The 69,602-nt window shown below is 39.2% G+C and overlaps 2 protein-coding genes across 6 annotated transcripts; one reads left to right on the top strand and one right to left on the bottom strand.

The window, feature by feature from the left end:
* Positions 1-9,783: 9,783 nt before the first annotated feature.
* On the bottom strand, positions 9,784-61,737 carry AP3S1 (adaptor related protein complex 3 subunit sigma 1). Of its 5 annotated transcripts, XR_012670942.1 has the most exons (8): positions 61,456-61,727; positions 57,922-58,013; positions 55,370-55,481; positions 40,435-40,506; positions 30,624-30,731; positions 21,538-21,680; positions 18,913-19,192; positions 9,784-10,275 (listed from the first exon to the last, which is right to left on the bottom strand). XR_012670942.1 is itself a non-coding variant. In XM_075137133.1 (7 exons), exons 1-6 carry the CDS (start codon positions 61,522-61,524, stop codon positions 21,552-21,554), a joined length of 582 nt encoding a protein of 193 aa, XP_074993234.1. In that variant the 5' UTR covers positions 61,525-61,726; the 3' UTR covers positions 9,784-10,275; positions 21,538-21,551. The 5 variants fall into 5 exon arrangements, 4 of the variants coding, with proteins under 4 accessions (XP_074993234.1, XP_074993235.1, XP_074993236.1 ...); XM_075137133.1 differs by lacking the exon at positions 18,913-19,192 and having other exon boundaries at positions 61,456-61,726; XM_075137134.1 differs by lacking the exon at positions 9,784-10,275 and having other exon boundaries at positions 13,569-19,192.
* Positions 61,738-61,778: 41 nt separating this feature from the next.
* On the top strand, positions 61,779-64,780 carry ATG12 (autophagy related 12). Its single transcript, XM_075137138.1, has 4 exons — positions 61,779-61,992; positions 62,148-62,284; positions 63,900-63,962; positions 64,331-64,780. The coding sequence occupies exons 1-4, from the start codon at positions 61,824-61,826 to the stop codon at positions 64,388-64,390; spliced, it is 429 nt and encodes a 142-aa protein (XP_074993239.1). The 5' UTR covers positions 61,779-61,823; the 3' UTR covers positions 64,391-64,780.
* Positions 64,781-69,602: the final 4,822 nt, after the last annotated feature.

Genomic DNA, 69,602 nt, shown 5'->3' with positions numbered 1-69,602 from the left:
TAATTTTTCAAAATAATACTAGGGGAAATATACCAAACAAACTTGTTGGACCAAATACAGCTATACAGGACTCTATCTCTGAATAGAACAACTGCATATATTCACTTTGATGGTTTTTATTTCTCAAACTGGGAATATTTTCAAAGCTTAGTTAACACAATTGTTTTTTTAAAAAAGCAAGTGAACCAAATCCCTGCCAGTGTGCCACTTTTGTTATACTACTTAATCATTCTTCTCCTTCACTCACGAAGTAGATACTTCAGTTGCATAAACATATTTTATTGTATCATAAAATGACAATCTGGGATTGCTTCAAATATCTTAATAGTTCCTTGTTGTGGGTAATATGTAGCAGAAATAATGAAGCTTGGAGTGCATCCCAAGAATTATCTCAGTAGTCTCCCCAAATTCATTGTCTCATCCCTAAACAAAGTGGTGTGATCATAATAGGCAAGAACTGAAGACTTCACCATGGGGAATGGTGACTTCATTTTAACATTATGACTATCCTTCTGAAACTGCAACCAAGCTGCCTGTTGCCCAACAACTGTGTTTATTGTTATTGCCATCTCTGTTGCCATGCTGTATTGCTTACTACCATCAAAAAGGGTTGTATCAGATAGGTTCGCCACTATCCTAGCACCTCACAGCTCAATGGACCAGTCACTACCACAGCATAGAGAAGATAGGGCCAAACTAAAAGTTCATCTAGGAGACATCTTCCATTTGCACAGCCATCAGTTTTCCTTGCCTGAACTCTCATTAGAGTGTTGCTTATATATCCAGTACCAAAAAGCAACTCAAAATCTTTATCATTCAAGTATCTATCTAGCAGTTGTGAAATAATGATACTCACCAGCAGTCCGAAGCAACTGGCAGGACTCAGGAACCAAAACAAGCCTATTGCCTCATCTACCATCAAACCTGCCACAGAAATGGTATCTAATCACATGCAAATGCCTCACATGCAGAAATCTGAGGGTACCCTCAGTGGTTGGTATAGTGGTTTGCCACACCAACACTTGCCATTGCCATGACTGCTGTGCCAAACAAAGAGACTTTCCTAAAATTAGCAGAAGGGGAAATAGGTACTGTGGTGGGAACTGAGTGACAAATTTGGAATTGGAAAGAAGTATGGGATGAAGACACTGCAAAGTATGAATTTTATAGGTAAAAGGAAGGTGTCCGTGTATCTCTAACCGAGGAATATCATAAATATTGCCAATTGAGACAGAATAAATTTCTAAGAACCCCTTTTTAAAAGTTTAGCATCGCACTGCTGTAAGTATATTTCCATTATTACTCTTCTGTTGGCTCATCCTGAAACAGATCTCAGGATACCTTTACAAAATGCCACATCTTTTGCACATACTTGATTATTTAAAAGAAAAACATTGAATGTGAACATACACAACTGGTTACAGGCATTTAAAGATTCTTTTATTCTGTATTGTAAATACTGTCAGCAAAGTGCTTTTGTTTGCAATTGCAAAAGAAAGAGGCAGACAAGCAACAAAACAACATTTCTGGAATTTTTAAGTTAAAAACAAGAATTCCAGGAATGGTCCAAACAATCAGAGAACTGGAACAATAGATTTCCAACAGGAGAGTAAAAAAAAAAAGAGAGAGGAAATTCTGAACATCTGCTTACTTATTTACATTACATGTTTTAATATGTGTAGAAAGATTGTTGCCTCAAAACCAAAAGAGAAATTAGTAAAGGTCTAATGTTACATCTTTTATGCTAAGAACTTCATGCAAACACACTCCTTTCTAGATAACCTAGAAAGTCTTTGTGGTTGCTTCCAAAAGTATCTTATCTTTTCTCTTCTGTGTAAAATTGATTACCACAACAAAATGACTCCGTATCAGAAATTGCATGCATCGAGCTAACTAAGCATCCTGTCATACAGAAAGGACCACCCCCTCCAATAGTCTCAGAAGTCAGATCTTGACCATGCAATCCACTGGGACTACCTGGTGAAATGAAGAAAAGCTGTGCAAGTGGAGTGCTTGCTAGGGTCCAGCAAAATAGGTAGGTACAAAATAGCTCAGCGATGCAGGCTGTAAGGAGCAAAATAATATTGGGGACTTACATCTGGCATGCTACTATTGCAGCTTCTTCTTCTGTTTTTTATTTATTTATTTTTATTCTATTGTTTCTTTGCTTTCTCTTCAGGAACCTCTCAAAACTGAGATGGCATGCTCAAGGTTGAATCCTTAGCTTTACTCTTGCCAACTGTAGGCAGAAGTTCACAGGTACAGCTGTTTGTTAGCACACCTACCAAGGCAAATCTTGCTACATAGCAGTGGTAGAATATGTGTATATCTTCAGCAGCAAACAGGAAACATTAATTTGGGTGAAAAATATGAAAATGACACTTTGAGTTAATATGAAGTAAAACGTTTCAAAAGTATTGGACTGTATAATTTCAAAATTATTTTTATTTTGAAGTATGTTTTAAATTGTTTACATTTTAATTTTATACAGTCACTTTCTTTGTATTATCTTTTTTAATATCAGTTACAAAACAGTGAACAATGAAATACCTGAATATAATTTCCTAACCTCTGTAATTAATTTACTGAGTAAAATTTAATACACTTATTATCAAAATACCTACAATAATTCTAATAACAGAAGCAATTATGAACAAATATATAATAAAATGATAACTTAAAAATATATAATTTAAAAATAAGGAATAAAAACATATCTACAAATCTCTAAATTTGAAGTGAAGCATTTAAAGTTCAGCAAAAACACTTCAACTGAAGTGAAATGAAAAATATGTAGAAATGCTGGATTTTTTCACCAATTGGATTTATTGCTGCAGCCAGCTCTGTGCCTTCTGGGGATGTGATATATACAGGCAAGAATGTCAGCGCATGACTTTTGGTATGTTAGCAAATCTTCAGCTCTGTGGTCTCAAGGAGGGTGCAATTTCATCTTACAGGTCTCTAGTGGCAACACCGGTTTTAAAGTTTCCCGTGCTCCTTCAGTCTTGCCTATTTATTCCTGCCCCCATGCAGCTGTTCACCCCCTCCCATGCTGAGCCAATGTTATGGTCCGTGAGCGCAATGGGAAAGAATATGAACCGCCCCCCATCCCCTTAAAGAGGAAATACAGAAAGGAAGAAGGGAAACAATGATGAAGTGTTGAGTGTGCCCCTTCCACTCACATTTAATTAATTATTTGCTTCTCTAAAGTCCATGTAAGTATTGTCAATGCCTATAGAGTATCACTCTCTGAGTGACCATATGGCATGGTACTCTTCCCCCTTAAAATCTAGACATCCAAGGGCTGACAAGCCAGAGCAAACCCCGGGTTAGTGTAATAAAACTGGATTCTTATCAAGAATATTAGGATAGAGCCAAATTAGTGCAAGTGATATGACTTTGCCTCCTAAACTTTGTGTTTAGACTCTGTTGAATTAACAAATGAATTACTTGCATGGAAGTTACACCCACTTCTTCTACGGAGCAAGTTACACCCACTTCTTCTACGGAGGCTGAAGAAGACGCTTGTCAGTTATAATAACATTAAGACAAAGAAAGCATTCTCAGAGGAGCAGATGGGAAAGGAACCGAATCACATTTTTCTCAGCCATGTCAATATTGCTATTTCTCCTGAGCCCAGAAAAGTCAAGAAAAAATACTATCCTCCACCTTTGAGGTCTTTGGCTGGGAAGCACATAAATTATCATCAATTCTGAATTCATTGTATGCTGTTATAGAGCCTACAATGAATACTTCATGTCAAAGAGGTTTATATGGTCCTAAGATTTCTAAGGCAAAGGTAATAAGCTTAAAGAGCATTTTGCAGAATCTTTCTCAACTGAAGAAACATGGTGTAATGGATGGGTGTTTATTTTTCAATTGAAGTCACTGTAAGATAAAAGACTTTATCCCAATGCAGATATAACAGAGAATGGAAAATGTAAACCATCTGCCTGTGAAAAAATGTAAAGGATTTATGGAATGGTTGGGAGGACTTCTGCACAATGTATAGGCCATAGCAAGATTTTGCTTTTGATCAAGAGACAGGATGTGGTGAAACAGCCACAGACTCTTTGCCAGCACATGGTAAGAAAAACACAGCAGTCAGTGGTGACACAATTCTGACTTTACCATGTGTTTGGAGACACTTGGTCCCAGACCTATTCACTTTAGTGTTTTACCACTTTAGCATTTATCATCTGAGGCTGTTTAACAGATAGCGCTTTACCCTAGTCTTAGATATATTTAAATAAACCACCTGCATGCCCAAACTTCTCAGAAAGATTGTACAGCACACACTGCCATAGGAGCATCAGAAGAAGGCCCACCATTTGGCTCTCTACATATTAACTTGGTGTTGCTTAAAATGGACGTCACAGGACAGATGTGAAGATTCAGAAAAACACCGAAAAATTGCTCCATTAAAATGGCTGACGTAATGATCATATTCATTCGGTTGTAATACCAGGAAAGACAAGGGGTCTCTTTGGGTTAACTCTCTACAGTTAATTCATCTGGGTTTGACAGGTGAGAGTAAGACCGTGGTCGGAGGCAGCAGGAGGTTTTGGAGCCAGGAAATAATGGGAATATAGAATCTTGGGGAGAAAGCTTAATCCAAGATTTACGTACTGTTATTGTTATTCAGTAACCAATAAAGCCAAACCCCTCAAAACATAGCTTAGCTTAGTTACCGGGCACACTGTCTTTCACAGGCCAGCAATTCTTTTCTACGCTCTAAGGTCATGGAAAAGCAGAGATACTGTTTGAGGGCATATCAGCGTGCTCCAGGTCCTATAAAAAACTGAGGAGTAGCATAAGATTGTTGTTTTGAATTACCCTTTCACACTCTACACTGCACCTGTCTCTGCATCTCCTCTCAGGAGCCCCTTTCCATTTCCACTGTTTCTTGCAGCTTATCTGCCTTACCCTTGCACTTTTAAATGGATTGCTAAAGCTGAATCCTCCCAAGGCTGGAGAAGAGAGGCAGGACACACTTTGCCACAACCAGGCAGCACAGATCCTCAAACTGATGAGCAATCTGGCAATCTGTCATGCACAAATGACAAAACCTAGGAGGAGACCTTACAAAGGAATAAAGTCATGTGTTATGGTAAAATCAATCTGGTTCTGAAGAGCATCTTACGACGCAGACAGAGCAAGTGGCTGCCCCTCTCCAGGCAGGTAAGTCAACGTAATAATGAGTAGAGGCAACAACTACTAAAGGCTACTAAAATGGCACAATGGATGGTCCATCCATTTGCCGAACAGAAAATATTTGGTAAAAAAGGAAAGAGAAGGACAGAAAATAGAGGTTTTGAGCCTTAGAAAAAGCAATCAGAATTTTTCACCTACTACAGAGTAGTAGATTTTGCTGTAGTCTTATTCAGAGAATGAATTGAGTATCTTAATTGGAATAGATAGATACTTAATTCTCTCCACAATAAATAAATAGATTGGGGGGGGGGGGGAGAGAGAGAGAGAGAGATTTAATTCTGCATAATTTTTAACTCCTTTGATGGCAAAGGGCTGTCTATTAAGTAACTTTGTCATAAACAAGTGACTGAATCAGAAATACATTTTATTTGTAACTGCTGTAACAGCAATTATTAAAAGTTATTTTGTGAGCTGCAAGAAATGCATATATAATTTTTAATTTGTCAATTTAATTACTTTTATGTTTCTATTACATGGTATTTACTTGTACTGAATAGCTTATACTTTGGGATCCAGCTAAAATAGCCACTTTCTAAAGCATACAGTCTTGTTTCTTGAGACTTGAATATAATTGCCCTACCACAGGAGGAAAGCTGTCCCAATGTAATCAACAAGAAAAGACCTCTTGAGGGTAATTAAGTTACATCACTTACAGTGATGTGGCTTATATAAATCATAGGAGTCAAATTTTAAATCCTAGCAAGAAATAGTAGGAAGGACTTCAAATAAACTGTTTTTTTATATGAACATCAATAGTAACAGCAAAAATTACAGAGAATGGTAGGAAATAAATTCATACAAGAAGAATCAGGATTAGTATTCATGTAAGGGTTAAAGCACTCTTCTTTTTCCTCTGTAGATGAAGATCTCATGATAACATATGCAATGTGGTTATGACATCACAACTCCCATAAACACAATCGATTAGAATTTTTTTAAAATGACTGCATATACCAATATTTATTTCTTAGAATACAGTTGGCATGGCTGGATAATGGAAAACAAATAAAATTTTCCAAACCCTAAATACATTTATCCAATTCTAAATAATAATTTATCTGGGAAGTCAGAGATAGTTTTGGTTACTCTATTAAAGAGGGCAAAAACTTCAAGAAAAGGATTTGTAGAGCTTGAATTTTGTCCTTTATACATCATGCAGTTAAGACTAAGGAACTAAAAGCAGACACTGGGTCCATTTACTAATTTACAAATGAACCCTCGAGCTCAATGGCACAAGAGAGCAGCCTGTTGGCCTCTATGCTAAACTTCATACCCATTGAATTACCCAATCTAGTAGATTACTAGATTTTTATTTATCTGGGTTTCTATACTACAATCATTACATGCCATCCAAATGTCTCAAATAGCTTATGCTATGCCTATCAATACTAAATGGCAGATACTCTCACTAGTAGCATCAGCATACCTGTCCAAGGAAGAAAGCTTTTTCAGTCTCTCCTCCTTCTCACTTTTGAACCTGTTGATCCATTTCAGCCTGTGTGGCAAAACTAGACACCTCAAAGATATGTCATTACCCAGATGTTACCTAGCTACAGGGAGAAAAAATAAAATCTGGTATTCTTACTGAGGGCAAAGCTGGGGGAACAGCTATTCCCTGGTCCCTTTGGCATGGGGTGGCGGGCCATTCACCCCACGTGCATTGGCTGACCCCTCGGCACATGGCACTGCCTAGCCCATTAGCTCATGCCTAACTCTAGCTTGTGTTTCACCCCTCACCTCAGAAACACAGGCCAAAAAAAAAAAAAAGACAAGAACATAGAGGCAAGTGCTGAACTGGAAACACTGCCAGCACAGGAAGATCTCAAGTTACTGAGATGCACATCTCATGGGATACTGGAAGGGAAACTTGCTTATTGCAGGGGGAGGTGTTGCGTGATAGAGCATACAGATTTGGAGGAAATCAGGCTTCATTAGTTCTGCTGCTCATGGAATAACTTGTCCTCCCTTCTGGTTTACTTACTGTGTTTCAGCAAGCATATGGAACATAACTATTCTAATAGCATCTTCTGAACTGGACAAGTATTTAGGAATGCATTCTAATATAGGTTCTCTTTTTCTCGTTATGCATTAGATGAAGGTGTCAGGGATACTGCTGCTCAAAAGCAATGCTTGGCTAATGCTGTCCAGATAAGAATGGGTGATCACTCCAATTCCAGGAGACAACACACGTGTCCAGCTGTGTCGAAAGGAGGAGACAAATACATTTACAAATTCCAAATAAGGGAGGCTTCAACTGGAAAAATGTCCCTGTTGCAACATGTAACTGCCTCCCCACCCTTAAAAAACCCCAGACAGATAATTTCTCCCTTTTGCAGTCATTCGTTTACCTCTATTTAACAGGAAATCTGAGAATATCATGCAGCTGTCTGCATTCCCCTTGCAGCTGGAATAAATTGTTTTAGATTCATTCAGATTTAGGACTAGAAATATTAGTACACCTTTACCCTTCTCAAAATCAGATGTACTCATTTGACACTCCAACCAATCTATGTTTTGTTTGCCTTCACAACTGCCAATCAGCTTGGCAATGGACCAAGTCCCAAGTCAGGATGCTCCAGTGCTTAGTGAAGCCTGAAAAGCACCAGCTCAGTGGGAGTTTCAGGGTATGCAGCACCTTCCAGAATCACCTGTTTTGGTGTCATGGATGTTGGCATCTTGTGGTTAACAAGGGTATACTTGACCACATGATATGCTCAGGAAGACACATCCACCCAGACATTGGTTGTTGGGCTTTTTAACACTTAACCCTCGTTTCTTTCCTCAGCACCTCTAGTGATTATCTTCCCATGTATTACCCTGCTTAGGTGGATAGACTCTCAGAAGTCTAGCTCTCAAAATCCACTGGAGAAGAAGCTGAGCTGTGAAATCCAGGCAGAAGGAAGGCACTCCAATCCTTTTTTCTTGTTTTAAATCTTGTTCGACATTTTGGTTTTTCTGAACTCTGGAAGCCAATTCACATAAGTAGGCAGATGGAGACCTGCAATTCCTCGTATTAAGGCAGAGCCTCTTGTTAGTACATTCGTCTACAGCTGGGCAGATTATAGGCAGGGATTTTTTCTGTCTGAAGAGAGAACTTTAATTTAGACTGCTTCTCTGAGGACTTTACTGTTTGGAAACAGAAACTGCTACCTAGAAAAAAGAACACCAAAAGCTACTTTACGAACCTAGGCTTATGGCAATAGTAGTTAGGTGTTCAAATGCCTTTTAAACATGGCCTTATGAACCTTCCTGTCTTTGCACCACTTGGAATGTTATGATTTGTGGTTTGATATGGCCTGTGGTTTCAAAATGATGCTGAGCTTGTCGTTGAGGTTACCCTGAAGAGACAGAGAGATTTGTTTAGATCATTCTTCACCAGTCTTTGCTAATCTTTGCACTCTTTAGAGGAGTTTGTGCAAACTGTAACATCTAAGAGGCTTCCAGAATTACAGAGATCCCAAAAGAATGCAAAAGAGTACAAAAATGCATGGAGCAACGCTGGCACATTTGATCACGGGGTTCAGCCCCCCCCATCCTACTTTCAAGATCCTTTATGAAACTTGCATAACTCCTAGTTCAGTTAAATAAATAAATACTCAGTTAAATAAATCTACTCTAGCTTCACAGCAAGATCTAGCTTTCAGTTTCCATTGTTCCTGTCACAGTCCTATACACTGAGGTACAAGGATGTCAAGAAAGCTGGTTTTATGAGTACTGCTCAGTCTCAGAAACGTAAATTGCAGGTTTATTGGTTTTCTTCCCAATGTGCAGCTACACAGACTGATGGCTCCTGCTGATTCTGCGTGGAGTCCCGAACATCTGGCACTGCCAAAAAGTTCAACTTTGTATTTTGTTAAAACTAGCGTGATTTTTTTGAAACCCATATTCTCTATGGTCAATGCTCTGGATTTCCTGATCCCAGATTTCCTGGTACCAAAGACTAAGGAAGAAAAATCTGCAGATGGTATAAACCAGCAAAATCAATAAAGGGTCTGGCTTGTAACCTCTCCCTACAATCTTCATAACCTAAATTAAGTTGGGGGGATATGAAGAATGATATAAAGATATCATGTTTTGTATAAACAAATAATGGTAACCATAAACACAGGCATCTTTCTCCCTGTATAACATTAACTGCCATCTGAAATTAAGAATCTTCTCTATCTTTTGAAAATATTAGGTTTTTGCTGTTGTATTATGCAGAGAATAAAAATGCGCCACTTGTATTAGTTTGAGATGTTACATACAGAAACAATAATCTTTTATAGCGGTTTTAATACAAGATAGATGGATGTGTTGGATGTTGTATGTTTTCAAACAGAGGAAAAACATGCAAATTAAGTGAAGGTCAAATTTCTTGTGGTTGAACCCATGAAGTAAATACTGAACATATTTTGTTTATTTGGATCTTGGGGGAACAAACTGTTTTTATGGTGGAGTAGTCATATTACACTAAAGCAAGCACTGTGATGTATTGCATTTCAAAATCACATATTTATAAACTAGGGAATGTACTGACATCCAACATAATCAGTCTCAATCACAAAAACTGGAAACAATTCTGAAAAGTGAAAACTTGAAAAAACATACCTTTATTTTCTAAATGATAACACACAAAGGAGGAAAAAAACCTGCACTGAATGCTTATGTAAACCTTCATATCACTAGGATCTAATAGTGAAAATCTGTTTATCATACATGACTTTCTTACATGAGTCTAATTCAGACTGGTCATTCAAAATGGCTTCATTGGAAACATCCTGTCTTGCTAAACCCCGCTAACCTCCTCGTGATCCAGGTCTTCAGGACACAGTATTTTGCCTTCATTCCCATACTTGTATTTTAGTAGGAAGATGTATGATAAAAATAAACAATGTACATCATCTTTATTGAATATGACTTGGCAGGTATTTTGTAAGTTTTACTAGTAAAATTTTAAAAGATGGTATCTTAAGACAATTACAGTTCAGAAGTGATTAGCAGGAGCGTCTGTAAACTTTTCAAACTTTGAAAATTGTTCCTGTTCCATTCAGGGAGAAAACAAAGATCCTTCAAGATTTCCTGCAAAGAAACAGAGAATGAGAAGCTCAGAGTAGAGAATAACATTTTGTTATTGGAACTATTATTTGACTGCAGGGCATCAGCAGTCCATGCACAGGTGCTGCTTTGCTTTTACGCAAAAATTGCATGCAGTGAACACCATCAGCAAAAATTCCTATCAACTCTGATTCACTCATTAACAGCTGTGGTTGCAACTAATCACCACTTTCCAAAACCCTTATTTTGCAAAATTCCTAACCTGCTGAATTGATGCCTCTCTCCCAAGATAAACGAGCTGCTCTGTATTGATTTATGAGTGGTTGCATTTGAGAATTACTGTGTGGTAGGGAATTATGACATTTCTAAATAAACAATGATGTTGAGCATGAAAATGCTAGCCTCGGTTTGTGATCCACTGAAACACAAGATGGATCTCAATATTCCTAAAGGAGGAGTAAGTTAAGCTCATTAGTTTTAGGGATACAAATAAACACAATGTGTTTCTAATTATATCAGTGAGTCACAGTAGAGTGCGAATTAACAGGATACTTTTGTGTGCTTGAAGTCTGTCGACCTCTTCAAAAACCAGTGTGCTTGTCCCTCTTTCTTTCCCCAAGCACAGCCGATCACTAAACAGCCTTAGTCCATCATCACAGCCGGGACAGTTTAGGTCGCAATCCTTGATCTCCTTTATACGGGGACATTTATACTGTCACTACATAAGCCTACACCAGGAAGTAACACAGCCTCTTTGCTGGTTGTGCCAAGTGGTATGAGTGCTGTGTGTGGTGGATCCTAAGAAGTATACTACTACATAAGAAGATCTGAAAACATGCCAGTCACACCTACTCAGACCACCTCAAGCTCAAAAACATTTAAAAATCTACTTTTCAGGCTACCCTCATAATAAAAGGGACAGGAAAGAGAACATACTTAAACAAAACCCAAACTTCAAAACAGGGATTCAAGTATGATCCTCTTTACAACCTCTCATGGATGAGCATTTTGCAGGCTATTACTTCTTCATTAGGGTCATATGATTTTTCAGATTAGAAGTGCATTTTAGACAGCTACAATTCTAACTTCCTGGTTCCTTAACTTTTGTAAGATTCTGTTCATTAAGAAAACGCAGGAAAGAGAACAGAGGTTACCTAAATTCGAAATTTTGTATGGGTATCTGTTTGGGGGGCGGGGGGGCTGTGTGTTTTAAACTGCACAGACACCATGATAAATTAAGTTTAATTATGAAGTTGTGATTATTCCTCAATCGCCACGTAACAGTAGACTATGTGTACGCTGCACAGTCATCTTGGCAAAACTGCCATGTAAATAAGACTATGATTTATTCAGCTTGGACAAAGTACCTTTTCATGGTTAGAAAAAGAGTTTAGAGAAGTAGTAGGAAAAGATATTACTGTACTTTTATCTATCTGTCTGTCTGTCTATCTATCTATCTATCTATCTATCTAATCTCCCCCCTGAGCCCACTCTTGCACACTAGCTTCACAAGTTAGTGAATTTCCAGTAGATCTCTGATCCCATTTTCCTCCATAAGCATCAGCAATAATCCCTAGATCCCCTCCTTGATTCACATTCCTCTCTCTGGTAGTTCCTCGACCCAAACAATTCCATAACCAGAAAGGCACATGCAATACCATTTAACTGTAAGTTTATACTAAAACAATGCACTAATAAAAACAACACAAGTTTTGCGTATTCACTCCAAGACCAAGAAGTTTTATAGCTCACATTTGGACCTGTATACTTTGGCAAATACGCTAGCATACCTCATGCAAATTCTCTTGCATGAATAAAATTGATTTTATTCTGCACCAGTTACTATGTTCACAAAATAGAATAAATGTGTGTTTGGTATTAAGATTTCATTTATGGTGGAAACTTCTGTCCACTTGGAGAAGACATTTCAGATCAGTCTGAAGAGAAAATTTCCCCCATAGTTCTCCCCAGTGGCTTGATAGAATCCATATAGTTTGTCCAGTCAAATGGCTCCGCAGCAAAGTCACAGCCCTCCCTAATTTTCTCATCTGGCAGTCTTCCAGCAAACTTCGCCCTGTGCAGCAGAGTCTCCCAGTAGCATCTTGATTCTTACTCTTCTATCCTATATTCATGAGTCATCTTTCTGTTTTTTCTTCAGAAATTTCTTCATATGCCCTCCGTGTGCCTGTCCTCCTTCCCATGACTTTTTCCACCTTCTCCCAAATGTTTTTTCCCAAACTGTCCTCAACTCCCATTCTCTCCTTGCCAAGAAACTCCCTTTTTCAGTTTCTACTCCCATCCCAAAGTTTTCTATTTCTTTCCTTTGAATCCATTAAATTAATGGATTTTGCCAAAAACGGACTCTTGCCTGATTCCAAGCAAGGAAGCTAAATGGCCTCTCATGCAGAAAAACTGAAGTTACAGTTTTGGTCATTAGTCACTGAACCTCCCAAACCTTCGGCACAATGTTTAAATGTAATAAAAAGACTACATAATCAGAAAGCCACTGGCAGCATGTCTTCTGGCGATGGACTGTCTCTCTTTTCTTTACTGTTCTCCCTAACTTGAAACACCCCGCATTCAGCCTCCCCAGTGCTGTCCAGACACAGCTCTGCTTTTGCCATCCACCGAGGGGTGGCTCTGCAGCCTGAAGCCACAGTAGCACAGCCTCAGCCCTTGCAGGGCTCGCAGCGCCATGGGCTGCATGCAGTCCCCATCCCAACTGGAAAGAAAGGGGAAGGAAGGGCAATTGCATGGCTGAACCAGAAGAAGCAGACACACACACACATGCTGTGCATTGCAGGGCTTATCGGAGGCTGCAGTTTCCTTAGCTCTTCTAATGAATCCAGGCGTGGTGCTAACGGTGATACAATCCACAGGATCAGCCTGGGAGGAAGTGCGTGCCTTCGCTTTGAAAACTCACGTAACCCATCTCATCTCCATTAGCAATCCTAGCCTTTTCAAATGGTGCGATCTTCCCAACATATCTGAACGGCTGTCTGGAATTTCATTGCTAAAAAATTATGAGGAAGGCCAGTGGGAACGACAAGGAGAGGCATTTGAAATTCCACAAGGGTGTCCTCCTAAGAACAGGTATGACAGCCACAGCGCACATCAAACAGTGAGTGGACGTTATACGCCGTTACAGTCAGACTCAGAGAGGACACATAACAGCTGAATGGCTAAATACACCTCTAAAGTATGAAACAACTTGTTATTTTCACTCTGGTTTTCAATCAAGAGACTTTGCGTTGCTTATATGCTTTTATATTTCAGTTCTTAGAAATCTAAGTAATACCTGAAAACTTAAAAACTGGATACCAAGGGAAATTAGTGTCTTTGGAATATTGTTCATCCTTTTGGTGGACAGGAGAGAAATTTTCTTGAAAGGAAATATCACTTGGGAATCTCAGACTCTTGGCACTGAAATTAACATACACACTGAAGGAATCCAACCCTCCTCTCCTTTTAGCCTGTTATTACTTAATAGGTAGGACTGCTAGGAGGGGGCTAGGGGAAGCGGGAAGCTAGGGAACTCATCTGTTACCACTATGCACCTTGAATATTCACCCCACCAGCAGCTCTACTACCTGTTTTGGGTCAGAAAGTGCACAAACGTGGTTTAAGTAATTTCTTATGTTTGCAAACACTTTTAATATTACGTGGCACTTAACAAGAAACAGCAAGTTTTCTCTTTTCTCATTTTCAAATCCATTTGCTTCCTTCTTGTGTCTTTCTATCACTGCTTCCTCACCACTGACAGCTTTAGATAAATGTTTGTCACAAAAGTAAAATTAGACCAACCAGCAACTCTCAGAAAAAACAAACCTATTTTAGAAGCAGTTTAAAGCTTGCTGCCTTTGTGTTTACCTGAAAAAGATCTGGTTTTGTAAAGGCTTGTCCGTTTTTCCATACATATCAGTTAACCTAATAAATTATTTCACAACTGTCACACTTTTATCCCTAGATTATAAAATAACCTGTTCAGCTCCTTCTTCTTTTACAGCCCTCCTTATGCTTTGTTTTCCTTCTTTTGGGCAGCATTCTTTTTAAGCTGCTCTGCAAACTACCAATTTCTTTTCACCCAAGCCCTCTCCTGAATATTTCCCTCCTGGGAAACCTAAGTGAGATTTAGCAGGAAGCGCTTCATCATACTTACTTGTGAAAGAATGAATCTAAAGTAACAACATCATTCATGATGCAAAGCCCTATTGAGTTACTACCGTACCTTCTCTTTCCTCATTTTTCTTGGTTTTGGCAGGGATAGAGTTAATTTTCTTCACAGTAGCTCATATGGTCCTATGTTTCAGGTCTGTGACCAAAACAGCGTAGACAGCACACCCACGTTTCAGCTATTGCTCAGCAGTGCTTGCACACCATCAAGGCCTTTTCTCACTCTGCCCCGACAGTGAGTAGGCTGGGGGTGCTCAAGAAGCTGGGACAGCTGTAATTTGTGTTGTGCTAACCCATAATGCTTGGATATGAGTATTTTAGTAAACTGCAATCTAACTTAAACTAAAAAGATACTTAAACTACTTAAATGGGCCACAACAGATTCCTAAGAACTAAAATTTCCAGGGCCAAGGGGGCTCATTTAATGATACTTTTAAGGTTTTGGAATCTGTTGCACTGATGACAGGAGGAAAAGGATGAGCACTATTTCTTACCTCGCTACAGATTTCCTGGGTGACTCTAAATTGTAAAATGCTGTGGCTGTTCCTACCTGGTTTTTTCCTGAAGATCATCTCAGCGATAGCACCTCTTGCTGGAGAGCTGCAATTCAGGCCTTTTGTGTAGCCTCATACCACCTGGGAGCACTCCAACACTTTGTGAGGCTTCCTCAGACAACCAGTCCTACATTACAAACTCACATGACCCTCCTTTGCCTGCACCACGACCCCAGCATGCAGGTCTATATAAAGATTAGCTGTCCCTAACCAATGTTTATCTGTCCTTGTTTTTAAGCAAGCGGGGGAAACCTGAGCCACGATGCAGATGCCTGTATGAACATATTTCTATATAGCAACCTATCCTATATATTGCAAGGGCAATCACATCTTAAGTGAGTGCACACCACCTTGCAGAGGGACGGCAGCCAGGATGGGCCTGCTGCAATTTGCTGGAGGATCTGTGATGATACCTGTCCTGAAAAGACACAGAAGAATGACAGCCAGCGAGCCCTCCCTGGTGAAGCAGACTTTGTAGAGAGATGCAGGCAGGCCACACAAGACGCCAGGGTGTCTCAGGAACAGAACCACAAGTTCTGTCCTAGGGTGACCCAAGCAACTTCTGATGTCAAGTAAAACAGCACCTCACTTGGGAGCGGGATGGCTGTTTGAATCATGAAAGATCTTTGCTGTCCTGACACACATCAGCACAACAAATTATTGTGAAGATTATTTTGAACGCAGAGCCCAGTTTTGCTTCTCTATGCACTTTTGCAGACTGCTTGGTGAAATTTGTTGGGATGGGCCTTTGGTGGAGAAGATGTAGGTGCCACTTACTGTGACAACACCAAAGGCAAAAGTTTCTTAGATGCACACACAGACTAATGATCATGCAGGAATCCTGCCATGCACATGGGTCATGCAGGTACCCTGCAAACATCTGAAGCTGTGAAATTCAACTTGTGTCCCACAGCAACTCTGCTGGCTGAGTCCTGAAAATCATACCAGAAGAGGGTCTGTGGATTGGACTGTGAGAGCTGAAAGAAAACAGGGACACCATACACTCGTCCATCCAAGCAGCTCACAGTCATCATTACAGGCCTGCTTTTAGGTCCAGCTCTGGTGACATGTTTATAGTCCTGTTTAGAGAGAATCCAGGATGGGATTTGCTCCACTCCTGGTGTAGTCCTGTTGGCTGGCTGGACAGCAGAGCCAGCCCAGAAAGGGACACTTGGAGCCTGTGTGTGCTGCTGTTTCAGAAGAGCCAAACTGGGCAGGAAAGCAGTGGAATATGGCACAAGTGTGCCTGTCACTCTGCCTCATGGGATGGATGATGGATCAACTCAAATGCCTCTAGTGCCACAGGCACACTCAGTCTGCACGAAGAGGGGATATCTCGACCTTTGGTTCCTCCCCTGTCAGACCACACTGTCACAGCACTCCTAATGCACCACAAGGCCAAAACTTCTGCAGGCAAGAAATCTGGCTGCTAAGCTGACATAGTGTGTGACTACCTTTGTGTTTCACCCATGGAATGGAGGTTGTTACATTACCTGAGCTCACTGAGCATTTTGGGGAAAACATTGAACACCAAAAATTGTAAGGACAGATCATTTCCTTAAATGAAGAGAGGAAAAGAGATTTACAATTTGTTACAAAAATTATAAAAGTAAATAACAAAAGATTATTTTTTTGTGAAATTAACTGTTCACCTTTATTCAGTTTTGGCAGTATTTGGCTGCTTTCCTTGCTCCTAGTAAAACTATTAATGCTCTGTGCAGAAGTTAAGAAATATATTTTGTGCAAGATTTAGGCTCTGTTTTTCTTCAGCAGTTATAAACAGACTATGATTTGATTTGTGACATTTTAATTTCCAGTTCCTTCAGTATTTTATGCCCTCAAAATGCTGTAATTCAGTATCAGGGAGCTTTATGAGGTAACCCTTAGAACATTACGAAGTTCCCATTTGGCTGTCAGCATAAGCCTAAGTAAAATTCAGGACTAATTTTAGCATTTATAGGAATGTGCTACTAGAAAAAAAAAGGTCAAATGCGCTCACAGGAAGGCAGTACCAGTTTGTTTCTAACTTGAACCTGTTTCTCCCTTGCAACAAGTGACACTTTCCTCCACCCATTCCTGTCAAGCGGAATAAATCAGAGCAGCAACATCTGTTTAAGAGGAGGAATTTTGTATACACTTGTAATGTGGCAAAATATTCCCTCTTCTCAAAATATACTCAAAACAGGGTTTCGCTATTCAAAACAGGGAGGAGAAGGAAGTGCATTGATACAGTACCTGGACTGCCTGTGCTGTCAATACTGCAGGCAGCATTCTCAGCTGATTCTAAGATGAGATACTTCTCTTGTAGCAAAAAAGAGCTAAAATATTTTTTCAGCAGTATTTATTGCCCCTGCCCCAGTGGGAAAACTAGCTGCTCTGTTTCAAGTCTATGGAGGCAGCTGGGAATGCCCACTCACTCTGTGGAACTTTTATGCTTCCTGTCATCTCTCCATTTGTTTAGAAGAATCTATCTTGCAAGAAGGAAGAAAATAATCTGTCTGCTCCACATGGGCCTTCAGAGAAGCCTTCTTTGGCTTCTGAAAGGAAAATGCTTCCAACACCTTTCCTCTCAATACTTGAGAGGGAGTCTGTACCCCAGAAAAGAATTCTGCTTCTCAAAGACAAAAAAATTACTTGCCAGAGCTAGCAGTTGCTCTCACAGGTCAATCAGACTTAATCTTCTCCCCATTACTAAATTTCACAGTAAAAATCTCTGAATTTGAAAGGCATAATTCATAATGAGAGAGACAGTCACAGTTTGGAGACAAGCAATCTGAACAGCCAGTACACTCAAGTCTCACGCTTGCTTTCTGAAGGCACTTCACCCTCCACCCCCAGAATACAAACAAATGTGGAAAATACTCATCTTGTGCAATATTGTGACAAATAACCACCTGTGATACAGGGACTTTCCAACAATAGAAAAACTGGAGGTGTGGGGAAACGTAGGAAAAATAGATTAGTTAAGATATCCTGAAGGCTTAATTACTGATTTGTATTATTAATGTTACACAGTCTCCTTAAAATTATCTCTGTGCATGAATTATAAAGGATTATCAAAACATAGTACAGATAATACTTACTACAGTTAAATTGATATAATCACATTAAAAGGTTTATCCCCAGAGAATTTCATGAGCAGAGAAACTGAACTGAATAGGAAAGAAAATCTAATGTGAGAAACCAACACATAAGGTGGTGTCTCAGATACCGTAAGTACCAAATAGTCTCAGCTACTGTTTAATAATGTTTCACTTGCAGTTCTAAGAAATGCCCAGAGTTAAGAAAAATGGCTTTCAGTGATTTATTTACTATGCTGGCACCCTGATGAACATCACCTAAAAGGTAGGACCTATGGAGGTGGAGTGTTGCAGATTAGTTGCCTGGCTTCTGCAGCTGAAGAATGACTCAAGATGACCTCCTTCCCTTTTTAACAACAGCTAGTGCAAAAGACTGATGTTATATATACACACACACACACACTTACATATGTTAAGGGGATTTTTTTTTCAGTTACAAAAGCATTACAAACATTTAAATTTATGTTCAAGAGCTTAATCATTTACAGCCCACAGCTTATTTCCATTTTAAATCCTAAGCAGCAGTTAAGAGGACAGTGGTGAAGTAGGAGAAAGAATTCAAAAGAAAGAATTCAAAATTTCATGAAGGTGATGAACACAAGCAGATCAACTTCATGGAAAACATCCGAATATCTGCAACACAAGGCAAGCCCTAGAAGGTCAAGAGTAAGAATACCATTTCCATCATTTCTATCAATTAAGTATCCCATCTTCCTCTGACTGGTTTTAGTTTAAGGCCTGGCGGTGTCAAATGACATGGTAAAAGGATAATATCTCCCCTGGCAAACTAAAGACTCTGGCAAAGGAGTGGCAAATAGACAGGTTCAGCTACCCTGAGGCTTTCTGTAAGGTACCTCCTGTGTGCGACAGAGAATTTCTCTTTGAAAGGAGTGCAATTTTACTGTAAAATCTCATAAAGAATTTCTTCCCATCCAACAATTTTCTGAGTAAGGAAGCTCCAGTTGTTAGTCACAGCCTTGCATTAAATATTTGCTGGCCAGTCACAAACAGAGAAGCTTCTTGAAAAGTCTGGTGACTATGGAAGAGCTGTCCAGAGAAGAATCCTTTCTGGCAGAAGCCATGTTGTCAGGCAAGAGAAAGGTAGTATAAAGAACAGTAATGCAAAACACAAAGCTAAAAAAAAAAAAGCTTTAAAATAGTCATATAATTGTTAAGAGCTAAGATCTGGTTCACCAAAATGAATGAAAATCTGGCTATTTACAGATAAGAGGTGAGACATTAATCTGAAATATGCTTCAAGTCAAGATGCATCTCAGACATATTTTCTCTAAGGATTTGGAAAAACATTTGATTCAAATAAACCCAGAAAAGATTCCTCTGCGAGGAATGAAAAAAGTTTTAACTACATAAGCTTACAAATCTGAAAATGAGCCAGAGGCAAAAGAGTGAGACAAAAAACAGAGGACTTGGAAGAATTTCTGAAATTGTGAGCTCCTTTCACAAGTAGCCAGAAGAACTCTCTGTAGGTCAGAGTACCAAATGTTTCAAAATTTCCTATTTGTCCTTCGGCAGCAGCACTAACTAAATCCTCACAGGGGGAACAATGTGGAAAATTTTCAACATCTTTACTTTGAATGTCACATGGTCTATGCATTAAGCAGAAAAACAAAAGTTGGCAAAAGCAGGTGAAATTATAACAGTTCCAGATTTGTACTAGCTAAGCTGTCTAACTTGGGAATACTAAAGAATACTCTACTTCATAGGGAAAAAAAATGCTGCATGTTTCATGCTCTCAATTTCTTCAGTGGAAATGAGAAAGTGGCAGTTTTCTACTTAAACCCCAGCTGAAATTTCCTGAAGCCTCAAACTAAGTTAATTTGGAAGAATAAATATTCTTTTCAAGAGGTATGGAGAGGGCAATTCTGTTTTCAAAAGCATTTATAAAATAGTAAGTGTTACTTGATGCTTGTTAAATGTAATATAAACAATATACATGAAGTCTCTTTTCCCTCCCCTGAAGAAATACATTAAAATTCCTTGGATTGTGTCAGATTTTCTGCTTGAAAAGTAGTTTCTCTTTTTCTCTCTCAAATGCTCTCAAACAGCACCAATGATAGTTACTATGGATCAAACAGAGAATGTGACATGATTCCAAGTTTATCCTATGGGGTATGTTTTAACATTCAACTCAAAGGAAAAGAATGCTTGGTTTACATCAAATCCAAATTTCTGAAGTAACACAGGACCTCTCAGATTAGTCCTGAAATGTGTTGTCCTTGATACAATATTATTGTCTTTTCATATACAGTATTAACTGCATACTTTTTTGGAGAAGAAAACTTTACAGGAATTCTTAAATATCCCAATGGTATTTTTATTATTCATTTAAACAGACTTGTACATCACACAGAGCTTAAGAGCGTGATTATAAAATCCAGTCACTATCCCCCTTTATTTTTTTTACATCACAGAAGAGTTTAAGAGCTGAGCAACTTACACAGAGGTGATAGCACTTAGATTTTCTGAGGTCTTGACAATACTAAGTATCTCATAAATCTAATTCTCAAAGTAGAGAATCACAAATGTCACCAGACACAGAGGTCCTATTAAAGTATCCTCATTTATCTTTCCAGAGTGCCTTTCTTCATCACATTACTTGATACACTCACATTTACAGTTCTGAGCTGCCCAATCTCCTCAGCCCATTCTGTACTTCTCACAACACACACAGCAACTGCAGAGACCCTTTTTCCCAAAACAAAGTCAGACCGTCAGGGAAAGTCTATCAGATTGTGTAAGTATCTTCTCAACATCTATATGTAAACAGAAGTCATTGGATCTTCAGTAAAGGCAGTTTTTCCTTCAGAATTATAATGAACAGCTTTTGTGAGAAATGTAAAGAGCCAATATGTTCAAAACAATACTCCCATCTCATTACTTCAGAGACTAAACTACAATATTAATGCTTGCTACAATGGTATTTATATACAGTCAGTTGGCTCCATGAATAAGAAATAACATGATTTATTGCAAAGAGTAGATTTCAGACAAATAGGTATTTAGAAGTCCAGTTTGTTATGATTTTATTTAAACAAAACAAGAGTTTAATGTTTTCATGCCACATTTGCACTTAAGTCTTAAATAATCATGACAAACAGCAGAAGTAGTTAAGGAATGCACTAATTCTAGACCTTAGTGAATATACAAAAATCCTCAGCATTATAGGTTATACAAAGTAAAGAACATCTTAAATACTTTCCCAAAATACTGCAGCAGCCGAGACACAGTGATATGCCTTACAAGGGCATAGGAATGTAATTTAGAAATCACACAGGAACTATCCATTTCCTTTAATTTCACAAAGAAGACAAAAGCAACATTCAACTTCACACACTGATTTTTCAAATTATGTCTATACAGTACCTTGAGTTTTTTCCAAATAGTAAAAGTTAGACATGTCGTTTATGTAGTAAACAATTATGTGGTAAATCTCTATTACATTTCTTCCTTGGTTTTACCTGGAGTAGCCATGTTATTTAAAAGAGGGCAGGTTTGGCACTTTTATACTGATGTCACCAATATTAATATTTCTTGGGATCTCTGGCAGATTCATATTCTTTACAGCTGAAACAGCCCGGGCTGGAGCTCCTGCTAAACCAGCCTGTGTATAAAGTGAGGAAAAATGCAAGTCAGGCAAAGTTGGTCATAAGAAGCTCCATTAGCAATATACATAGACAACTAACTTTTCAAGTATTTCCATGGTTACACAATTAGAAAGACCAGATGGTAATTGTGTTTGGAATGAAATGGGTTATTCAGAAATATTAAACCAGAAAGAGAAAACAGTTCACACATTACTTTTTTATATGGTAAAACATGTAATGTCAACTTGATGGAAAGGTATGCGGGGAGGAATAGGAGGCTTATCCAAGCATGTGTAATGTGTAAGTTATAGAACAGACAATCTTGAGGTATTTGAAGTCCAATATGCTGTCTTTGTCTCTTACCTATTCTAAAAGTTCACATGGTTCACAGTTGACTAACATTGTTTACAGCTTCAGAATATGTAACCTCAGAGTAACAAGCTACTGAAGATCAGCTGAACCATACTACTTATCTAAATGAATATATATACACATTAAAAAGGTACTTCAAGGTGGCTTAGCCTAAAATGAAAAGGATAAACACCTTGCTTTTGTGGGTGATAAAGAGCGTGCAGAGAGATCATTTCTATAGACCAACTGGAGTAATCTGTTGTCCCACAGTATCTAATTATATGCTAACATATCTGCAGCCCCCAGGCACACTGGAACATTACATAATAACCTGGTTATGCCAAAATAAACACTGAGGTACCTATTTTGTATTAAAATCCTCTACTGTAGGTAGTCTCTCTTCATTTAAAGCCACAGCCTTTCTGTACAAATACGCAAGTTTTACAATACACAAGTAAGTTCATTACTAACTTCCATTCAGTTCTGCCTTTTAGATAAAATAACTGCCAAGTTTACCCACTATGGCATATTACTGAAATGCTAATAAGATGATTTACGGCTCAGAGGTCTGAAGACATACAGAACATGATCTTTCCCTATTGCTTCTGAAGAACACCTCTTCAAAACCTTGTTATTTTAAGGACTATTAAAAAAAGGCCAGTAATTAAGTTGTTACTGTATTTGATGCTGTGTGGAAAAGGTACTATTCATTTTAAGTATGGAAATGTTACTCCTGAAAGTTCAGATTCTCTGTGTGTTTAGAATTAGCTGCGTGGTTTTACTTCAGGCTTGCCAAAAAAGTGTAAAAATCATTTTTGTTCTTGCTGGGGGAAAAAAAAAACCTGGAAGATTTTAAAAACAGAGCTCTTATCTGCAGAAAAAGACATCATATTCCAAATTCTGTGAATGTGTAAAAAAATTAACTTTTTATTTTGATAGGATAAAAAAAAAAGTAGGATTAAAAATATTCAAAAAGAATAAAAACCATGAAGTGATTTTCAGCACTATTAGAGTTTTAGAGTGTGGCATCTTGCGGGCCCAGTAAAAAGGAGCAATCCACAAGAAACATAGCAATGTGTTAAGAACTGGTTAAACAAAAGACTAAACCTGTAGAAATGGAAGGTCTTTCATTATAAGAGTGTCAAAGACTGAAGAAACCAGTGCATTTGCAGATAAAATAATTCTGATCAAGAAATACAGCAAAACAAAAGAAGAAAAACTTATATATCATGTGGAAAGGCTAAACCATCATAAATCCCTAGATTTTAGTCACAGGAGGATTCCCAGAACCAGGAACAGAGACCAGAAAGCCATGAGTCATCTGTTATAACATCCCCCTGCCAAACACTCATATATGAGATACGTCAAAGTTGGGAAGGGCATGTGGGATAGAGGAGAAAGCTCAGGAAATCTTAAATCTCTAATGCAACCAAATAATTTGCTCTCACTTTGGCCCTGACATAATCCAAAGTATTGGTTCTCAGAAGTATGACTAAGTAAAACTAAAAAAGTGCAAAAAAGTATTTTCAAAACCTCTTTTTCCTTGTTTTCCCTTAACATCACCAAGTCTATCAGGTCATTCATTTCAGACGCTCTTTCAATTGCAGTACCTTCATGAAGGGGAAAATCTGGACCTAACACTAGTAGTATTAAGAAATGCAAGTATCCAAAATCTGCATCCTTGAATCTGCAATATCTTAAAGGGGCAGTATTAGACGCTGCAATTCCTTGCTATTTATTAAAAAACAGTGCAGAAGATATGAAGCTGCTCAACACTGTCCTTTTATATTTGAGAATTTGGAAATACTAATTTGAAATTAAGAGGTAACTACCAGTGAAGTTTTATCAGATGAAACAATAAATGCTTCTCCTTTTTATTTGGTTCTATTCTTTAAATTCTATATTCAGTAACTGGAGAAAAACTCTTTAAGTAAAACCAAAAGTGGAGCAATGTAAACTGTTTTCCATAGAGAAGATGAAAATACTAATAAAGTAGTAACAAAAGCAATGAATTATACAATTTGTAACTGAAACAATGGGAAACCAGAAAAATATCGTAAGTGATGGACGTGGTCCACACAAACAGGCATGGCTGGCAATTCAAAAGAGAGATGCCTTCTAGGTGACTAGGATGGAGATTCCTTACCCTAATTTAATGAAAGTTAATTATTCTTAATGGATAAATAAAAGTTTTAGTATAACTGGTCATTATTTTTACCTACCTGCAGCTATCCTCTTTACACAGACTTACAGTCCCTGCCTCCCGCCCCAATGGCATAGGATACAATGGAGACACAATTGAGAATTATTTAAAATACCACAATTGACATGACCATTGCCCTTCCACCCCCCTATACAGTCACGACTTCCAACAGTCACATTTCATGAGGACCATTCTGGATCAAGATCAGCAAAGATCCCTGACAAAAGTACTATGAATTTCAGATTACCTCCTTTTTTGCCAGCAAGATTGTCTTTCACTATCATATGCTGGAGTAGAGATTTTCAAAATATTACATTCTCTTCTCCTGTAATTCTTTATATTAAGTGGGTTTGTAATTCAATGTATACATAACACGCATAGCAGAATGCTATTTATCACAATTAATATCAACCCTATCAAGCACAATACAGTCATACAGTATTTCTAAGAGAGAGCAAACAGTTAATAAAAAATGTCTAATGGATAAAATGACTGAAAAGTACTCAAACTCCCAAACCGGATAACTAATACATTATTTCAAATGCTATTATATCCAAATGCCTTAGCATTCCTTTTTAGCATGTCAAACAGTGAACTAGTATGCAGTCCTTCCATTTTTTTATCATTTCTTTTACAGAAAGTGAATTGTATTTACAAACACAAAGGTACTATAAGAAGTACCCCCAGCCCAGTGTGCTTTTAAGGAGTTTTATAGAGGTACCTGATTAAAAGAGCCATCACTGTAACATTGAACTGGACAAGTTTCAACTGCCTTTTTTATGAAATAATTCAGCAGGTAAGTTGGTGAGGTGCAAAGAAAAAACTGTTTCACTTGAAAAAAAAACAAAACACGTAGCAAGCTTTAAACATGCAGTGAATGATGAATTGTCTGTCACAGTGAGCAAATGACTTAAGCAAGTGAAAATGAAACTTCTTAAGACATATTAATGAAATTTCAGAAATACAGTACGAATTGCATACAGCTGGTATTGCAATAAGCCAATACACCACATTTTTGCCACAGCTGCTTTGTATTCTCAATTTCATTTGTTATTGAAGGTTGTACTTTAATGTTGAAACACTGTATATTAAAATTTTTGGTTCAGTTACTGCAAAAAATGCTTGTAAACATGTTCATGTACTTTTAGAGTGAAGAGCAATGCCACATATGCAAAACAATGCAAAGTTCTGCTATTAATAACAGAACTTTTATTCTACTTGTGGTAGTCTATCAAGTGATAAATACGAGCTGTTGTTAGTTTACTTAGGTCATTCTTTATCACTATAGGAATCAATTTTCTTCATTCTTATCATCACCCTTTCTCATAATGCCCCACTGATAACTTTATCTGAAAGCGATCCCAGAAACATTGTTTTACTCTTTAAAAAGAAATTCAGATCATTTGGAAAAAGTATTGCACATCACAAATGTAGTTAATATGCATATACAAATAGAAAAAAAAAAAAGATTCAAACCGCCATCCCAAACAACTCTACACAGAGCTAGCTATCACTAAAATAAACATATAAAAATATACAGCCTACTGGAAAACAAAATAATGAAGGCTAACGCTTTGCAAAATAAGCCACCCTTTTCCAGATACTTCAGAGGTACTAGCACCTCTCTGCTGCTGGTGTTTCACACCAATGCTTCTTTCCAGAACAAGTATAACTTCAAAGCAGCAGGGTTATGAAATCATGAAAGGATGCAATACATAATATAAAGGAATGATCATGTCCCCTGCTTATGAAGTTAAATAAATGAACATAATTAGAGAAAAAACAAAATGAAGTCTGCAAGTATATCAAAATGAGGCCAAACAGATAAGAAGACTTAAGACATACTCTTAGAAATTTTAAGCACTTGAATCACAAAGAGAGTAATGGATGGGAATGATTAATTATTTGTTTGTTTGTTTTTCATTGCCAGACCCAAAAATAAAAACAGAATATGTGTGAGCAGAACAGAGAAAAAGAAAAGTAGCTTTGCACAAAGTAAAAAAAAAAAAAAAAAAAACAAACCTGAAATCAAGCTCCCTACTGTTACAATGAAATACAGATTATATGTCACAAGTGTTGACATATTAGGCAGAGGAAGGCAAAAATCATTTGTCTGATTTTCTTCATGTGCTATAGCAAACTTCAGATTTAGGTAAAATGTTTCATATTACCCAAAAATATTTTTAGATAATGCTTTACAACTTAGTGCTACTAAATCCAATTACAGAGTTATAGTTGTTAAATCTTAAAGATATTATATTACTTTATTCTAGAAAGATCATGTAAAAATTGAAGAGCAAAAGCTATTCGTAAATTAAATAAACTTCGTCTGCTTAAGATTCCAGCTACTTAAAATACCTGCAGCTTGAATACACAGATACTTAAAATGAGTGGAAATGAATTTTGAAGTACTGCAGTTAACATTGACTGACATTCAAACTGTTGAGCTAAACTTAATGTTTCAAACAGCAAATGACGGGGGACAATGACCATAAACTGAACTTCAAACATACATTTTCCTCCTCCTTTTTAAGCTCCTCGTTAATATTCATGTTCAGTGACAGCAGTTACCAAGATATCTTAAGGTAAAATCCAGTGATTCAGATTGCAAGGGCAGCAAATGTACATCTGAAGTGGAGTACATGCTGACAGCCCTTCTCATTTTATGTTTGATGTACTTAACGTTGAAAGATCAGCTTTGATATTTCTACATCATCTTTACAAATGACACTGATAATTTTGTTCTGTATCTATAAAACTATTTGAGTTTGTGGGTTTGTTGGTTTTGGTTGTTTTTTTTTTTTTTAAAAACCAGGTGTTCACCTGAAACTTATTCTGAAACTTCTATTTGCAAGCAGGTAAAAGTTCTTTGTTTTCATTTGGAAATACTAAATGGTGAAGCAGAAGAGTTCACATTACCTGTTTTAGATTATCAGGTACAAACTTCTCCCAATAAGGAAGCTATTTCTATCATGTCATCACATCATATTTTGTTATCTGTGTGTTCAATTTTTATTCAATTTGTTTTGCAGTTTTTTAATTAATATTCATAGAAGTTCATATTCCTTTGTTTCTTAAACAATGATACAAAGAAAAGTTAAATTCTAAAATGCAGGAAGAGAAATAAAATAAAAAATATGATGTCAATGGAAAGCTAGTAAAATACACTATAGCCAATAAAAAGATGAGGGAACTACAAGAAGAAACTAGCACAAAAAGTAGGCTACAAGGACTAGTATGGGTATTTTTACACAAAATTTTTGAGTCTGGCCTACGTAATTTATTGCCTTTGACATCATTTTGCTTTCCCTTTTTGTTAAAAGTACATTTTTTCTAAAAGTCAGCAATACCTTTGTCTACCTGTCCTGTCTGGGAGACTGAAAGATAAAGGTCTGTAAGAGAGAAGAATGGAAAGAGCTAGAAAAGATCAGGAGGTTCAGAAAAAATGAGGTCCAACTTAAAAGTCTAAATCACACGCAGTTGAACACTCCAAATAGAGAAGAGGTAGCCCAGATTTACCTACAGTACTTCCAGAGGCTCTGGATAAAATCCCAATGACCCCTCTCCCAAAAATTCCCTCCCTTAATCACAATGATCTTTCGGCTTTAGGAGGATTGACCAGAAATCCATTCACAGATAAACACTGAACTGAAAGGTAGGGAAATGCATTTAAGACAACATTTCTCAGGGTAGAAATAGAATTTCCTTTGTAGCCCATCCAAGTAATGTAAGAGCTGAATCAGAAATCAAAGCTAGGGACTCCCTCATAGTGGTTTAAACAATTAATCTCTGTTGAAAGCATTAACAAATTCTTTGAGTTGACAACTTGCTCAAAGATTTGTGAATTTAATAAATACATTCGATTTTCTTCACTAATTCTAACTGAAAGCCTGTTTAGAAACCTAATACATAACCAAACAAATACCTGATGTCAAATGGCTAAATTTTGTATATTAAGGGAAGCCAGGTGTGACAATACAAAATTTAAAATATTTCAAAAAATGTAGCTCAGTTAAAACTTCATTAGTTTCATCATTTCAGCTATAAAAGAAATGGCAATTCAACCTTAAAGCAGCTATTTTATGGATTCAGGAACTATGATCGAGGTCTAACAAGCCAAACAGACTAAAGCAAGAGTGCTGTGGCATAGGTGGCAGTCCTATGAACTACAGACTATATCAATAACAATTTCTGAATTCTAAAAGGAATTTAATTTTTTTTAATTAAAGAAAACTAAGAAGATCCACTAGTTTTGATTTCTTCATGACCAGCATTCAAAAATATTATTAAGTTATTACTGATTTTGATTTATGTGAACTGGATTTGTTGTATCTTGAAAATACATGTTCAGGAAAGACATGTTGAAAGATTTACAATCTTGATCAAAAAGACAAAAGGAAAAGAAATAGCAATCAGGAAATTTCTGTGGATATACATGAAACAAATGATTAATGATCTGACGAAATAGTTACCAGTTATTGTGAAGTATCTCAGCATTACAGTAACTGTTAAATTTGAAAAGAAACAGCCACTGAACTAACGAAAAAAAAAAGCATTTGTGGTGAGCAGACTGTGAAATGTTCTACTCCATCCCAGTCACCAAGTGTTTTAATTTATCACTGCTACTTCTTTACCTTCTATAATTCATTGCTGAATGTAAAGGAACAAGTTGCTATTTGCCTTGCATATGCTCTGAGCTCTACATGGTTTTTTTCTATCTTCTACAACCTATTTTTATACTAAAAGCATCTTGAAAGAAAGAATGACTTACTGATGAATAATGGAAAACAGCAAGTATTGCAGCTGGCTGCACTGAATCGATGTGTTTTTCAGATGACTAGTCAGAGACTCTTCTACAGTTGATTTGGTAACAGAATTCACATAATTAAGAATAAATACCTTAATTAAATGCTTTTATGTAAAACTGATATGTGCATAATACGTGGTAGAACATAGCTGCTCAGTAAGTTCAGCTTTTGAGACACTATGTTACTTTCCATCAAATAAAGAAAAATGTATGTATACAGAAGTTATTCAAATATAGTAAAAACTCATGAGAATAATTCCAAATATTCATCTCTGTGATCAATGGCCCATTCTGAGTTTAAGAAAAATGTTAAAATGAACATTTTGGACATCTTCATAATCTACAATACAATCCTTCTGGATGTATATTGCTATGCAATGTATCATATCATACGTAGCTTTTTCCTGTTTTTCACACAGTGTTGTCCTGTTCTTGGATACAGTTTGGGAAGTTGTGCAAAACAGACAATTAAATGTATTAAAAGACCTGAGGTGGTGCAGTGTGAGATTGAAGAATTAGGAGAACAGTATACATTGTACCACAAAAAAGCTGAAGAATTACTCTCTTTCTTGCACTTAAGTTAAAACTAAGAAGTTCTCTGGGTCTTCTCCTTAAATGTCATTTAGTTCATATTTATGACACCTGCAATATTTCAATCTACTCAGATTACTTCAACTTTACAAATAGTCTCCAATTCAAGCAAAGGTTTGTTTAGAAATTTGAATATTATGCTTCGAAAATCAGATGATGTGTTCTTCTGTGGAATTACTCGCATCAATAAGAATCAATCACAGATGTACTAGTAGTATTTTGGCTTGCAAGGCATGTCTGGTGATGTTAAAGGAACAGTAATATTCTGTGTCATAGCTAAACTAATTCTAAAATCCTTTCTTAGTCTAAGTTTCTTTCCTAAACACAAATTCAACAATTGTTGAATTGAAAAGGGATTCCCACAAGTTACGTGAGTGTCCCTTGCTCAGACTGTTACGGGTATATACAGAATATCATTTTCTCACTCGAATCTGCTCAACCGAAGACCAAATGTTCACATTACCAAAATGGCGGAATTCATATTTACTTTAAAGAGTCTAAAACTGGGCTTTAAATTCTATCTAGTCCATTTCAGTCCAATTTATCATTCTGTGTTGCAGTTATTATTGTGACACTAAATATGCTGCCATTTATTTCAGGTGCTAGAAACATATTAGCAGACAGGAATATGTAGTCTTTGTATATACACTTTGGTTCTTCTTATTTAATTTCATTTAAGTGTTACAGTCACTAGTCCAGCATAATAAATACGCTGGAAATAAAATGCTTTCTGCAAGAAAAACTTAGAGAACTACAGAAGTATCTCAATAGCAATGGTGCACAATGCTATCAGATACAAATAGCAACAACTAGTCAGCAGCAACTCTAAGCAATTATTACTTATGATGAAAGGTATGACATCCTAACCTAACGATACATTGTCAATTTTTAGCATTATAAGCAAGCAGCTGTATATAGTTTGCTACTGAAGGACAAACAGCATTATATAGCATGCATTTACTACAACCATGTTTTTAGCTTAGAAACTACACAGTGCATCACTCTTACCTCAGATTTCTCCAGTTTATTTTGAGCATCAATCTGAGTGACAATTTCATTCATGTTGGTCTCCAAAACCATTCCACCCATGACCATTTCAGCCAATATATTATGGACCTAAAAAAGACCAAAATAAAATCTTAAAATCCAAAATGTCCTACATGCATCTGGACAGATGACATCTAGATTCCTCAATACAGGAACACATATATTCTGTAAGTCACTTAATTAATGTTAGCAATTTATTTAAAACCATTTGGGAACAAAGCTCATAACTTGGTGTTTGTTTCTCCAGTATCTTCTTTGCTCATAGTTCTGTTACTAACTCATCAGCTATACCACTTTGCTTATCAATGCTAGAAGAAACTTTCACATTCATCTTTCTTTCACTACCTGTTTTCTATCTAAGGACTATGGACAAGAGTTCTGATTAGCATAATAGTAATACCTCTAAAGAGCAGGTTCTACAAGATTAAACAAATTGCTCACAAATAGAGGTATAAAAACTACTTTGGGCTACATCTATGAAGGAAGAGAGATATCGTGATGCTCACTCACTCACTCACCATGAATACCAAGACTAGGCTTAGCAGTAGAATTAACATACCTGAGCTGACCCATACCTGAACTACACCATAAATAGGGAGTCTTCAGCATCTAGGACTGAGATTGACAGCTAGGACTCAAACTGAAGGACTACATAAGCCAGCTGGGGACATTAATGAAATAGGTATGTCTAAATATCCCTCTTCCTTGCAATCCTGATTTGGGGATGCAAGCCCTGGTTCATGAATCTCTGCTTCAGAGTCCGTACTTGCACTTTATGTAAAGACTAATTTTTGTTTAAAAAGGCATGCTTCCATATACTTCCTAGTAAAAATCCAGAGTTACTATGTAATGTGTAATATTTTAATCCCATTATAATTCTAAAGACAAGGAACATTTTATTACTTTTCTGAAATAAACACATTATACAATCTGATACTTCAAAGCATAATTCTGCTATCATTTTGGATATTCTTGCAATTTCCCTGTGGATCAAGGATAGAAGTAAATCTCTAAATCAAACAATTCTAAAGATGAGTTGCAAGTAGTATATCAAAAACCACCACACTTCCTGGTTTTGTGCCATACCTCAAAAACAAAATTGAAGAGTTGTTTTCCTGATAAATCATCAGTATATTTCAGTAGAAACTTACAATGAATGTGTTTAGAGAAACAGAAAACAGCTCTTCCTCTCTGCCTACTGTTGCTGAGCAAAGCTTTAAGAATCAAATACTTATGATAAAGATTAACAATCCTTACTGAGCCACTCTCTTACTCCTGACATATGTATGTCCCTTGTAACATTCCAAGCTAAAAAGTGTAATATAAAAGTGGTGCCAAAGAATTAATTCTCCCAGCTTGTTATTAGGTGAATTTAAAAGCTTTTTAGCATCACAATCAGGAAAAAAGGTAAAAATGTGGTAATCTAACATTAATTTACTCTACACTGACAATTCAAATGCATTGAAAGATGTCACCAATATTTACTTCTTTTTACTGAAAACTTATTTTCATTCATAGCATAGGGAAATAGTTTATAGCTGTACATAAACACAAGTTAATAAATACACTGTACGGGCTACCTGAAATACTAAACCAAAAAAACTTAGGTAAATTTGCATTTGGTTACAAATTTGCAAAGAATTATTTCACAGCTACCTGATGAAAGATACAATGTATTCAACAGAATCAACTGAAAAAATACTGATTTTTCAGGCAATTCTCAACTTTACTCATATGGAAGGCTTGATAATATAAGGATGATGCAAAATGTTGACTTAAGATGTTTTAGTATCAAAAGGAAATATCAAAGATGTTAATATGGAAACTATTATAAAAAAAGAATATTAAAATATACACAAAAATGGCATGGTTTTTTCCCTTAACCAAAAAATTAACAATAACCACTAACAGCATTTAGAAGACAACACATCTCTACCACTGGTGATGGTCATAAAGATTGCCACTTTAAAGAGGTCTGGCTGAGGATGTTATACAATCAGAGTTTAAGCCAATCAACACAACAATAATTCCTTAGGGAGGAGATGGTACAAGAGATGTATTTTAGAAGTAGACAGATTTGCAGCTTCAATCTCAATCACGCTGCATTCCAAGATCAGTGATGTTTTTAAGCTTCTGCACAGGTTTACCCGGCTTTCTTGACTACTCTACAACTTTTAAGCCATGTGGGATTCTCCTCAGAATATAGAAAGACTAGCTATTACAATATCCATAGCCACCAAAAACAACACGTGGAAACTACAAAGGTCTTCATAATACAGTATTTCTCTGGCGATTTTGGTTATACTTTATTTTATCAAGAATTTACTAAGCAAGTATTTTTCACATGCTATGAAATTCAGGGTTTTTTTCTTTTCTAGTTTCTGAATGGGCATTATACAGACTTATGCCAATTTTGGTAGCTATTTTTCCCCCTCAATAGGTAAGGATAAGCAATTACAGTCCTGTCAACACCACTCATAACCGAGATCATTTCTTCCTCTAGAGTGCTGCTGACATAGTAAATATATAATGTATTAGACTACATCTAGAACACTGTGTACAGTTTGGGGCCTACAAGTGCAAGAAAGACATCAATAAATTGGAGTGAGTTCAGCAGAGGGCCACCGAAATTGTTGGGGCTAGTGCATTCGTCCGGTGCACGGAAGCTGGAGCACCAGGGATGGTTCAGCTTGGAGAAGATGGGGCTTGGGGACATCTAGCAGCAGCCGCAGTGCCTACAAGAGGTTGACGGGGAGCCAGGCTCTTCTCATCAGGGCATGGCAGGTGGGCAAGGGACCGGAGAGGCTGAGACTGGCCGAAAGGAAACCCTTCCCCAGGAGGACAGGCGAGCGGTGGCACAGGCTGCCCAGGGGCTGTGCAGGCTCCCTCCCTCCCTGAGCAGCCTGGTCTGACCCCACAGCTGACGCTGCTGGGAGCAGCGCCTTGCACCAGGCACCTCCCGAGCTCTAGAATTGAATTATCTTACGATTTTATGGCAAAAACATGGTGCTTCATGATGTGGAGAGAGTTTCACTGGTAAAAACAAATGCTTCAGAGCCAGAAACTTGCTCTATCCATTATAGACAGGAAATCCAAATTTCTGGGAAAAGCTAGATGCAGAGAATTAGGGACAATTTAAGTGTAATGCGTATGTCAGCAATATTAATTGTACCAAAAGTGTCTCTATATATACATGTATATATGAAAAGAAAAGAAAAAAAAATCATGTATACATATATACGAAATTAGGAAAGACCAATTCAATTGCATTTCTAAATATAATGGTTTTGCATCAGCCAACTTCATAAAAGCCAGATTATGAAATTGCTCAGGAACATACTAACACTTACTACTTCTCAAGTGTAGTAAATGCTTCAAAGAATAACTGTAGAAGGATCACAGGCAGTTATACAGGTGTCCAAACAAACCTCCAAAACTTTCAGAAAACAGTATCATTAATACTAATGTTCTCTATCCATCACTTGGATAGAAAGAGATACTAAGAGTGCACTGAACATATTACTTAATGACACATGCCTTCAGCTATGAATTCACAGCACATGCAGTAGCATCTTTGCATATGGTTTTAAAATACTGAAAGCATGAACAAATGCCTGTGGGCTGGGTTTGGTTTTGGGGGGTTTTGTTTGGTTGGTTGGTTTTGGTTTGGTTTTTTTTGCCAACCTGGTACAAGACACAGAGATATTGCTTAATAGATGCCAGTAAGAGGCCCAGTTGGTAACATCACCTTAGAACAGTAGTGGTGCAAGGTCTTCAATTAGAGCACATTGTGTATGACAGTTCAGGGAATGAATCTATGGTATGACCTATCTGATGCATTTGTATAATATGAAGACAGACATAGATTCAAGAAGTGGCCAAGCTTGAGCAGAGGAACTAGATCGCATAGCCTCCCAAGGTCCCTTCCAGTGTAAATTATTCTATGATTCTAAGAACAAAGAAGGTTAACTGTTTTATTATTTTATAAATAAAAAATAATTTTAAAAAGGCTTCTTGAGCACATAGACCTCTGATTATAAAAGTAAGGTTGTAGCTCAACCGCAACAAGGAAACACGGCAACCACTGCACGATATCGAGAGAAAAAGTTTGGTTTCCAGGTTCAAAGAATGCATCTCACCAAGGCATCAATTGCCCTTGGTGTAAGTTATGAAAGAAGTCTGCAACAAGCCAGCAAGCTACAGATTAAGAAGTAATTGACAAGGGAGCACTGTCTGCAGATAAAAAAGGGCAGAAGGCAAACTTCAGGTTTCTGGCCAGCTGTAGCACTGATGCCATAACTGTACAAAACAACAGTATACTTGTACGACTGGTGTTAATATCCAGCCTTTGGCTGTTATTGCCATTATCCTTATTATGATGGATGAAGTGATGAAGGAGAACAAATACAATTCTGAATACAGCTTCTCACAAAAAAAATTGCTCATAATTGAGACTGTATATGCAGATTTACAAAAATTACAATAAGCTTTACAGACAGAAAGAACAGCAGGGATATGTATTTTTTTTTCTAAACCACACTAGTCCACAGACGAAGTCTTAGTATTCTGCATGAAAACATTAAGGAAATACCTTCCTTAATCTTTTTAGTCATAAAGAAAAGTATTTCATTACTCTAGCTGTTGGCGTTTTAAAGGATTGCTTTATTATCATTTTGCTCTCAGAAAGTCCTCCAGTAAGTATACAGTACAAATTAAAGCACCATGAATTACTGCTGAGCAGTTGTGTTGGTATTTTATGTTCAGTGTTTCATGTTATAGAACATGTACATCATAACATTTACCTTTCCATCATGCAAGTTGCTTTAAAAAACATGAAAGTTAAAATTTCTACTTATGCTCAAGCATGCTTAAAAAACTTTATTAAGTCAGAAGCAAAATCCACGTAGTTCATTATCTGGTTTCAAAAATTCACCAGTTGACACTTAAAATTATGCAAGAAATCTTAAGAGTACTATTTATCCTGATATAAATTCTCTGCTTCCAAATACCTCCAACTTTAGGATTCCTGAAACACAGATTGTTTGCTGTTTCTTGCTATATTACTGTATTTTATAGTCCCTGTCCGATTTTCCTTTGGTTAATATGTCTAATCACTTTTGAACCTATTTATAATATTCTTGGTATCTATGATAAAATGGGACAATGGCATTCCATAATTTAATTATCAATCATGAAAAATACATTTTCTTTGTTTCAAACTTACTTCCTGAAATTTTATATGATATCCCACTGTTCTTTATTTCTGAGAAACACAGTTGTTCATTTTCTTCAGGCCCTTCAACACGTTTTTTTATATACTTCTTACTTCTCTCCAGTATCTTGAATATTTAACTACTTCTTCTATGCAAGCTGTTCCACACCTTGGATCATGCTTCTTACCTTTCTCTGTATTTTTTTTCTACTTTCAGTACGCAATATGCAAGCCTAACACATAGTATTTTAAAATGTTTATAAGCATGGATTGACGCAGTAGCTTAACCATTTTTTTGTCTTGCCCCATTTTTCTTCTAAAGGGATGATTTTCTAAAGAACAGAATACAATTAATTTTACTTGTTAATCTGTAATGAAAGGAAACCATGACTATGACCAATAATATTATGTAAATACTGTAATCCATTTACTCCCTTCTCTTAAATACACTATAAAACAGTACTAGCAAAAGTTTCCCCAGATATGACCAGTTTTAAACTATTTTTTTCTTTCTTTTTCATTGCAAATACATATTAAATTAACAAATGCACATATTTTCTCTACTTTTTCTAATTAAAAATTTCACTAATTATTTTCCTAAAGAAATAAAAAATTTTCTGAATACTTCAACAGCGTACTCAAAATAGTGTTTAAGTGAAAGACTGAAGGCACATGGATACACCTCTTACACTTATATTCTAAAAGAGATCAGACTGTTGAGAACATCAACTTTTCAAAATCTGAAGTTGCCATTTTCTAATAATAATTTTGAGGTGTTTTTACAAAAATCAGGAGTGCTTCCTACTTCTGTTCCACGCATTGTCTAAAAGCATGAATGCATGCTTTAACAAATGGGGAGAAGGAACGCATCAAGAAAAAACTTTCCCAGGAAAATGTGGCAAACACATTTTCTTGTCTTCAAGCTGCAATCTGATTCTGGAAGTTTCACTGTTCTGGTCAGATAATAAACTCTTGGAAGAGATCATGATACTCCCAGGGATATTTCAATAGGTGCCAAAAACTTGTGGAAAAATAAAAGTATTTCCTTACATCCCTAACTGAATGTATTCTAATATTACAGTTGTAAAAGATGCTTACGACAGCTTTCTGTGACGTCTTTTCCATCAGAAAACGTTACACTCCTGGACTCAGAGTACAAATCAGTGCAGGACCAAAATAAACTTCCTCCTCTGCAAAACGTTTTGCTCCAGTTTTGGCAAGTTTGTTTGTTTGTTTCTTTTTAATACAGCTGATCTGTAAAAGAGAAGCCCAATTCTCTTCTGTACAAACCACACTCCCCTACACCCCAAGTCCTCATCTGCCACAGGACATAAAAAACACTATTCTCATTCCCACCTATATTCCATTCCCCAAATGAATTTCTAGTACTGTACCAATATTCTTCTTGAATAAGCATCTCTCTTGGCTCCAGGTTACTATAAGCCATCACCGAGTCCTGTATAATGATGACTGCCTGATGAAGGTAAATGTTTCCTTATAGAAATGACACATAAAATGCTACTAAAAAGGCAACAGCTGTTGAGATGACATAATTTAACTCTTTTACATGCTACATAATTTTTTACAGGAAAAGTATTTCTTGGTTTTTAGGCAGTTCTAGCAAGAGGATTGGAGGAAAGTCACCTTCCACAGCTCCATCAAGAACTAAGACACAGATCAACTCTCACCCAAATCAGTCAATCCCCACTTTTCTCAACACCAGACACTCAAAATACAAATATTTGAAATGTTTCACCCCAACAGCTCCCACATGTAAGTATACACTACAACTAAGACTCCGTCTAGACCGAACAACCAGCAGCAGTTGCTGTTTTTCCCTGTTGCACGCTTGAAACCTATTAACAATCCAGGCCACAAATACCTGACAAGAGAAAATTAATGTGTTGTAGCTTGGAAGACTCAATGCATCTTGCTTTTGACAAGGTGACCTCATGAGCAGTTTAAGGAGAATTTAATGCTGTAACTTCATTCTCACTGATACATCTTTCCGTTTTTTTTTCTTACAGATCTACATGAATACTAATGAACTTAAACTGTATCGAATCAAATGTTTTGATCCTATGTTATGGTATAAAGTAAGTCTTAAAAACCAATTACAGTTGAGAGGAAAAAAAAAAGGAATGGAGATGACATCAGATTAGTCACAACTGCACAACTAATGCTACTGTATTGCTGGTAGTAGACTTGCATTACTGCAGAAGTTCAGCTTTCTGTATTGTATTCTTTTGCCGACTTATGCTCAAGTTAAAAATCACCGCACTGGTTAATGCCATGTTCAAAAAAATTTTAACTCAAGGTTTCACTGATCTTTTATTTTGGAAATGGGTTGCTTTTGCTAAAATATCTAATTAATATTTAGGGTTCACATTTTCCTCAGAGTTTGAAAATTCTAGCCTAAACATTTAATGGGATTCTCAGGCAGTCTTTCAGAAAATCAAATGAAACACTTATATTTTAGCTTCCCTTTGACAAATAGATTTCAAGAAGAAAATATCATCTCATATCCAATACAAAGCAAAATATTCTTCAAGAAATTTAACATTTTGAAGTACCTAAGTTCTCTACATTTTATTAGAAAGATGTTTCTCCTATAGAGTGTAAAAGACTACTTATGTTAAGGAATGCTACTGAATGAAACATGCTACAGAGCAACAGCTTGGACTGGATAGCAGCCAAAGTATTCTGCATCTAAAGATAAAGATCAAACTCCTTGCCAGAAAACGACTGCAGTATTTGGGTTCTTTAAGCTCAGAAGCCAATATATAAACCACTCATAAATTCTTTTGTACTTTAATCTGCCATTTTGGAAACAGCCAGCATGTTCCAGCCAGGCTAGAAATCCTAATGACTTGTCATGAGCATGGTATCGGTTCAAACACCTACCCCAGGTCATTTGCATTTCACTGTCTGGTCAAGGTACAAGTGTTTCTTCGAAAAGAACTTCCTGATTTTGGAAGAAACTGAGTCAGTTCCAAATGGTTATTTCAGATACTTAACTTGTAACTATTTATAGTCCACTTTTAGTGATTTTTGCCTTATTTTCCTTTCGCGTCTTTTACTGTTGATGCAAGATGATGTTCACTGATGGGGAAAGGTGACTGCACAGAAAGCAATAGTAGGCACAAAATGCAGCTGAAGGAATAAATTCTATATATTCAATTCTCAGCATTTTAGATGTTACACCAAGAGGTGCCAATGTCCTTTTAAATGAAAGATTACTATAGTATAGAATCATAGAATCATTAAGGTTGGAAAAGACCTCTAAGATCATCGAGTCCAACCATCAACCCAACACCACCATGCCCACTAAACCATGTCCCTAAGGGCCTCATCTACACGTCTTTTAAATACTTCCAGGGATGGTGACTCAACCACTTCCCTGGGCAGCCTGTTCCAAGGCCTGACCACTCTTTCAGTAAAGAAATTTCTCCTAATGTCCAATCTAAACCTCCCTTGGCACAACTTGAGGCCATTTCCTCTCGTCCTATCGCTGGTTACTTGGGAGAAGAGACCAACACCCACCTCGCTACAACCTCCTTTCAGGCAGTTGTAGAGTGCAGTGAGGTCTCCCCTCAGCCTCCTCTTCTCCAGACTAAACAGTCCCAGCTCCCTCAGCCGCTCCTCATAAGGCTTGTGCTCCAGGCCCTTCACCAGCTTCGTTGCCCTTCTCTGGACACGCTCCAGCACCTCAATGTCCGTCTTGTAGTGAGGGGCCCAAAACTGGACACAGGATTCCAGGTGCGGCCTCACCAGTGCCGAGTACAGGGGCACGATCACCTCCTTATTCCTGCTGGCCACACTATTTCTGATACAGGCCAGGATGCCGTTGGCCTTCTTGGCCACCTGAGCACACTGCCGGCTCATGTTCAGCCGGCTGTCAACCAGTACCCCCAGGTCCTTTTCCTCTGGGCAGCTTTCCAGCCACTCTTCCCCAAGCCTGCAGCGTTGCATGGGGTTGTTGTGGCCAAAGTGCAGGACCCGGCACTTGGCCTTGTTGAACCTAGTAATAGTATTTCTCAAAACTAGATTAATAAATAAAACACTTGTTCCTGATAGCCAGGAATAATCAAACAAGATTATTTCGAAATATTTGAAAAAAGACATAATGCCTGTTTGAGATTTAGAAGAGAAAGATCCACACAGCATTTAAATTACATAATCACTGCATTTGAAAGGCAATTGCCAGCCTTAACTGGAAAACCCCGTAACGATTTCAGTTCTGAGTAGTGTAACACCTAACCATAAACAAAATAGATAAAATTATTTCTTGAAACTAAGTCCTACTCTGGGAATATTCAGATGTCTCCAATTTGACAATTATATGTGCAATAACACTATGCAAATCTCCCACATTATTTCATTTTTCCTCAGAAAGACATGTTCCACCACAGCTTTCAAGTCTTAAAAATAATACGTTGACAGAAACTGTCCAGATTTCACTGACAATAAAAGTAGAATCACTGCAGAGTTTGATACCAAGTATCAGTTGAACCAAACATTTTACTTCACAAGAAATATTATAGGAGATCATCACAGTACCTTGTCTACATGGAAAATTAAATCCAGTTCACAGACATTTTCAAAACATTTGTCTAGTGTTTCCACAAATACCTGCAAAGAGGAAAAAAAAGCCAGAAGTCAAGCTTTAACAGAAACTCAATAGTTCCATTAGGTCTGACGTTTAACAAAAGCGAATACAGAAAATAAACACTGGGCAGATTTTAAGGCATTAAAAGCATCTATAGAAATTATGTGGTTAACGCTATTATGTCAACAGTATGTTATCTGTAGAAGGCAAAACTGTATGCACAAGTCAGTTCATGTTATAAATCTGCTAGAAGTCACACAGTTTTAAACAACAGCTGCATCTTGAAAAAACAGTAACATCATCTATGCTACAATTTTCTCAGCTGTGATTCAAAGCGTTCCTTCCCATTTCATTAGAACCCAATTATTAAGCAAAAATCAGCTAGGTTTTTTTCATTATTATTACTATTTTTAACAATTACTACATTGCAGGCATCCCCCAGTTAAGCAGACTACTGTTAACTTTGCCACACAGAGACACATGTGCAATGCAAACTGTCAGCATCATGCAAGTTTGTCAGCATTACAGCTTCCAGCAACAGTACAGCAGCTTTCACCTGGTTTAGACCTGCTGAATTCAGGATGGAGCAAGGAAAAAGGTAGCTGTCTTAATGTCACACCTGCTAATCCTGTCAGGCATACTGCCACATAAATTTAGAAAAGTCCAGCAAATAACCCCTCCCTGCATCTAGAATATAAGTGCACAAAGCAGAAAAATCCAAGCAGCTGCTGAAGTCCAGACACTGATGATATGAACTGTATGTTACCCTGCTCGGGGTACTTCTGCAACAGATTCCTTGGTACTCGTTTTAGCCAGTGTTGGTACACTAAGAGCATCCCAGCCCCCAATTAGGCCAGATAATGAAAAGAAGACTGTACTTGCACTCCCAAAGCTCCTGAAAGCCAATCACCATGTGCTTGTGGTGAGTACTGACAGACTACAGTCTTAGAGAGGTATAAGCTCAATTCCCTTTATGCAAGGGATAACTCCTACTGACTTAGATGAGATGTGTCAAGACGCCCAAGTTAAACATATGCTTCAGTTTGAGAGCTTCGAGTTCTCAAAATTAAAAAGAATTTCTTTAAGAATTTACAGATCATTTATTAATGACTAGTAAATAAGCTGCAACTTGTAGGAAATTTTAATCTCAGTTTTATATGTTTCAAGGACGTTTTATCACAACATGAGTTTAAGATTATTTATTAAGTTGTCGCTGTATGTAAATTTTTTTTTTGCAATTCTAAACTCAAACCTAAAGCAGCAATATGGAAGAAGTTAAACACCTGGTTTTGATTCTCCCTCTCTTCAACATGGTTTATTAATCCCATCTTAGTCCTTGAGAGGAACCAGATTTCAAACTGCCTAGGCCCAGAGAAATAGGAATGAGAAGCCATGTTCTGCTGACAAAAATAAAAGGCCTGCTTCTATAAATACATATTTATGTCTACAGACCCAGTGAAACAGGTCTACCTGACATCAGCCATTTCCAGTTATCTACCTTGCGTATCAAGAAACATTACTTTTACATCTGAATCCCCGGTCTCAGATCCTGCTTACCCTATAAAAGAGAAGAGGATCTCACACTGCTGTTGCTATTACTACTATTATCAATCTCCATTTTAAAGTCAAACTACATCTAATTGATGTTGCATGCATTTAGAACAAGCATTATTCTTCAATACCAAAATACCAATCCGTAACTTAAACTAGGAACATAGAGCATTTTCACAGGCAGACTCAAGACAGTAAGGTTCACTGACAACAGTTAACTAAGTAAATGAATACGCTTCTGTTAAATTACACTGAAGCTAAGCGAAGCAGATCTTTTTTTTTTCTTCAAATAGCTGTTAATTTGTTGTGATAATAACAGTCTTCTATAAAGAAGGGATGTGAGCAAACAAAAAAACTTGTATGTTAAGCAGAACAAACTACACAGTTCACAACTGCAGCAAGACAAATGACCAGAGATGTTCTCTTACTTTCCTTGTACCTTAGGAGAATGTGGTTACAAGGACAGTGCTGTTTGATATTAGCTGCAGGAAGAAGATTGGAAATAGAGTGTAAACGTAACCTTTACCCAAAGGTTTTAGTTACAAGAGCTAACAGTTTGACACTATTTTTGAAAGAAAAGAAAATATTCCTCATATACGTCACCAAGTTTGCACAGGAATTTACATACTCTGACATCCATGTAGTTCCTTGGGAAACAAAGGAACACATTAAAAACAAAAACATCTCAAAAATCCTCAGAAAAGACCCCCACAGATATGTGTATTTAGTAGCAGTATGTATGCCCACACATCGACAACACAGAAGTCTTATTTTTGTGACCTTCTCCCAGTAACTAGGGCTTCTCCTACAAGAACACTTGATTCATAGTTACAATGATTACTTTTAAACCTTTACCCATTACATACTGACACATTGCGTGAACTCACAGATGTCTGCTTGCAATGTGTGACCAGTAATGCTCATCAAACATTTTTTAATCTAATATTCGAGTTTTCTCACTCTTACCCTTCCGATTCTCTCCCCGTCCCGCTGAGGCGGGGGGGGGGGGGGGGGGGAGGTGAGTGGCTGCGTGGTATTTGGCTGCCTGCCAGGTTAAACCACGACAATTCTTCAGAGAGATTTTGCACCGGCTAAGGATTTCTCATAGAAACCCTGGAAACTTCCTCAATCTTCCATTCTTGATGGAGAGTTCACTCAGAGTAATGCCAGCACTGACAGGTATAGATCTATTACGAATAACTGATTTTTGAAAGCATTAGTCTACAAGGTAAACTTGATTTTTTACACTAACATTCCTTGACCTATTTTAAGACGCCTTCAAATAATCAATATAGTAAATAAAATTAGAGCCACTTTCATCATAATTTTAGTTGAGAGTCAAATGAATAGCACACTATGGCAAGCAGTGCTAGAATTTAAGTACTTCGGTAATTACTTCAGACTTGTAGATCAAAATATGCAGAAGAGAAAACACACCAATTGTTTCGGGACACGCACACACGCCACGCATCAGTTCAAATGCACCTTGTGATGTTATTGGAAAAGAAACATAAATAAATGAGTCAAATAGCAGGAAAATAAGGATGCATGACAATGAATTACTAGCTCCCCCTTGCGCTTCATTTTTGAAATCATAATCTTTCACAGTTCAAAGAAAAACCCACGCACATCTCCATGCAAGTAAAAAGAAAAAAAGAAAAAAAAAAGGAAAAACACCACACCTTTCTTTTGTAGTAAATATGCTTTAATAAAGCCAGATACACACCTGGAGAGTAAAGTATATGAATCAAAATACCAAATTGTTATTGGATATATACAAGCCAGGAGCTCCCTATACTCAGCAATATGTAAAAACATAAACACCACCTTTACCATGAAGGACTCATTTTTCAATTAGGCAAATAAGACAACAAAGGAATAAAACATACCTTAATATTGGGAAGATAACAAGGCAGCAAAATCAGAACACCTAATCAATTAAATGCATTTGATGCCAGATAATGTCAAATACTAACAAAAGCAGGTACAAAAAATAAAGTAAAAACAACAGGAGCAACTCGATTCAAGAATATCCCATCCTTCTTCCTAGGCTAAACAGTAGTGGTAAACCTTAAGACAGAATTAATTCAATCTGCCCATGGAAAGTCCTCTCCTTCACTGCTTTTGACTGTTCAAATGCTACTTGAGACTCCAACTAGTTTAGAACGTAATAGTCTGATCATATAGCCAGTTCTCCATACACAAGATGGTCTCTCTTCTGCTTTAAGAGTGACCTTTAATAAGTCATCGTTCAAATCTCATTGCAAGCATATGAAATCAACTACAGTGTTTCCACAGCTTTTCTAATTGGGAAATCCTTGGAGCAGCCGCTGCGTTTTCCCACACTTACACCAACATCCCAGTTTTCTTTCAATTATTTTTTTGTTAAAATTACTCATAGATTATACAGAGAATGCCAAGATTACAGTGTAAGGGAAAGACTGTACAAGTCCTGCTCGTTAGTCTAACCAGAATTGTGTCAGGTCTTTCAAGCAGACCTACCAATAGACGTAATGCATTACCAGTAAGGCTTTTCAGGTCAAAATGTTCTTCTTGATTTTAATTCCTGACCTTTATTTTCCACCCAACTCTAAAATAAACTAATAGTGTTAACTGAGAACTAGTTAGGGATTTTTTTGCCAAAATAAGTATCCCAGTCATATGCCTCTCTCTTTTTTATTTAATTAGCACAAAAACATCTCTTGTCAGGATGATTTATCTTTAAGATCTGAGAAAAACATCTTTAATGAATACTGCACTGCATTTCCCATATGCATCTTACTGAACAACATTATCTTGCAAGGCTATATACAACTTTTCATGGAAGACTAATCTCACAGATTCAGCTGCGTACTGAGTGAACAAGTCTTGGAAGTACAGCAACAGGCTAATATCTCAAAAATACTTAGAGTTGACATAGGCTTTTAGGTCCATAAGATAGCTAGATACCATTGTAAATGTCACTCATTTTTTCCTCATGGCAGTCTACAAGGAGTTGTATTTTCTTCTGTACTTTATTTCCATAAGCTATAACCTTACACTTCTCAGGCTAATGAGAAGAGTCTGAAATAGCTACAAGTCATGACATAATTTACACTGAATCCAAAAGATTGCAAAATCTACCAAGTACAGCACAGATGCTGACCTATCTCCCATCCAATTAATAAAAACAATAAACAGAATCTTGTGTTTGTATCAAAAAAAAGAAAGAAAATGGACAAAAATTAACAGTGTAAATTTGCCTGAGGTGTTCAAACACATCTAGTTTGAACACAGTGTAAAATCTGAGGCGGCATCTACAATTTGTAACACATACAGTGCATTCATTAAGCCTGAGCCAAGAAGACTTACCTGTGAAACAGCTCTGACCTAATGGTGATATAAGTGCCCTTCACAGCAGTATCTTAACTATTACAACAAAAACTTTATGCTGAAAAGAACTGCAGACTGCCATATGTAATCTAATCTACCATAGATTTATTCAGTTTACATGACAGAAAACTCTTAAGAGCTAGACTGAGTTCTAGGTTCATTTTACCAGTTTATTTTCATGAGATCATAAACTGGCCCTCTACATAACTAATTATTTAAACAATTCAGTGTATGTATGATTCATAACAAACTCCAGATAGCTTACTCTTACCTGTATTGTCTCTGAACTATAGTAAACAAAGATATATGAAAATGGTTCAACACTTCTCAACAAAAACCAGACAAAGCTTATTTGCTTGAGCAGACGTGTATGAGTATATACTGCCAGTCTGCGTTGCACATGGGGTTGAGATGTAATAACAAGTTTTCTGAGGGCGCTTTTCCAGTGTAAGGTATATTTACTTCTGATTGCTATTGCTAAGAGAATTAAACAGATCCTTCTTGTGAGCCAGACTGGAAATTAAAAATGTTTAATTAATCTCTGTATACTTTCTACTATAACCAAACGGTTGAATTACAATGATCTAGAGAAATGGGAATACTGAACAGCTGCAGGTACTGTGGTGAGACTATATTATAAACAAAATCATACGGATCAGAAAAAAGTAAAGTATTTCTATGAATAGAAATAGCATTTCTGTTATTTCTGCTTCCTTCATGTAATTATACTGGCATGTAATTAAACACTGGGGCGTAACGGAAAAGATGTGAAAGATAAAGGCTGAGAGATTGAAATCCATTGAAGTACTTCTGGCATGAGAAGCAACACGATTTAGAGAAAAGTTTGAGATCTCCCTAATTCAGAGTTTGAGGACTATACAAATATAGGTAGTAGTAAGGTCAAGCAATTTGCTTCAACACCTTAAAGTAAAATTTAGGTTACACTGTGTAACTGGAAGCTACTGATGTGACACTTTTAATATACCATAATGAATAAAACCTTAGTTGAACTTGCATAGTGGCCCTGCAAAATATGACAGGTTGTCCTGGTTTCGGCTGGGATAGGGTTAAATTTCTTCCTAGTGCTGTGTTTTGGATTTAGTATGAGGAGAATGTTGATAACACACTGATGTTTTCAGTTGTTGCTAAGTGTCCTCCTAGTCCAAGGACAGCTCCCGTGCCTACTGACTGAGCTGGGTACGCAAGATGGGAGGGAACATAATCAGGACAGCCAGCCCAGCTGGCTAATGGGGTATTCCATACCATGTGACGTCATGCTCAGTATATGAAGGGTAGGCGTGATCCAGGAAGTACCGATCACTACTTGGTTATCGGTCAGCGCGGGTGGTGAGCAATTGCATTGTGCATCACTCATTTTGTATATTTTATCATTATCATTATTATTTTCCCTTTTTTTTCCCTGTTCTATTAAACTGTCTTTATCTCAACCCACGAGTTTTTCTCACTCTTACCCTTCCGATTCTCTCCCCATCCCGCTGGGGGTGGGGGGAGTGAGTGAGCGGCTGCGTAGTATTTGGCTGCCTGCCAGGTTAAACCACGACAGTCCCTTTTGGCGCCCAACGTGGGGCTCGAAGGGTTGAGATAACGACACATCTGACCCGAACGGGTTAAAACAAATTTGTTATAAGCATTCATTGTATCAGTTTAGTACTCGATGTTCACAATGTTGATTTATTTGCTCTCAGAGTTTTTGGATCTGTTTTTGGAGTTGTGGTATATAGCACCTTACTGGCTGTCTATACTGCTGATCATCAGTTTGTATGTCGGGTTGGTCATCTCTGGGAAATGGATTAAGGTCATTGCTTTGCTATAATGTGTGACCTGGCTTTATGTTATGATAAAATTATTGGTCACGAGCCTGTACTCAGCACTGCCATCATTCCTGTTCTTCGGGAGCTATCTTTTCGAAACTATTAATAATTACACTTCTTACGTCTTCACCTCAGAGGATTAATTTAGGGGGGAGACAGGATGGGACACTTTCTCCCACTTGTTCACCTTCCCCTCCATATCTTCAGAAACTCCTTTTTCTTCTATCCTCTTCATGAAGACGTCCACAATATTCCCTGAGAATTTTGAATATCCTTGGGATGTTCAAACAAGCATGATCATATTGCTATGTCTCCTGAATGTGGTTCAGGCCTTGTTTAGAGTTAAACAACTATTCAGGAATACTGTCCAGAGATCAACAGACATGGTGACTACTCAAACCCCCACGACAGGCACTGTAGCTACTTCAACCCGCACGACAACCACTGTGGCTACTCAAACCCCTGCAAAAGGCACCGTGGCTACTTCAACCCCCACAACAACCACTATGGCTACTCAGACCCCAGCAACAGTCACTACAGTTACTCCAACCCCCGCAACAGGCACTGCAGTTACTCAGACCCCGCCAACAGTCACTGCAGTTACTCCAACCAGTGCGACAAGCACTGCAGCCACTCAAACCTCAGCAACAGTCACTACAAGTACTCCAACCCCCGCGACAGGCACTGCAGCTACCCAAACCCTCGCGACGGGTACTACAGCTGAACCAGGGGACCAACCGTCGCTGGTATCCGTCGCCCCTGTACAGAAGAAGAAATCTTTGAAGCGGAAGTCAGGTCGTTTAGAAAGGGATGATGGAAAACCAGGGCCATCACAAGGAGGGGAGGAGGAAGAGGAAGAACTCATAAACGAGACGGAAACCACCCGATCCTTATCCCTGAATGAGTTGCGAGATATGCGGAAAGATTTCAGCCGTTGTCCAGGCGAGCATATTGTTACCTGGCTGCTCCGATGCTGGGATAATGGGGCCAGTAGCCTGGAATTAGAGGGGAAGGAGGCCAAACAGCTGGCATCCCTTGCTAGGGAAGCGGGTATTGACAAAGCAATCGGAAAAGGAACACAGGTCCTCAGCCTCTGGAGGGGACTGCTGTCAGGCGTGAAGGAAAGGTATCCCTTCAAGGAAGATGTTATATATCGCCTAGGCAAATGGACCACTATGGAGAGAGGTATCCAGTACCTGAGAGAACTAGGCGTGCTGGAGGTGGTTTATAGTGACCTGGATGACCCCCAAACACCCAAAGATCCAGATGACGTCCAGTGCACCCGACCCATGTGGCGGAACTTGGTACGGAGCGCACCAGCATCGTATGCCAGTTCGTTGGCAGTACTGTGCTGGAAAGAGGAAGAAGCACCAACGGTGGATGAGGTGGTTAGCAGACTTCGGGATTTTGAAGAAACTATCTCCTCCTCCCTTGCCTCGGCTGTGGAGAAACTGACCCGGGAGGTCCAGCAACTCAAAGAGGATATGTCCTATTCTCCACCTGTACGGACCAGTATCTCAGCCATTAGGAGTCAGCGTTTTTCTCCTCAAGAGAGAGGATATCGAAAGTACACACCACGGGGCACCCTGTGGTTTTACCTGCGTGACCACGGAGAGGACATGAGGCAGTGGGATGGAAAACCTACCTTCATCCTAGAGGTACGTGTACGTGAGTTGCAAGGAAAAACAATCACACAAGGGGGTTCTCCCAGGAAAAATGCTGCTCCAGTTGTCAGGAAAAACCTGTCTCACGACAGTCCAGTTTCCAGTGAACAGTTCCCCAGACAGAGTAGAAGGGCTGATCTTACTTTGGATTGTAATTGCAATGAAGAAATTCTTGACTCACGTTTGCAAGAAGTGAGAGATGGATACTATGACCAGAACTAGAGGGGCCCTGCCTCCAGCCAGGTGGAGGAAAGGGACAACCGGGTTTTCTGGACTGTGTGGATTCGATGGCCTGGCACATCAGAGCCACAGGAGTATAAGGCTCTAGCAGACACCGGTGCACAGTGTACCCTGATGCCATCAAACTATAAAGGGGCAGAACCCATTTGTATTTCTGGAGTGACAGGGGGATCCCAAGAGTTAGCTGTATTGGAGGCCGAAGTGAGCCTGACCGGGAATGAGTGGCAGAAGCACCCCATTGTGACTGGCCCACAGGCTCCGTGCATCCTTGGCATAGACTACCTCAGGAGAGGGTATTTCAAGGACCCAAAAGGGTACCGGTGGGCTTTTGGTGTAGCGGCCCTGGAGACGGAGGAAATTAAACAGCTGTCCACCTTGCCCGGTCTCTCAGAGGACCCTTCTGTTGTGGGGTTGTTAAAGGTCCAAGAACAACAGGTGCCGATCGCTACCACAACAGTGCACCGGCGACAATACCGCACCAACCGAGACTCCCTGATCCCCATCCATGAGCTGATTCGTCAACTGGAGAGCCAAGGAGTGATCAGCAAGAATCGCTCACCCTTTAACAGTCCCATATGGCCAGTGCGAAAGTCCAATGGAGAGTGGAGACTAACAGTAGACTACCGTGGCCCGAACGAAGTCACGCCGCCACTGAGTGCTGCTGTGCCGGACATGCTGGAACTTCAATACGAACTGGAGTCAAAGGCAGCCAAGTGGTACGCCACAACTGATATTGCTAATGCCTTCTTCTCCATCCCTTTGGCGGCAGAGTGCAGGCCACAGTTTGCTTTCACTTGGAGGGGCATCCAGTACACCTGGAACCGCCTGCCCCAAGGGGGTGGAAACACAGCCCTACCATTTGCCATGGACTGATCCACACCGCACTGGAACAGGGTGAGGCTCCAGAACACCTGCAGTACATTGATGACATCATCGTATGGGGCAACACAGCAGAGGAAGTTTTTGAGAAAGGGAAAAAAATAATTCAAATCCTTCTGAAATCTGGTTTTGCCATAAAACAAAGTAAGGTCAAGGGACCTGCACAGGAGATCCAGTTTTTAGGAATAAAATGGCAAGATGGACGTCGTCAGATCCCAACAGATGTGATCAACAAAATAACAGCCATGTCCCCACCAACTAGCAAAAAGGAAACACAAGCTTTCTTAGGCGTTGTGGGCTTTTGGAGAATGCATATTCCAAATTACAGTCAGATCGTAAGCCCTCTCTATCAAGTGACCAGGAAGAAGAACGACTTCAAATGGGGCCCTGAGCAACGACAAGCCTTTGAACAAATTAAACAGGAGACAGTTCATGCAGTAGCCCTTGGGCCAGTCCGGGCAGGACAAGATGTGAAGAATGTGCTCTACACCGCAGCCGGGGAGAATGGCCCTACCTGGAGCCTCTGGCAGAAAGCACCAGGGGAGACTCGAGGTCGACCCTTAGGGTTCTGGAGTCGGGGATACAGAGGATCCGCGGCCCGCTACACTCCAACTGAGAAGGAGATATTGGCAGCATATGAAGGGATTCGAGCTGCTTCGGAAGTGGTTGGTACTGAAGCACAGCTCCTCCTGGCACCCCGACTGCCGGTGCTGGGCTGGATGTTCAAAGGGAGCGTCCCCTCTACACGTCATGCAACCGATGCTACGTGGAGTAAGTGGGTCGCACTGATCACACAACGGGCCCGAATAGGAAACCCCAGTCGCCCAGGAATCTTGGAGGTGATCACGAACTGGCCAGAAGGCAAAGATTTTGGCATATCCACAGAGAAGGAGGTGACACGTGCTGAAGAAGCCCCACTGTATAATAAACTACCAGAAAACGAGAAGCAATATGCCCTGTTCACAGATGGGTCCTGTCACCTTGTGGGAAAACATCGGAGGTGGAAAGCTGCGGTATGGAGTCCTATACGCCAAGCTGCAGAAACTGCTGAAGGAGAAGGTGAATCGAGCCAGTTTGCAGAGGTGAAAGCCATCCAGCTGGCCTTGGACATTGCTGAACGAGAAAAATGGCCAGTACTTTATCTCTATACTGACTCATGGATGGTGGCAAATGCCCTGTGGGGTGGTTGCAGCAGTGGAAGCAGAACAACTGGCAGCGCAGAGGTAAACCCATCTGGGCTGCCGCGTTGTGGCAAGATATTGCTGCCCAAATAGAGAACCTGGTTGTAAAAGTACGTCATGTAGATGTTCACGTGCCCAAGAGTCGGGCCACTGAGGAACATCAAAATAACCAGCAGGTGGACCAGGCTGCTAAGACTGAAGTGGCTCAGGTGGATTTGGACTGGCAACATAAGGGTGAATTATTTATAGCTCGGTGGGCCCATGACACGTCAGGCCATCAAGGAAGAGACGCAACATATACATGGGCTCATGATCGAGGGGTGGACTTAACCATGGACGCTATTGCACAGGTTATCCACGAATGTGAAACGTGCGCTGCAATCAAACAAGCCAAGCGAGTAAAGCCTCTTTGGTATGGAGAACGATGGCTGAAATATAAATATGGGGAGGCCTGGCAGATTGATTATATCACACTCCCACAAACCCGGCACGGTAAGCGCTATGTGCTCACCATGGTGGAAGCAACCACCGGATGGCTGGAAACATATCCTGTGCCCCATGCCACTGCCCGGAACACCATCCTGGGCCTTGAAAAGCAAGTCCTGTGGCGACATGGCACCCCAGAAAGAATTGAGTCAGACAACGGGACTCACTTCCGAAACCCTCACAGACACCTGGGCCAAAGAGCATGGCATTGAGTGGGTCTATCACATCCCCTACCATGCACCAGCCTCCGGGAAAATCGAACGATACAATGGACTGCTAAAGACCACGCTGAGAGCAATGGGTGGTGGGACATTCAAGCATTGGGACACACATTTAGCAAAGGCCACCTGGTTAGTCAATACCAGGGGATCTGCCAATCGAGCTGGCCCTGCCCAATCAAGACTCTTACGTACTGTAGATGGAGATAAAGTCCCTGTCATGCACATAAGAAATACGCTGAGGAAGACAGTCTGGGTTACTCCTGCCTCTGGCAAGGGAAAACCCATTCGTGGGATTGCTTTTGCTCAAGGACCTGGGTACACTTGGTGGGTGATGCGAAAGGATGGGGAAGTCCGGTGTGTACCTCAAGGCGATTTGATTTTGGGTGAAAATAGCCAATGAACTGAATTTTGATGTCAACTGTTACATGATATTGTATATCATTATTTCTATGATATAGCAGTGGTATAGCAGTGAAAATCACCCAGATTAGTGAAGAATGAACTAACTCTGATGAAACCGAGCGAAGTGCAACGATGATAGAACTGGACGAGCGCAGCAGTACCGAAATGAGAACTGGCTTCAGGATGCAACAGCCCAACACCACACACCATCTCTTCGGCCCTGAAAGACTGTTATGACAGATGGAGCCCAAAGTCATGGACTAAATGAACTCAGTGGACATTTTAGAGGGATAGTCCATAGACCGAGGGAATGATATCTGTGTGTGCATATATATATATATATATGTGTGTATATATAAAGAAAGATAGTGGTGGTTAATTGAAATGTATTAAAAAAAGATGTGAGACCTAAGCATGACATAAATGGTATGGAATAAGGGGTGGATACTGCCCTGGTTTCGGCTGGGATAGGGTTAAATTTCTTCCTAGTGCTGTGTTTTGGATTTAGTATGAGGAGAACGTTGATAACACACTGATGTTTTCAGTTGTTGCTAAGTGCCCTCCTAGTCCAAGGACAGCTCCCGTGCCTACTGACTGAGCTGGGTACACAAGATGGGAGGGAACATAATCAGGACAGCCAGCCCAGCTGGCTAATGGGGTATTCCATACCATGTGACGTCATGCTCAGTATATGAAGGGTAGGCGTGATCCAGGAAGTACCGATCACTACTTGGTTATCGGTCAGCGCGGGTGGTGAGCAATTGCATTGTGCATCACTCATTTTGTATATTTTATCATTATTATTTTCCCTTTTTTTTTCCTGTTCTATTAAACTGTCTTTATCTCAACCCACGAGTTTTTTCTCACTCTTACCCTTCCGATTCCCTCCCCGTCCCGCTGGGGGTGGGGGGAGTGAGTGAGCGGCTGCGTGGTATTTGGCTGCCTGCCAGGTTAAACCATGACACAGGTCAGACTGATTGATCTAGATAGCCTTTCCTATCCTTATTATCTGATTAAACATAAGATATTTATAATATCCACTTTATCTGAAAAACACCCCTAAGTCACATGAAATATTGAGATGCTTCTTTTCTCACTTCATAAATATCTTAGCACTTTCCAGTACGAAGACACACTATGCAATAAGCAACTCTGTACAGCAAACTGCTAAGAACAGGTAAGGCCATTGTATACCTCACTCAGTAACTTGCTTTGTTCAGATATTGCAGAATGTTTCTATGGACAAAGATGATACAAGAATCTAGAAAAAGAGTTTCCCTCCTGCTACCCACACAGCCACTTGGAAAAACAATTTGGACCTACTGTCCAGAAGAGCACTAAACACTGAAGAGCTGTTCTGAACACTAATAGATGACTATGAGAAGCTATTCAGCTCTAGGAAAGGTCTGCAGGGAATTGTGAGGCCTTTAAGGCTCACAGTGCTTTCTGCAGTGAAATAATCAATAGATACAGGCCCATGTCTCAGGATACCACAGATTTTACTTATGTAATAAATCAATTCTCTTGATATGCAAGCTTTTGAAAGGCTTAACAGAAAGTGAATCCGACACCATTTTATGTAATGACATACATCACTTCATGGTGTGATACTATTTTTTGCCACATCTGACTACACTAACAATCATCAGTGAAATTGTTCATGTGCAAATCTTAAGTTGAAAAATCACTAGTGTAGTCAGAGTTCTCTTGACATAAGAGGGTTTGTATTACCAGATTTTTGTTGCTGAGTTGATACAGGCATATTTAAGAGTTTCAATCATACATGCTGTATTGGGAGCCTTGCAGAAGACATTGTATTCGAGGCGTTAGTGATCTTGAACAGGCCATGTCTGCTCTACTGGGCTTGAAAAGCCTGTATCTTATTAACGTAATCTATAACTTAAAATGTCTTTGGGTGGGAGAGGTAAACTGTAGGTGGATCAAGGAGTGGAATGTACTGATCCTGACCAAGAGATCATTGCATGTTTAGGAGTTCCACATAACTCTTAACCTGAGTAGGCACAGGCCTGTGCAGTGCTGCACAAATTGCTTGGCTGCAGGATAAACTCAGCCAGCTCACTGTAACAGAGGAGCCTGCCAGGCAGCTCACCTGTGGTACCGGTGATTACGCCACCTGCGTGGCTCTGCCTGTACTTCAAAGTGCAGCAAGTTCTCATGAGAATATCTTTTAGGAACAGAGTTGTTTTCTTGTGAGGAAATTATATAATAGCTCAAAGATCCCAAAAAGGCAGAGCTTCTCTCTGTGGACAGGATCTGCTCTGCACTGTGCCCCCTGGGAAAATCCACCTGGGCTCCATTGGATGCTTCATGAGTATGGGATGCCCAGCATCTGAAGGGGTGTAAGGTTTACTATCTAGATGCCTGTTCTTATTCTGTTCTATTAAACAGTTATCTTATTAAGCCATTTTGTTGTCGAGCCTTTCTTATTGAGATCCAGAAAGAACCTGTGGGGGCTTTCTTTCTCCTCACCTCTCCCCACCCACCCCCCTAGTGCAGAACACATACCGAGGACAGCATTTGCCCTCATTTTCTGAGGTATATCTGACCAAAAGCTCATAAGCCACAAGGAAAGTTTCATTTAAAGAGGTTCTGGATGTATTAATCCATTACATATATGTAGTGAATACCTATATATATATGTGTCTGTCTGTGTGTGTTTATACACACACAGAGCGAGCTTTATGTATTCAGGTTCTCATAATCTAAACTTGTCTAGAAATGCTTGAACTGCACCATTTTTACGTGCAGCCAAAACATGCAGCCAAAACAAGGTCTTGAAAAGCTGCAGTAAAAATAGCTGATTGTTCAGTAGGTTCCAAACAGCTTCTTTACTTTCTCATCAACTTGGGTTTCAAAGACAGTCCAGAAAACTGCAAACAATCTAAAGCAATACTCAGCACTTTGGGTGTGTTCACAGCATGAAAGCCACCTTCACTTCCAAATATTACAGAAAAAGACACAGCTAAATATTGAAGTTCTAAGGTATTTAGAAGTAGAATTCCACTTATTAAAAAAACACAGCAGCAAAAAAACTTACTTGTATGAGGTCTAAAATGCCAAGCTCACTTTCTGAAGAATCCACACAGAAGACAAAATACAAGGTGGCATAGTGTCGGTAAATTAGTTTGTTATCAGATCCACCTATTAATCTAAACAGAAAGAAAACAAGAAAGTTTAGTTAGCATCTCAGGATAAGCTGGGCAAATCCTCACAGTTATTTCAGTTAATAGGAGGCCTATCGTTAATGGCTGGCTGGAGCTTTCCCAAATCCAACTGTATCACAACTTTTATTTTGGGATGTAATTACAATGGAAGAATACTAAGTACCAAGATAGCCCAAGTTACATTTACCACACAGGCACAGCTATCATTATCCATATGGATAATAATTACATCAACATACGCACCTTTTTATTAAAATCAATTCAAACAGATCATGCGGTTTCATCAAAAAATGGATATTAAATGTACTTCCATTACACACTAGTGGGCACTGTACAGAGATTAATCTGCTCTACAGATTAACAGAGCGCATGCCTATGAATCCTTCCCTGTCCTTCTCAGAGGAGTATCCACAGGAAAAGAAAACTACAATGCAGACTGGCATTTGGATTACAGAAAAAGCCTCAATGGGGTTTACGGTCCACTTAGCAACCCAGAACATGTAACATCCTGTGCAACAAAATGTCTGATATCTTGAGAAATAAGACTGTACTACAACCAATAGTTTGTGATGCAATGTTAAAGTCACAGAAGCAATTGAATTTTTATGGACTCACTAATCATCAAGTTACTGAACAAGAAGAGAAGAGGTCTAAACAGGTATTTCCTTCCACTGTTCTGCTCTAGCTTTCCCAAAGAAGGTACATAAACATAAGAGATGTTCTTCAGATGATAGACATTTGCTTTGACCAGTAGGAGGCCCACTCAAATAGAAATTAAAATATTTTGTAGCCTGAACCTACACCCCTTAATTCTGTACCAGAACTGAATCACCTGTTTGGTGTATCTTAACTCATGCCTTTAGTTTCTGCCTTTATGATAGGGAGAAAATATGTAAATAAATATAACAAGAAATCTTTTAGGTCACTCTTGCTTAAGCACATTACTTTGCATTAATGCTTGGGTGGGGGAAGGAGGAACTCTTTGTTCCTGAAGAGCAGGAACTACATTTAGGAAGTATCAGACAAAAATATTACAAACAAATGTGAAAGTGGAAAGAAATGGCAATTAAAGTTTCCTCTTTTGCGTTTTATTTACCAAATTCTTTCAAATACTTCAGTACACAGAGTTAGTACATATAAACTGTTGAGGCCTTTGGGTAAACTGTAAAGTGATCCCTGTCCTGAAAAAAAAAAAATACTGAAAAAATATTTTGAATTGTATATCCGGAATTAAGCAGTAGGAGGAAAGCCAGAATTGTGTCCTCTGTCTTAATTTCTTTTTGTTGCACAGCTGTGATTTTTTTAAAAGGCTCCAAATGGCTTCTGTCTTTCACTTACAGAATTCAAGCCAGCATGTTTTCAGCTTGAAATCATCTCCAAGAACCTAACGATAGAATCACCAGTTCAGTAGTTGGAAGACAACTATTATAAAAAAATCAGGAATCATCTTGATCAGGAAAAAGACATCATAGCTGACACGGTACAGCTAAGCATTTAACTGACTCTGCACACAGAAAATTTAGGCATTAACATACTAACTTTCAGTAATCAGAAATTTCCATAATTACAATATTTAACATGCTATGGCAAACTCTATGTTTAGACTGGACATCATGAGCTTACTCCATTAATTATGACCCCTTTTGCTAGAAGGTGGCCTTGTAACTATTTACTTTTGATGACTAATATCTCAAAATAAAAAACCTTTCCATTTCAGAATTTCTTATCTTCAACCAAAGCAAGAGCACATTAAAAAAAACAACCGAGATGATTCAAGAAACATTATTTTGTGCGTGTGTTCTAGAGACAGAAGACGTAAGTCTGGCTTTCCTCCTACCTTGCTCTACCTATATTAATAAAAAAATCTTGGTTGAAACTGCGCTAGTTAGCACATTTAAAACCTATTTTTTTCTTCCTAGTTTATATAGCAAGCCTGAACCCTGATAAAAAGGCTGAGGAATCCGATTATTAGAAGCTGTCCATTCAAATTTTAGGAGCTCAAGCCAAAGCACCAGCTACAAAATATTTTCATTTGCTCAATGGATATGGCAAATGCCAATGCCTTTTCAAATGAGACCAGAAATCTTTAGCTTGATTACAGGGAAACTGAGGTATCATCTGCCTATTTCTTCCCCATCTTGTGTCTGAAACAATTATAGCACTAGATATGGCACTGTGTCAGTTACAGCACTAGAAAAAAATTAGTTGTATTGCCTGACTCATTTTGACACATATATATATATATGCTTCAGTTAGTAAAAAACATGTATACCTGGCGCAACATGCTGTTATTCGTTGTGTATTAAAATTTCTCAAGTGACATGGCATTTACATCACAACTGTAAAAACAGTTATATTACAATCAGCAGTAATAATATTTGCTAGCCAATAAATATTGGGCATTTATTTCGAATTTGATACTTACAATCCTCCTTCTAGGAAATTACAGACATTTTCATCACGTTTCGATACTAAATGGAAAGTTTCTCTGATAATCTGCTGCTGCGTATCTTCACTCTATAAAAGAAAACATATTTTGCTATCAAGCTAAAATGGATTAATTAACAATGCACAGCACACAGCTAATAAATAAAACGAAGCATATCAGCACCCTCAAACTATCTACTTCTGAAGCCTTAAATCTCCAATTTACAAGCTGCATATTATTTTTGTCATTTCAACACAAAAAGACATTTTTACAAGTTAAGTTGCAGAAGAATGTATTACTGAGAAACAACTGTGAAAAAAGTGATTGTTTCTAAGAAACTTCTGAAAAAAAAAATCTCAAAATAAGTTTCTTCAAGTAAACAGGAAAGGAAGTCTTCTCAACTATTCTGAATTTTCTGTATCTCCACCATAGCCTGAACAGTTACAGATATGCTTTGAAACTACCCTCACCCATGAACGGGGGGGGAAAATCAAGTCTCAAAAGCTTGAAGGGGATGGGGAAGCTAAAAATCCCACAATACATAACTCTTTCAGAAAGAGCTTAAAATACAACAGCATCACGAACAGCAGCTTCTCCTAAGCCATTAACTTTCCTTCTAGCAGATCAGAAACGTCACTTCCGAGTTTGAATTCACTTGACATTTCTTGAGTCCCCACTGCGACTCCATCATTCCTGCACACTTGCTTTTGCTACCCTTCTATAAGAGTGGACTCATTTTTAACCAGTCTCTACTTCCACAGTCAAAAAATTTAGATACAATTCCTAAAATCCTGCACGTGTTTTACAGCACAGAACCCTAAAGTTATCAAGCATAGTTAGCCCCCGCTCCTGCCCAAGCATGCAAGTCAGCATTTTAAACCATTATATGAACAAACACTCTAAGCAAAACTAGTGCATGTATCTTAAAAGTGATTTCAGCTAGAACAGGGCAGTACCCTGCATAACTGCTAAGCAAACAAAGCCTGGCATCGGTGTGGTTTGCATTCATCACCTTAAATTCATGTGTTATTTTACAAACAACCACAAAGACATCAGCAAAAAGCTCCAGCAGAAATAAATTGCTCCATAAAACGCGGAAAAAAGCAAGTGCAGATTCCTCTACTTCAATAGTTTGTATTCCTTAAATTGTGCCTGCCTTACTCTGCTGCAGTGATCTCAGTTGCTTTCCCCACATCTTCTATGGTAGCAGGAAAGAGACAGTATGTCTTTTTTCCTTAAGAAACTGAGATATTGAGTATTTAAAATAACTTTTGTTTTCAGAATCTGCCCTTATTCACAAAGTTGTTCAGAAACTTATTTTCAACTTTGAAATTATGACCGCAGGTCTATATTCTGAAACATAAAACCACAGCACACCTGTCTTCCCATTTAATTGCCATGAATTATTACTTTGCTACCTAATTGCAAAAGATTATTTACTTCTCTTCATGCAGTAGAAACTCTTTTTTCCCTGATACATCTGAGAATGGAAAGTTACACACGTTTTATAAGTTTTGGTATCATGAAGCAAACAAATACCTCTTTCACAGATCTAATCAAATTAATCTCTCTAGAAAGCAGGAGATGCTTCCACTTGTAGAAAAAAAACTGAGATTTGCCTTGAATACTGGTTCAATTGATATTAAAGTATGCATAAGTTTCAAAAAGTCCATAAATAAACCTGTCTTACTGAAGTCACGCAGAAAGAGATAATCAAGACAATTGCACCTGTTTCTGTGCACTGCAAAGCTTTAGGAAAATCGCCTAATCACACTTCTTAGTTTCATTTGCTATTCACGTTTTCAAAATTTCAGGGTGTTCTGTTTATACAGACATATTACCCTACTTTAAGCATTGATGATTTGTTCTAATTCCAGTTATGAAATAGTAGAGCAGAGCGGAGTTGACAAGAAAAATCTGGCATCCTGCCATTCACTCCTCTCCTTCCCCTGCTTCTTCTCCCTCCCAGGATTTCGATTACAGAACAGTAACAGAAGACACAAAAAGATAATTACATCTGAATGGAAAATGAGAATGGAAGTTAACTGTTTCACATTAATGCAAGTTTTGTATACCTTTCCAAAGTCTTTCATCTACCTATTTAATTGTTACCTCAATATTGACAGGAAAAAAAAAGAAAAGAAACAAAACCAACTTTCTTTAGTAAGTTACTGTAGCTCTGCAATGGAAGCTATCAAGAAAAGAGTGGGGATGCACACAAGGGGAATGCTTATTAATATATGCAGATGAGAATATTCCATTTTAATTTTTAAATTAGAAATGGTAGATGAAAGGTATCTGCTTGGTAACCCAGAATTGATGAGAAAGACGACAACAGGTTCACAAACAGATATTAGAATTTCCCAATATTGCCTTTCTAAGGAGAAGGGATCAAATTCAGTCATCCATAGCAATGACCTGTACCAGTTACACTCTTTTAATTAAAAGCCTGACAGTGCAAAGCCTGAAGTGTCACAGTCATCATTTCTGCTCTGAGATACAGAAGATACACCCCTTTCAATAAAGTTAAATATGACTTCTGTAATAGCCAGAATTGCAAGTAAGTGGCCACAAATCCAAGTAAGTAATAGCACTACTGAAAAAGAATATTTTGTTTACATAATTGTGGGAAGCATCAGTTGTTTTCTTGCGTTTTAATGTTCAAGGTCAGTTCAAGCAGAGTTTAGCCTATTTGCCAGGAAATACAGTATATGAACAAAACATTACTTTAAAATCTCTTATCCTTGAATTAAACCAACTGTTTCCACATTGCTTCTTAATTCCCTGTGGCTGCACTTTCTTTTCATTCAGATCAAGTGCTTGTGCTGCATTTTCAGAGCTGCTTTGCTACGTGCCTTCTCCCATGGAAAAGAATATACATTTCTATTTCATTACATTCTTTTTTCATGGCACCTGTATTTTTATAGTACTCTGAAAATTTCCAAAGGAAAAGGCTCTGCTTATTGAACCTATGAGTCCCATACAACTCATCTTCCCAATTCTAACACCTCTGCCACAGCATGGAGACACGCAGCACGGCATCGAGACGCTGAAAGTCAGGCCAAAGAGCATGGCAGAGTTTATAGTGCTTCCACAAATAAGCTCAGAGAACCGAGCCTGCCGTTGAACAAGACCCGCTTCCTTCACCTCCAGTACTACTGAAGAACAATCTCCAGTGAAAAGAATACTGGCTGGGAGAACAGCGTTCTTCGAAATCTCGTTTTCCTGACGGCTCTTACACAGTCTCAGCATCCTCCATTTTCCCAGGCCCTCGGCCCACGCCCCTGCCTTAAGCACGGTGCGGCAGGCGGCACGACCTGCCAGAGGCACCGGGCAGGACCGGCCCGGCGGGTCCCGGTGTGCGAACCCCCACAGCCGCACCCCGGAACCGCCGGTCCTGAGGAAAGGCGGGGGCTGCAGGGCGGAAACACCCGCCACCGCAGGAGGACGGACGGCCGCCCTTCCCCGCCCGCCGGCCCCTCCCGCCCCAGCCCGGGAACCAGGCCCCGCGCAGCCCCGGCCCGCCCGTACATAGCGCTGGTAGAACTTGGAGAGCCGCGGCTTGCCGTGGTTGTTGAAGATGAGGATGGCTTTGATCATGGTGGGGCGGGGGGGGCGGCGGCGGCCGCCGGGCTCGCTGCGCTGCGCCCTTCCTCCTCCTCCTTCCTCCTCCTCCCCGCCCTTCCCCCCCCACTCTCGGGGCGGCGGCGGCAGCAGCAGAAGCAGCGGGTCGCGCGCACCACGTCACCGGCGATCCGCAGCCGTTAGCGGCGGAACGGCTCCTGCCGCACGTGACGCGCCCCTCCCCGTCACCTGACGGGAAGGCGACGTCCCGCAAGGGACAAAACCCCTTGCGGAGCGGCCTTTCGGGACGTCACTTCCGCCGCCCGGGGAGCAGCATGGCGGAGGCGGAGGAGCAGCCGCCTGCCTCGCCTCAGAGCGAGGGCCGAAGCGAGGGCGGGGAGGAAGCCCTGGAAAGCGGAGCTGCAGCGGGGGCTGCCGACTCGGCCCCCCCTGCGGCCTGCTCGCCGGGCACCGAGGAGCCTGCCGGCGACACGAAAAAGAAAAGTAATGGGGCGAGAAGTCACCGCCGGGGCGGGCGGGCTTGCGCGGTGACGGGCAGGTGCGCCGGCCGATCGGCGGTGGGAGCGGTGGTTCCGGCCAATGAGGGGGCGGGGGCGGGTCCGCGGCCGGCGGCCTTAACGCGCGCCCCTCTCCCGCAGTTGACGTCCTGCTGAAGGCCGTGGGCGACACCCCCATCATGAAGACGAAGAAGTGGGCCGTGGAGCGGACCCGGACCATCCAGGGCCTCGTCGACTTCATCAAGAAGTTCCTCAAGCTGATGGCCTCCGAGCAGCTGGTAGGGGCAGGCGTACCTGGCGGCCCGGCCTGACCCGGCGAGCCCTGCACGTCGCGGGGGAGGGCGGGAGCCAGCTGCGGCAGGGAGCTCCGCTCACCCGGGGTCCAAGCTGCCACACCTTGCAGGGAGGCTGTTTGAATCGAGGCCGCAACTTTTAGTGGGAAACTTGGTGTAGGGGCACCATGAAACTCTTCAAAGTACACACTGCGCTGTAATGTTGAGACGAACTGTGGTGCTGAGGCTTGGATGTGCTCGAGTGCTCAGCTCCAACCTTTGGGCTTTTTTCAGTGTCTCCGTTTCTTCGTGTCTGATGCTGACGTGCAGAGCTGCGTGCACGTTGTGCAGTGATGTATTTCAGTGAAAGGTTCATATGCACAGCTGTAGAACTGCACAAGTCAGGTATGCGGAAGGTGTATTTGGGAGAAAGTCTAAAGTGTTTGGGGTTGACTTTCTGAATATTAGGGTCTGTTTCCTGCAGAACTTAGTTCTCAAATAGTTTAATTACTGTCACAGGACTGATTTCTCTTTTAAAATGTGTACCTTGGAAGTGTTCGCAGTTTGGTAGCATGTTACCAGTACTGTTTATGTGTTCCTTCCTGTGAAGCCCAAGTAACCTTCTGATAACATTGGAAGACCTGGAACAGATTCAGAAATATGATTGTACTAATTTTGCAATCAGCCGTAAACTCTTAACATCCGTGCACTTCAATGTTTTCATTTAAGATACAAAGTTAAAGCTAGACTCATTAAAATAGTCAAATGTGTAGCTAAAGTATAGATGTTCTTGGTCTGGAGGCTCTTATTTAAGCATATTGGCAAAAAATGTTTCACTAGCCTTCTCTTTCACCTGGAAATCATGAAGGGTTTCTTTTTCCCAAGGCTTAGTATCTCGAAGAAGAGTAATAGTTCAGGTATTTACTGTTCATGGATGTTTTCAACAGTTTAATTCATTAACTGCCATCTCATTGTCTTGGGAAAAAAAAAAATACAGGAGCATGAAGTCTTCCGGCATGGTTTAAGCGTAAGGCTATACTTCAGGAACAAAGCCCTAGGAATTTTATGACTACTCTTTGGAAACAGCACATGGTACCCTACTACACATTGCCATCTCGCACTGCAGATCCCAAGGCACTCTTTGACATTATGGCTAGCTACTATGCGTATGTACATCTGGAGCAGGATTTGAGAAGGATGACTTTAAAAAAGAACAAAATAATTCTAATTTCTGTGACTGCTGTTCTAATTGAGCCAATTTGGAATAGTGGGAATGGTTTGGATACTTGAAATAAGAGCTAATAAGAACTAAACCAGTGAGTTCACTTTGTGCTACTGTATGGGAGACTAATGGGTCAACTCGCAGGAGAAGGCAGTCAGCACGCTTGCTTTGGCTTGGTCTGGTTGGCCAGTCAGAGGTGACTCCTGGAAGTCATGATGCCCCTCCACACTGAAGTGAAAGTACTAATTCGTGGTATTTTGGTGTGGACTGTAAAGATTACAAAATAAGTGGTGAACAGGACAGATTTACCCACCTCTGGCTGCAGAATGTTTCTTCTATGTGATCTATGATCTATGAGATCTATGGGAGATCTCCATCTTCTGTTTTCTTTTCTTGCAGTTCATATATGTAAACCAGTCTTTTGCTCCATCTCCAGACCAAGAAGTTGGGACCCTCTATGAGGTGACTTGCATCTTAAATATCTTTCCAAATGTGCTTAGCAGAATTTGTCAGTACAGTTCTAGCACTTGAAATCTATTACTGCCCCTAGCTATGCTGGTAATATCTTGCATTTAATGTAATGTAGTTGATATTCACAGATCTGTATGAATATGATTTAAAGAGATTTGACTTCATACAATCTCTGGAAATACATTCATTAACATGCAGTATGTTGTCATGTCTCCCATTATGATGGGGAGCTTTGTTATCAGTAACAGTATTCCATGACATAGTTATCTGGGGGGCGGGGGGGTGTGTGTTTCTTTTGCTTCATGTATATGCTAGCCCATGAATAATCTTATGGCTCTTGTTTTGTTTTTTTTTTCCAGTGTTTTGGAAGTGATGGCAAGCTTGTACTGCATTATTGCAAAACTCAGGCATGGGGATGAATGACAAGCAATACAGCTGTTCAGGTGTTGTGTTCAAAAATGGAAAAGGGACTAACTTTCTTAAACTCAACCTGTAAACACACAGAAAGAAGGATTTTTGCTTATGACTGTACATTTATAAAAACGATGCAGATGAATAGCATAAAAGAAGAGCTATGTAGGCTATCTGATCACGTAGCTTTCTTCTGATGTACATCTGGGGTACAGAAAAAATCTGCATCTGCCATCTATAGAGTAGAGCCAGCTCTCTTGCTGCTGAGTTCTCAATTGCTGTACCTGAAGGGAAACTGTTTCATGGTTGTCTGGAGGACTGGGCAGCTCTGTCACTCTATATGCTGTACTGAAGATAAAAGTAAAAGTTCCTTTTTATTAAAAGGGATGTTTATTGTACATGTAGCCTGGGATTCAGTTTACTTCTGACATGTTGTACATCTGTTATATGTGTTCTGTTCTTTGTGAAGACTTCATCTTGAACATGCATTATCTCATGTCATTTCAAGAGAGTATTTTGATGTTTTTTTTCTCATAATTAATATGTAGGTGTTGGTATATAATCTAATTATTTCACCCTGTGCCTTCATCATGTTGGCAGTGTAAGTATTTGCTGAAGGCTGAACGCTTCAGCAGTTGCCAAGGTGTTTCGTCTGGCACTGTTTAATGACTAGCATCATTAGTTGAATGACGCAACTAGCTGTTGTATCTTTCAGTTAATGAAGAAATAGACATGAGGTGTTAAAAACCTACTCTACATATTCTCCTTTTGGCTGCTGTTATTTTCCTGTTTCACCAGCTGCATGTTCCATCAACAAAATAGAATGCACATTATATCCTTTTGCGAAGTCATAACATAATGAAGTTTTTTTTTCCATCCTGGAGAGGACTTGGTACCTTGACTAGGGTACTGACTTTTGCTTTTATTTATTGGAGGATTTCAGTGAGGGGGGAGTGGGTTTTGTGGGTTTATTTTAAATGTCTGTTGTACAATCTTTTATGTTTGTTTAAGCTGTACTAAATTAAATGTTAGCTGTTTGCTTGCAGAGTGTTCTTATGCTGGATGACAGTTTCGGTCTCTGACGTAATCCACTTCTTCAGCACAGGCAAAACAGCCTGTTCTAGTTTAAAGCATGCTTGTACGGTAGTCTTAAGCCGTTCATTGCTGTTTCATGTATAAGTGGCTCTTACGTGGTCTCTGCAACCTGTAGAAACAGCCTGCTGTTTCTACCCTTAGAGGACTTCTGGAGAACTAATACTCAGCTTAACTTACTGATGTTGCTGCAGTTTGCGTGCAGCCTGCATATATGGCACATTAACAGAGGCACATGCCCTGAATGCTTGCTATGTGATTAGCTTGATATATTTTACTACTTTTTAAGTGGAAAACCTGGATTCATTGGATTAAGCTAACATCGCAGAATTGGTTGTCAACTTAACACTTCAAATAATCCATACTTGTGCCTTCTCAGAACCCTGATCTCATGAATCTTTGTCTATTTAAGAGAATTATGCAGAGGTAAGCATTCTGATTCTGTCTTGAGAAATTGCCTGCTCAGTTACTGTGAGGCCAGCATAACCTTGCGCAGCCACTAGAGGGTACACAAGGACAAAAGTATCTGCATAGTTTTTCCTAGATTTTTTTTTTCCCAATCTTTTTTGTAATATGTCCCCTTGCCGGCCTACAAATATGAATAGTTTGTTCTCCTGTGTGGCAGTATGTTTACCTAAGATAAGCTACTAGTCTGGCTCTTTAAACAATGTTCTATTGGTGCCTTTCACCTCATTTGATCCTAACAAATGAAACTACTGACATACTGCAAATGTGCTCTTCAGAAGTGATACAAGAAGGCTGGTTTATATGTGTGTGGGTTTTTTGGGGGGTTGTGGGTTTTTTTGTGTGTTTGTTTCTTTTTTTTTAAAGGACAAATAAAAACCCACTAGGATCTCAAGATGAAGGAGAACTGTAGATCATTGTATCTTGCCAGTTAATGGTAGAAGGTTGTCCTTCATGTTGAATCTACAGATAATTTTTATCCTCTGGAGTTGAAAAAAAAAATTGTTTGCCTCAATCCCTTCAAAGGTAATAGTCCAATAGCATAAAACCAACCGTAATGGTTTGGATTTCTTTTATTCACGACATGCATTTTTGAACTTGGGTAACTTACTCATGCAGATTTGAATTATTCATTTATTTAAGATTAAGCTTGTATCTTGAACAATATTTATTTATTACTGTTTGCTCCAGCATTTTTCTGCTCTTAGTTTTTCTCCCAACTAATTATTTCTTGGCACCTAGATTACCAGTAAACGGTGACTACTCACCTGATCCAGCTCTTGCTCTCAGTTTCCTGAATGCTCTTAAGTGGCTGCCTTTATTCTATTCCTTTCCTTTTAACAACTGTCAGTTCCAATTCTACTAATTTCCCCCTGTAGCTTCTGTATCTTCTTTATGGAGAGACTTCTTTTTACCACTTTCCCCTGTAGTTTTCTACCTTCTTGCATCAGGGAGGAAGTAAGCGCTTGTTTATCTCTGGTAACTCCTTAAGGACCATGGGCTCACTCTGTCTGGAATCAGGGTGTGACTATTTTAAGGGGCAGAAACTTTTCCTTCTGCATATTCATAGAATCATTGAATAGTTTGGGTTGGAAGGGGGCTTTAAAGGTCAGCTAGTCCAACCCCCCTGCCATGGGCAGGGACATCTTCAACTAGATCAGGTTGCTCAGAGCCCTGTCCATCCTGACCTTGAATGTTTCCAGGGATGGGGCATCTACCAGCTCTCTGGGCAACCTGTGCCAGTGTTTCACCACCCTCATTGTAAAAAATTTCTTCCTTATATCTAGTCTAAATCTACTCTCTTAGTTTAAAACCATTACGCCTTGTCCTGTCGCAACAGGCCCTGCTAAAAAGTTTGTCCCCATCTTTCTTATAAACCCCCTTTAAGTACTGAAAGGCCACAATAAGGTCTCCCCAGAGCCTTCGCTTTTCCAGGCTGAATAACCCCAACTCTCAGCCTTTCTTCATAGGAGAGGTGTTCCATCACCCTGATCATTTTCGTGGCCCTCCTCTGGACCCTCTCCAACAGATCCATGTCTTTCTTGTGCGGAGGACCCCAGAGCTGGACGCAATACTCCAGGTGGGGTCTCACCAGAGCAGAGCAGAGGGGCAGAATCACCTCCCTCGACCTGCTGGCCACGCTTCTTTTGATGCAGCCCAGGATACGGATGGTCTTCTGGGCTGCAAGTGCACATTGCTGGCTCATGTCCAGCTTTTCATCCACCAGTACCCCCAAGTCCTTCTCGGCAGGGCTGCTCTCAGTCCCTTCATCCCCCAGCCTGTATTGATACCAGGGGTTGCCTCAACCCATGTGCGGGACCTTGCACTTGGCCTTGTTGAACCTCCTGAGGTTCACACGGGCCCATTTCTCGAGCTTGTCCAGGTCCCTCTGGATGGCATCCCATCCCTCAGGCATGTTGACAGCACCACTCAGCTTGGTGTCATCTGCAAACTTGCTCAGGGTGCACTCGATCCCACTGTCTATGTCATTGATGAAGATATTAAACAGTACTGGTCCCAGTGCGGACCCCTGCAGGACACAACTCGCTGATCTCCATCTGGACATTGAGGCATTGACCACTACTCTCTGGATTATATTCCTAAATAACAGACTAGACTGCAAATACGTCAAGAAGATAATGTGTTAGGTGAACAAATAAATGATTAGCAGCACGTTGCCTGTAGAATTTGCAAAAGACATGTTAAATCTCATATTTTAAAAAGTGACCGTTACCTAAGATCATAGATGATCCTGAAATGCTTTAAAATGTAGTATGTACTTATCTCTTCAAAAAGAATAATTCTAGTAAATTGGAAACATCAGAAGCTTAAGTAGAACATGAAATATGGTCTCTGATTCACTATGCCTGGAGCAAAAATGTTGACTGTTTAGTTCAAGTGATTTCACTTGCTACAGTGGGAGGAAAAAGGATGTGGAAGTAAGGGCTGACCTTTTGGGCAAGTCTGTGAGAGTGGTACAAAAAAAAAAAAGTGTAGACTTAGAAGAGCGTTGTGTTTCACCTGAAGATGCTACAGTACTGAGCTACCAATATTTGTAATATAATTTAATTCACTTGATTTTATGTAATTGAATTAGCAGAATAGGCAAATTGGAAAGATTCAGTAAATAAACTAATTTTTAAAGATTGAGAAATAAAGATAAGTATTGGAACGGAAAATTACTGTACTGGTTTTATGAAAGGCTTCGTACTTCATAATATCCCGATACTAAAAAACAGAGCTATGCAGAATTCAGTTACCCTATTTCCAAAGTAACAACCACCAAGTTCAGACCCTCTAAACTATGAATTATTATTCAGATAATGGTTTAGAGACTAGCATTAGTTATAAATTTCTAATTTGTAGCTTGAACTAGTCTTAAAAGCGCATGGAAAACATGAAGGAGCTAAGTGAAACTTGAGAGTGAAATGATAAAATGCATATTCATATTGCCTATGTGCATATTGAGGAAATGTCATCTTTACTTTTAAGTCTTGAAGAATTACTGCTGAATTATTAACAGAAGATATGTCTGTTCTAATTATCCACACAACATAATCTTGAAGGTACTGATCTACAGTAAAATCAACGTGGGAGGGTAGAAATTCACACATCCATTTTGCAAACTCCTTCTCAACTCTAAAGCAGCTTCTGTTTATCCATTGCTGCTGTTCATGCTCATTTTGCAGATCAAATTCTGCTTTTAGTTGCACAGGCTTTTGGAATATGCTGTTCTTGACTATCCTGAAGTCTTAATCACTCTTCAGGGATGTTGTATAAAGGTTACTCAAGGCATTATCGTACTACAACATCTTCATACTTGGAGATGAGACAAAAAAGGGGAAAAAATGCCTTTAACTCTGGGTTTTTCATTATGGTTATGACTCTATTACAAGGTTGTATAAAATGCCATGTGCATTAAAAAAACCCAAAAAGTGTTTTCAGCCTTGTTTTGTATTGGATTATCAAGAGAACAAAAATATTTGACAAGAAAGCATGTTAAATGTGTTTGTTCTTATTTGTAGAGACCACACTTCAGCTTTGCTAGCATCATGCTTAATAACGCTCCCAAGGCTAAACATCATAAAATTCTACATGTTTTTCTTGTCCCTGCTTTGCACTTGCTTCAATAGCCATAATGCCATGACATGTGAGGGGCATCTC

This window comes from Calonectris borealis, chromosome Z (genome assembly GCF_964195595.1).
Source record: "Calonectris borealis chromosome Z, bCalBor7.hap1.2, whole genome shotgun sequence".
Classification (NCBI taxonomy): Eukaryota; Metazoa; Chordata; class Aves; order Procellariiformes; family Procellariidae; genus Calonectris; species Calonectris borealis.
This window is presented reverse-complemented; position numbering and strand designations above follow the sequence as displayed.

Bases quoted from the DNA above. Each gene is read 5' to 3' on its own strand.
- AP3S1 (XM_075137134.1), bottom strand. From the start codon at position 61,524: ATGATCAAAGCCATCCTCATCTTCAACAACCACGGCAAGCCGCGGCTC. The intron at 58,014-61,455 runs GTACGGGCGGGC...TTTCTTTTATAG, and splicing joins CCAAGTTCTACCAGCGCTAT to AGTGAAGATACGCAGCAGCA. The intron at 21,681-30,623 runs GTAAGAGTGATG...CTTTATACACAG, and splicing joins ATAAACTGGAGAAATCTGAG to GCTGGTTTAGCAGGAGCTCC.
- ATG12 (XM_075137138.1), top strand. From the start codon at position 61,824: ATGGCGGAGGCGGAGGAGCAGCCGCCTGCCTCGCCTCAGAGCGAGGGC. The intron at 62,285-63,899 runs GTAGGGGCAGGC...CTTTTCTTGCAG, and splicing joins TGATGGCCTCCGAGCAGCTG to TTCATATATGTAAACCAGTC. The intron at 63,963-64,330 runs GTGACTTGCATC...TTTTTTTTCCAG, and splicing joins AAGTTGGGACCCTCTATGAG to TGTTTTGGAAGTGATGGCAA.